Source organism: Cryptomeria japonica, chromosome 10 (assembly GCF_030272615.1).
Source record: "Cryptomeria japonica chromosome 10, Sugi_1.0, whole genome shotgun sequence".
NCBI lineage: Eukaryota > Viridiplantae > Streptophyta > Pinopsida > Cupressales > Cupressaceae > Cryptomeria > Cryptomeria japonica.
The window spans coordinates 700,201,687-700,273,775 of NC_081414.1; positions in this window are offsets into that span (position 1 = coordinate 700,201,687).

The following is a 72,089-nucleotide window of genomic DNA, read 5'->3' on the forward strand; positions in this document are numbered from 1 at the left end:
CTTTACAAAGACCTTGAAAATGATACACAAGATCACATCAATATACCATGTGAGAAGTATGGCAAAGGGTTCAAGATTCTACAAAAATTTGGGTATGATGGCAGAAGCCCTCTTGGGTTAAGAAAGGAAGGCATCATTGAACCTTTACAACCTGAATTGACATTCAAAAAGGAATGCTCGAAGGGACTTAGTTTCGTGACTTCCAAGGTCCACACTCAAATGACAGAAGAAGCATTACAAATCAAAGCTGCCAAAATTCAACAAGAGAATCGCTATTCCACAGACTCCAATGAATGGGAATGGGGTTCAGACAAATCCTCTAGTGACTATGAGCTCACCGAGACATTCAGAGAACAAAGTGAACCAACAGAAGAAGAGGAATTTAATAGGGAATTCAAAGTTGGTCAAGAAAAAACCCCAGAGGATCCCATACATTCTTTGCCTCTAGGTCCTGGGTTGAAATCACATAGAATGAGAACACTTGTCCCGGAATGCACTACTAGTGATGATAATTTGGATTCGTTCATGATTGAGACTGATGAGGAGAGTGCCAATGATGACCTCGATAACTACCTCGACATACCTGAATATAACTGCATCTTCACTCTTAACCCCACTAACTTTGAAGACATCAAAGGCCTTCCCCTTTTTCACCACCAACTTATTGACTGGGACCATGAAGGACCTGCACAGTTTAACACATTCCAAAATGATGAAGCCCTTATTGACTATCTTGGCATACGAGAGGATATTCCCCCTGGGGACCATAAAGTGGGATACACTATAGAACTCAACAGCGTGGCATATTTTGGTGAGGGTGTCAGACCTTCCAGTCGCAAAAATATAAAAATAAAAGCAAACCAAGGGTCTTATGGCGAAAACCACACTGTGACACTGTTTGACCCCAAAAAAGTAAAAAGAAAGGACGTATCTAAGGGCGACAACCTCTCTGAGGCACTCAAAGATGGAAAGCTTGACATTCTCCCAACATCATATGAGGAAAAGTCATCCATGTTGGTAGAGGAGACTATCAAAACAAATATTGGCACTGAAGAAGTTCCACACAACATATTCCTGGCTCAATCTTTGACAGAGTCAGAAAGGTCAAAATTCATAAGTTTCTTCATGGAACGACAAATCAACTTTGCATGGTCATACACTGATATGCTTGGATTGGATCCAGATTTGGTAATGCACCATTTGACAGTTAAACCGGGGGCAAAACTAGTGAAACATAAATTAAGAAAGATGCATCCACAAGTGGCATTGCTAGTCAAAGCAGAACTTGAGAAATTATTGGATGTCGGATTCATACACCCAATTGATTATCCTAAGTGGATCTCCAACTTAGTGCCTATCAGTAAACCAGATCGTAGCATCAGAATATGTACAGATTTCAGAGACATCAACAAAGCTTGTCCTAAGGATGATTTTCCATTACCAAATATTGACTTGATCATTGATCTCACAGCAGGTCCTGCGATGTTATCTTTGATGGATGGATTCTTTGGTTACAATCAAATAAAAATTGCATCTGAGGATCAGCACAAAACAACATTTACTTGTCCTTGGGGAACCTTCTGCTAGAATGTCATACCCTTTGGGCTAAAAAATTTAGGCGCTACATATCAAAGAGCCATGACTACTATCTTTCATGATCTCATGCACGTAACTATGGAAGATTATGTTGACGACCTCTTGGGTAAATCAATAGAGAAAAATACACATTTGGACATACTTTCAGTCATCTTTGATCGGTTGGAAAAATACAAAGTAAGATTAAACCCCAAGAAATGTGTCTTTGGAGTAATCTCCAGGAAGCTCCTGGGATTCATTGTATCAAAAAGAGGAATTGAAGCTAATCTTGAAAAAGTCAAGGCCATCCTAGAGATGCAACCACCATGAAACATCAGTCAACTTTGATCTTTGAAAGGGAGACTTCAATCCATACGAAGATTCATAGCACAACTTGCAGATAAATGTAATCCCTTTCAGCACTTGCTACATAAAAACATCAAATTTAAATGGGATAATAACTATCAAGAGGCTTTCTAGATACTCAAAGATTAACTTTTGAATCCACCAGTTTTGATGCCACCAGTTCCAAATCAGCCTTTATTACTATACATATTAGCTACTTCAACAACACTGGGGGCACTCTTAGCACAACAAGTTGCTGAGGGCAAAGAAAAGGCAGTATACTATATCAGTCACACATTGGTGGGATATGAGCTAAAATACACACCAATTGAGCGTGCATGTCTCGTTGTGGTCTTTGTTTCGCAGAAATTATGACATTACATGCTAACTCATAAGACTAAGTTGGTTGCAAGGATCGATTCATTGAAATACCTTCTCAATAAAGAAATGCTTACTGGGCGACTAGCCAAATGGGTAATGATCCTGAGTGAATTCAACATCGAGTATGTGGACATAAAAGTGATAAAAGGACAAGCTATCACAGATCAGTTAGTAGATGCCCCCATGATAGATGATGTTCCTCTAATTTCAGAATTTCTAGATGAATCCATTTTAATAGTGTCACATGCAAAACCATGGCAATTATACTTCGACGGCTCATACACATAGCATGGGGCAGGAGCTGGCATCCTCTTCATAACTCCTCAAGGGGATTCTATACCAAAATCATATCGATTATCATTTCCCTGCACTAATAAGATAGCAGAATATGAGGCATTAACAATTGGATTATGGATTGTAGTTCAGTGGAAGATCCAGGAACTTCATGTTTTTGGGGACTCTCAACTTGTAATTCATCAAGCAACTGATGATTACCAAACAAAGGATGAGAAATTAATGCATTACAAAAGAATGGTGGATGACTTGAAACAACATTTCACAAAGATAGACTTTGAGCAGATACCAAGAGAGCAGAATCGAGCCACAGATGCCATGGCTACAATTGCTTCATTGATCAATCTACCTCCGAATGAGACCCTCTATGAGTTCTTGGTGGATAACCTTTTGGTTCCTTCATATGAAATCACTCCTACTGAGATAATATGTGTCGTCGGTCCTGAGTCCCAGTTATATGGTTCCATTTTCACATACCTTTGTGATAATACCTATCCTCCTAACCTATCCAATAACCAACGCCGCACTTTCATTCGCCAATCTTCTCGATACGTCATTTTAGCCGATGTCCTATACCATCGAGGTCTAGATGGCACTCTTCTTAGATGTTTGGAAAGTGACAAAGCTCAGATTGCATTACGTGAAGTACATGAAGGGATATGTGGTCCACATTCTAGTGGTCCTACCTTAGCCAAGAAACTTATTAGGACTGGATATTACTGGCCCAGTATGGAAAAAGATTCATATCAATTTGTCAAGAAATGTAAGCAGTGTCAACTTCATGGAGACCTCATTCATGCACCAGTGCAAGAACTTCAACCAATTGCGACTCCTTGGCCCTTTTGTCAGTGGGGACTCGATCTCATAGGCAAGATTCACCCTCCATCCTCCAACGGTCATAAATTCATTATCACTGCCACAGAGTATTTCACAAAATGGATCAAATTCGTGCCTCTCATGCAAGTCACTGGAAAACAAATTTCTACATTCATTCTCAACTATATCATTTGTCGATACGGTATTCCTGTCTCCATTATCACTGATAATGGACGTCCCTTCAAAAATCAGGATGTTCATGAACTCTATGATCACTTCCATATTTCCCATCGTTTCTCCACACCATATTACCCCCAAGGTAACAGTCAAGCTGAGGCGTCTAATAAAACAATCCTTAAAATCTTAAAAAAGATAGTCGATGACATTGGCCGTAATTGGCATATCCAACTTAATCCCGCTCTTTGGGACTACCGCACAAGTGTCCACACACCTACAGGAGCTACACCCTATTCACTTGTTTACGGTGCTGAAGCTATCTTGCCTATTGAGGTCGAGCTACCCTCTTTACGCGTCTCTTTGCAAAACATTATCAGTGATGAAGACTATAGGGTCTCTCGCTTACAAGAACTTGAACTATTGGATGAACAAAGACAAACTGCTTTTAATCATCTCGAGGCTTATCAACAATGAATGAGTCACAACTACAATCACAAAGTCAAGCCTCACACATTTGAGGTAGGTGATTTGGTTCTCAGAGAAAACCCCAAAAATTAGCAAGACAGAGAGAAGAAGGGCAAGTTTGAACCAAATTGGCTTGGTCCTTACATCATTACAGCAACATATGGATCTGGTGCATATCAGCTCTCAACCATAGAGGGTGAAAATTTAGAGGATCCTATCAATAGAATGCACCTTCACAGGTTTTACACATAGCTCTTCAGAATATCCTAATTCAAAAATACAAAAAAATCATAAAACAAAAAAATCGTTACTTGGTGAAAACCTAGCAAACAGGCACCTTGTCACACAAAACAATCAAAAAAATAAAAAAAGTAAAGAAAAACATTTCGTCCAATGGTGAAAACCACTTCGGTGGCGCCCTGGGTAAGTTCCATGGTGAAAACTAGGTCACCAGCGCCATGCGTAGAGACACTGCTCCTCCCTCCTTCAGGATTCCATTTCATCCTTTCACTTTGCACACACTCACGACCTATTCATCCATAATAAACATACACATTCCCATCATGGCTTGTTATTGATCTACCCAAGATTGGTTAGCCATCCGTAATAACCTCCCTTTTCACCTTTCTCCATCCATAATAAATTAGCTCCTATTTGTGGCTAAGGAAGATCCTATGTCTAGTGATGGGTGTGGAACTAAGAACATCACATGTTTCGAGGAGTAAAATTTCTTTCAGTTTTCTTTAGTCTATCTGCACACAATCCACAATAAATCAACACTTGCATCGCCAATCCGCAATAAAGTTTTGTCTTCTCCACAATAAAGTATCAGTTACATGGATTCAGTTAGTTTCAGATGAGACACGGCAGCAACAATGGGCTTCAACAAATCAAATCTTTCAATAGACTCAAACAACATATGGTTCAGTGCTATCTATCCTTTTTGTGAAAGTAAACATTATGACCACAATCAAATAAGACTTATACAAGTGACAAGAGACACTAAACTTGAGGACTACAGTGGATGTTGGTGTCGAGTCTTGGTTTTCTTTTGATTTTATCTTTTGGTGACATGCCTTTTAGCTTTTCCAGGATGTCTCTGACTAGAGATTTTATCTCCAGGATGTCTTTGACTAGAAAGGTGAGGATGGGGTATCGTCACCTATTTTCTTTTGCTGTCTACAGATTGTATGACTTGTCCAAGGATATGAGGACGCTGTAAGTCTAGTATGAACTGGGGTATTCCTTGTTTGTGGCTGTCTTATCTCCATGCAAATAGGTACAATGACTTTCTGGGTCGAACATATGCCTTGATTGTCATAACCTACTTTCCATAATAAAGCTCAATGATGATAACGCACAAGAAGCTCTTTCACTTTCATATCTTCTATCTTCCACCCCCCTTTCTTGATTAACTTCCATCGTCCTTTTTGAGTTTGTGTAGCCTATTATCACATGACTGAGTATAATGACACACCAAAAAATATCCGCATTTCATGTACTTTCACCTGCATTACCACATATTAGCATTTCATACATACATATAGATATCCCAAATGCATCACATTCTACACACAACACATGTTAGCACATTTTATATTTTCATCATGTAAATAATCATTTGCATTATCATATTCATTAGCATTTCATACATTCACATTTGCATATGCATAACATATTAAAAACATAAAAGAACAAAAATATTGCATTTCATCATGTATATATTTGCATCCATGTCATAACCATCACAAAAAAACATACATCATGAAACATCTCATCACATAGGTACACATGCATATAGCTGCCGCAAAGATGAATCATCTCATATATATATATAAAGTGTCGTGATACAATGATGTCAAAATCATATGGCTACAAAATCACCCGAAGGTGTCTACATCATAATACAAAATGGTACAACACACTGATACATAGGGAGCCCTCTACGGTTATGATGAACTCCCTCCCTTGGAGCCGCCTGGCCTTGACGGAGTCTGAGCCCTAGAAGGACCCACCCTAGGATCATCCCTCCTGTCCCCTCTATCTGGTGGTGGTGGAGGACCCATAACCCCACCACTAGATGCCTATCTCCTCTGGCTCCCTCCCGTAGCTATCGCTATCCGCGATGGTCTGCGAAAGCTCCTCGCCCGCTGCTCTAGTGGCACTGCCCCGTAATATAGGTTTCGCTAGTAACCTATCTCCTCCCATGCCTATAGAACATAGGCATATCCAGCCCCTGTATCCTTTGTCACTTGCCTCCCAACCCTCAACGCTGTCTCAGCCTCTGTATAGCACTGGATAGCCTGATCCCGCTCATGCTTTGTCTCCCTCAGTTGCCTCCTGAGCCTAGCTGTCTCCCTCTCCAGGTCCTGAATCTCATCTACCTATCCCTGGCAGATCTCCCTCAACTCAAGCAACTCATCCTCCTCCTCCTCGGCCCCCTGTGCCTCTGCCTGTGGCTCCCCCTGTACTGGTTCCTGTGCCTATACCTGTACCTGCCTCTACCCCTATCCCTGCACCTGTCTAGGACCCTGTGCTACTGGCACCTATAATGGCAATCCACCGTGACCCCTCACCACCTGAGCCTGTCTCTCCTCCCCACCCTCTCTTCGTGGAGCCACCCTCCTCTCTCCAATAGCACCCCACCTCCTCCATCGGCCTCTCCCCCCACCATCTCCTCCATCGACCTCTCCCCCCACCTATCTCCTCCCATGCCTGTAGAACATAGGCATATCCAGCCCCTGTATCCTTTTTCACTTGCCTCCCAACCCTCAGCGCTGTCTCAGCCTTAGTATAGCACTGGATAGCCTGATCCCGCTCATGCTTTGTCTCCCTCAGTTGCCTCCTGAGCCTAGTTGTCTCCCTCTCTAGGTCCTGAATCTCATCTACCTGTCCCTGACAGATCTCCCTCAACTCAAGCAACTCATCATCCTCCTCCTCGGCCCCCTGTGCCTCTGCCTGTGGCTCCCCCTGTACTGGTTCCTGTGCCTATACCTGTACCTGCCTCTACCCCTATCCCTGCACCTGTCTAGGACCCTGTGCTACTGGCACCTATAATGACAATCCACCGTGACCCCTCATCACCCGAGCCTGTCTCTCCTCCCCACCCTCTCTCCGTGGAGCCACCCTCCTCTCTCCAATAGCACCCCGCCTCCTCCATCGGTCTCTCCCCCCACCATCTCCATCATCATCCCCATCCCCACCACCATCTCCATCTAGAGGCTCCCTTGGGTCTATCAGTCGTGGAAATGGATGTTTAGCCCAATACGCCATATACTCTGCATCCATGCCTACATTCTCAATCTCTGGCCACATATCCCATGGCATTGGCACCATCTCTACTAGCTGTGTCATGGCCTGATCATACGACAATAATGGCCCAAAGTGTGCCTGATCCTTGACTGTCTGAGCATACATCCGAGAACCCCATGGCATCCGCTGTATACGGCCAAACTGCCTGCATACCCTGTCAATCAGCTATCTCTCCAATACATAGGGCATCCACCCAATCAGATATCTGCTCCAGAAAGTATAAGGTAGATCCATTGTGTCCTCCTCCCACTGCTTGCACCCAAGGTACAGCCTCCATATCACAGTGTCGATCTCATCTAGGACTCGACGCCAATGCTCCAACCTGCCAATCTGTGGCTGGGATTTAATCATATCATATAAATGTACAAAACTGCATCCATGACCCCTACCCCTGAAGTGTATCAGTCAGGTAACTAGCAGATGCTCATAGGCCCATACCTGCAGCAATGTCACTCCGCAACCCAATCCTATGGATCCATGATACACAAATTGATGCAACTCATAGTACAAGTGTGCCAGCACACACGGTCCCCAGGCATATCTGGTGTGCTATGTAACCAGTGTCTCCAAGGTGCTCCCCCAGCCCACAACCAACCCTCGTGTTGCCCTGTCTAGACACAGGAACCCACTGATCACTCCTCCTAGCACTGCTGGTAGTGCTAGTCCTGTCCCTGTCATCGTGTCCCATGCCACGTGTCCAGCTCTCATCTCTAGACCTGGATCCTAAAACACTCATCTTAGGGCCTCCCTGTCTCCATCTCGATCATAAGGAATTATCTCTCCATCGATCGGTACCCGCAGAATCCTGTAAACATCCTCTAAAGTGACTATCATCTCACCCATCGGTAAATGAAACATACAAGTATTTGAGTGCCATCTCTCAGCCAGTGCAGTCAGCAACCCCATGTTCGCCCGAAACTCAAGCACATACATAATATGTCGCAAACCCATACCCTCAATGGAAACTCTATCCTCGAACGTCAACTCTAGTCGCAACCTCTGAGTCAACGGGAATCTCTCTCATGACTCCAGCATAGGCAAATACTCCTGCAGTCAAGCAAATCAATCATGTCAGTCATAGTGGCATTCACTGTTCATCACAAAATGCTACTTTTTATCTAAGTGCATATGGTACTCTATCATAGTAACACTCACTGTTCATCACAAAGTGTTGCTTCTATTCTAGTGACACTCACTGTTCATCACAAAGTGTTGCTGATTATCCTAGTGGTACTCCCTGTTCATCACAAAGTACTACGTGTTTTGCACTCCCTGTTCATCATAAAGTGCTGCTCACATTTGCACTCATTGTTCATCACAAAGTGCTGCTCATATTTTAGTACTCCCTATTCATCACAAAGTACTATGTCTTAGTACTCACTATTCATCACAAAGTGCCTTGATCTATCCTATCCTAGGGCCTCTACTTGAGTGAATCCTCTTGAGTAGTTTCCTAATTGGCAACGTATGTTCTATCACAAAATTGTCAATCCTAGCCCTATTTGCTATCCTAGTCTTCCCTAGAGGATCTACTTGAGTGTATCCTCTTAGCAACTTATCTAATCGACAGCATATGTCCATCACAGAACTGCCAATTTGACCTTGAAGACATAAACATGCCTTCATGACATAAACGCGCTTATAGACTGCATAAACGCGCCTGCTCTGTACAGACGTGCCTGAAATACACAGACGTGCCTATGCTCTGCACAGACGCACCTGTCCTACACAAATGTGCCCACATTTCACAAATGCGCTTGAACAACGTAGACGCGCTCGCATTTGGCATAGATGCTTTTCCTAGCGTAGGCACACTTGGCACAAACATAGACGCGCCTAGCCAGGATAGACGCGCCTCAACATTTTGACATTTTTTGGACATTATTCTAGAATGCATTTAATGCGCTACCTAACATGCATTTATGACAACATTTATTACAACAAAGTACAAGGAGGTTTTGTGGTACTTACCGGCTCTCCTGCCTCTGCTAGCCTCTGATATCGGTGAACACGATCGAATCTGTGAACCAATGCCATCGCTGCTACTCTATCTCACTCTGCACTCTGATCTCTTGGATGTGTCGATGACAATGAGGATGTATTTCCCTCGTAGTCTATCTTATAGACTGCCCTAGCCCTAGTCCTAGCCCTCGTCTCCCGAGTCAGTCTTCTTTATCCCATGACTTTGTCACTCTATCCTATTAGGTCAGTCCATTCTAGCCTTCTTTCTTATCGAGAGATTGTCTGCGATCTTTCCAGACATTTTCATCCAATCTCTCGAGGGGGCATATCATTCCCATATTGAGGCAACTTTGTATCAGTTCATCTTATCTTCTTTGAAACAACGCGACAAGCTGCATTGTCTCAAAGAGGGGCAAAATGTAGACACCTAAAATTGTCCAGTCTAATTAAATAAATATTTTTATTTATTTAATTATTTTAGCCTAATTCATATATTAATTAAATAAATCTTTATTTATTTAATTCATTCATTTATCCTCTTCTAGCCTTATTTCTCATTTAAATAAATACATTTATTTATTTAAATTATCCTTTTCCTAAATTAAATAAATATCTTATTTATTTAATTGATCCCACTTCTTCTATTAATTAAATAAATCTTTATTTATTTAATTAATTCATTAGCCTTTTCTACCTATGACACGTGTCATTCATATCTTAATTCATACACTACCTACCCCTTTCATTATTTTATTATTTTCTTTACCTACCCTCTAATCATAGCCGACCTCTTTTACACCTCTCAATCTTATCCCTTCATTTCTTATGGTGTCTTCTATATAATGAGATGCTTCCTTCATTATCAAACCCTAGCTAATCAATTTATGCACTTGACTACACTACGCTTTTCATATGAGATCCTACTTGCAACCACATTTCCGTTCTTTGTTGAGCTCTTGTGCACATATAAAATCTGACAGCAAATATATCAAGCAAGATCAATGGAGATAGGAAGAATGGAGATCCAAACCCTATTGGACATGTGATGGTATAATCTTTGTGATTTTATTTGATTTGCATTGTCTTAGGTAATCTTCATATGTTATGGTGGATCTTTGTTGTTGTTAGGCTAGGGTTTTGTGGTTGAATCCATTTAGTCTTTCAATAATATTGTTGTATCCATTTTCACCATATACACAAGGCACTATAAATCTTGGATTATGGTATCCTAGAGATGAAAACTTTGAATTATCTGCATACATAGATGGAAATTGGGCAGGAGATGTGGATGATAGAAAAAGCACCACCGGCGGAGCATTCTTTCTTGGAAACTGACTAGTTTCTTGGTTGAGTAAGAAACAGAGTTGTACATCTTTATCAACAGCAAAATTAGAATATTTTGTAGTAGCAACTAAATGTACACAAGTACTACGGCTTAAGCAAATGTTGAAAGACATAAAGGTAAAATGCAAGGAACCTATTACCATATATTGTGATAACACTGCAACAATTGATATATCTAAGAATGCAGTACTACATTCTAAAACAAAACATGTTTCTATCAAATTGAATTTTCTAAGGGAAAAAGTTGAAGAAAAGGAGATAAAACTGGTTTATGTGAATACTAAAGAACAACTTGTAGATATTTTCACAAAACCTTTGCCTAAGGAGACTTTTGAATATCTCAGAGATCAGCTTGGAGTCATATCACCACCAGTAGAGACTTAGACAGTTGATGATTGTCATCAACCGGCAGAATTAAAAGACAAATCTTTTGCTCCGGTCTTTGATGAGGAAGCTACTTCTCAGGGGGAGTAGTTGGTATACTAAATTGATTGGTATTTTGTATATGAACTTGGTTTTATTATAACTTTGGCATTTGATGTCAAAGGGGGAGAGATATATGGAAAAACACATTATCTTTTGGAGAGATTGGTATGTAAACTTTCATTATCTTTTGGAGAGACTGGTATGGAAACTTTGGATAACACATGTTGCTCCCAGGGGGAGAGATTGTTGTTTGGGAGAGACTATTACTCTCTGTATTCTGGTTATGATCTTTTTGGAGATTGTTGGTTTTTGGCATTTTTGTTTTGGCACTTTGATGGTTTTTCCATCTTGTGTTGCCATCAATGCCAAAGGGGGAGATTGTTGGTATTTTGGTATAGTTTTGTCATTGATGTCAACACCTACTAAAACACTAGCACTTTGGAGATCCAACAACATTCACCAGCAAGCAAGTAACTATTGCACAGTTACTGGTATATGGTTCACCGGCAAGATATAATGATCATCGACACTTGAAATAATATGAAAGACACTTGGTAATATTGAAGACATCGTGTGGACATATTATCTTAATGAATTAATAATTGGTATATTCATATTTGCATATTTTCTTTTACCGACAAGTAGGTCCAGGGTTACCTAGGGTTACACCGGCAGGTTTATCTTTTCTAGATCAGCATGGCATGCTATGGAAATGATTAATTATTGTTGTAAATGCATTAAGCTGACATGTTCAATCGGTTATTCCATTGGATATTATATTATTTGTAAAATGTTTTTATTGTAATATCTTGTAGAGCTTACCTACTAAAATTGGTCTTAGGTTATGGTATAAAGGTAAGATCTTATTTGTAAGATCAAGTGTGGAATGCGAAAAAGAATTGTGTGAAGGTATATGCAAGATTAAGCAGTGCAATACATGCAGACATCATTTGAAGGTGAAGTTAGGTTTTTGTGAAAGCATATCAGCATTACACTGGTACTGAATCTAGCATATGAAGATGCTATTTTGTGCAGTACATTCTTATTGGATTTAACCATCCAGCTGTAGTCATTGTGACTCCCATTTTGTGATTGAGCAGTGAGCTCTAGGCTGTTGGCCTTTCTGCATGTGCAGACCCCATTTATGTACACCTACTATCTGCAGTAGTATCATCTGATTGCGGGTAAGGTTTCCCATTGTGGTTTTTCCCTTTACAGGGTTTCCACGTACAAATATTGGTGTCAAGTGTTGTGGATGACTTTGTGTTTATGTTTCATGCATTAATCTTTACCGGCATAGCAATTAACTGTTAAAACTGTCTACCGACATACTTAACTGGTTTACCGGTATTAAGCATTAAGTTGGTTAAGTTGTTTTTGGTTTGAATTTATTTAACAACTGATTCACCCCCCCTCTCAGTTGTTTCCAGAACCTAACAGGACCTTGTTTTCTCAATGAATATTTACTCAAGGTTTCTTCTTGAGCCCATATTTAGCAATAAATATGATCAATCCATCTCAACCTCCATCTACTTGGACTTACCTCATAAATGATCTTTGCATCCTCACCATCCAATTTACCAGATTGAATCTCAATCTTTGATTCCATGCCACCTCAATATTGGACTTGTAAAGTCTATAAATAGAGTCATTTCCAAGCATGTAGATATCTCTTATCTCTTGTTTTGCATCATACTAATTCTCATTTTCATCTATCTTATGCATCCATTTAGCTTATCTTAGTTTATTTAGCATGCTTCTTAGTTTAATATCTTGTTTATATCATGTTTATATCTTCAGTTTAGCTCCATATTATCTTGTATATCTTGCGTTTAGCTCTTATTTAGCTTAAATTGCACATCATTTAGTAATATCATTCTCTAAGTTTTCATCGAATTGGATCTTCTGCATAATTTGAGAGCACTAATCTTGCAGATTCAATAGGTGCTTGGAGATAGAGGACAATGGGATGCTCTTGAGGGATTGGTTGCATTTTTATTTGTTTATATGCTTTGTTTAAATCTCTCATACTAATGTCTCATTGGTACACTTAGGCTAACCCCCTATTTTCTTGTGTATATTTTTGGCACCCATCGTGGGGCTAAATTGCCCAAATTTGATCTTTTATTGCAGAATTTAAGTTTTTACTTGTAGGTATCTCAATGAACAGTGGATGAAAACCACATTTTTGCACATATGATACCCGATTTCGTGCATATGATTCAGACAATGCATTCAGATTACAAATCAATGCATATGACCCTCATAGCAATGCATTTGAAGCTTAAAAGTGCATCTACCTTTTATTTTAGCGCATATAACAATTACAATAGCGCATTTGATTTTAGTGCATTCAATTTCCATTTATGTGCATTTGACTTCCAGTTTAGCACATATAATATGCCTATTCCACTCCTCCAAATGGACTGTCTACTCTTGATGAGATCAAGGAAGATGAACATAATATTAGAGTGAAGGAAGCATTGCTTAGTGCCTTGATTGATTCTGAGATGACAAATGTAATGGGACTTCAGACCACACATGAGATCTGGGAAAAGCTTAAAATCCTGTATGAAGGTGATAAACAAGTGAAAATTGCTAAGTTGCAGAGTTTGAAAATAAAATATGAGACATTGAAGATGGGGGATGATGAGAACATACCCTCTTTCATGGCTAAGGTGAATGATCTTGTCCTAGGTATCAGATGTGCTAGTGAAACCATTGAGGAATATGAAATTGTTGCTAAGGTGTTGAGATCTTTGCCTTCTACTTATAAACATAAGGTTGCTGCTATTCATGAGATTTAGAGTGTGACTATAGTGACAAGAGACATGCTGGTTGGAAAGATTTTTGTATTTGAGCTGAGTGAATTTGGAGAATCACATAGAAAGTATGAGACAACATTTAGGGCATCAACATCTCTATCCGGTAAGCAGAATTATGATCCCGATGAATGCAGAATATCTAGATATGAAAGAGAGAGAAGAGAGATGGAAGAGAAAGAAAAGGAGCTGGATGATCTTGAAGCATTGATTGCTCGAAGATTGCCTAAAGGATCCAATAAGTATGATGGAAAGTTTCCTTTGAAATGTTTCTCTTGTAATAAGATAGGACATTTTGCTTCTAGATGCTTGAAGAGAATGGCTAAGTATGACATGCATGATAAGTTTGATAAACATGATAGGAATGATAGATATGAGAAGCATGACAAGTATGATAAGCCTTACAAGCCTAATTGGAAGTATAGGAATCAGAAGAACTATTATTATGTTGCTAATGAAGGTATTATAAATGAAGAATCAAAAAGAGATGAAGTTGTATTCCTTGCCATTAAGGAAGATGGAACTGTACCTATTGATTCCAAAAGCTGCACTATTGAGGAGAAAGCCTTAACTGCTAAAGTTGAAGAGAAAGATGAATGAGTGATTGAAAGTGGTTGTTCACATCATATGAATGATGATAAAAGGAAATTTGTGAGCATGAAAAGATATTATGGTGGAATAGTAAGGTTTGGAGATGAAAAATCATGTGTGATCCATGGAAGAGGTTCTATTTCTTTTGATGGTAAACATAATACTGATGATGCCTTCTATGTTGAAGGAATGAAGCATAATCTTTTGAGCATTGGGTAGATGGTTGATAAAGGTTATGATCTACAATTCAAGGATGGAAAATACAAGATCCTAAATGCCTCTGGTATAGAGATTTCATCTGGAAAAGACTGAAGGTAATATTTTTCATTTGAATGTTGCTGAGAAAAGTTGTTTGATTGCTCAGATTGATGAGAGTTGGTTGTGGCATAGGAGAATGTGTCATCTTAACTTTGATTCAATGATTAAGATCTTCTCTACACAAGCTATTAGAGATCTGCCTAAGATTATAAAGCCTGCTAATCTAGTATGTAAGGAATGCCAAATGGGTAAGCAAACAAGGATTTATTTCAAAAGAAAATAGTATACATTATATGGATTTCTAGACCTTGTGCATACTGACCTATGTGGACCTACAAATGTTAGAAGTGTGTAGGGTGATAGATGTTTTATGCTACTAATTGATGATTATTCCAAGATGATGTGGATTATCTTTTTGAATAAGAAATCAGAAGCGTTGGACAAATTCAAGATATTCAAAGCTAAGGTGGAGACTAAGTTTGGTTTGAAGGTAAAGTGTCTGAGATCTGATAGAGGTGGAGAATTATGTTCTAGTGAGTTCAACTCACTCTATGAGAAGCATGGATTTAGAAGACAATTATCTTCTCCTAGAACCCCTCAGCAGAATGGAGTTGTTGAAAGAAAGAACATAACTGTCTTGGATGCTGCAAGGACTATGCTGATTGCAAGGAATGTTCCAAAGATCTACTAGAGAGAAGCTATTAGCACTGTTGTTTACACATTCAATAGAGTTCATATTAAAGGTGATACAGAGAAGACCCCCTATGAGTTATGGTTTGGTGATATTCCTACTATGAGATATTTCAAAGTATTTGGTAGCAAATGTTATATCAAAAGAGATGAGGATATAGGAAAGTTTGATCCTAGAAGTGATGAAGGAATTTTCTTGGGATATTCTATAAAGAGAAAAGACTATCGGTGCTATAATAAGACACTGATAAAGATAGTGGAAAGTGAAAATGTGAAGATGGATGAGAACCTTGGGAAAGACATCAGAGCATGTAAATATGATGATGGACAACATATTGTTTTAGCCCCTATTCAGACTGAAGAGCCTAAGTAGAATATTTCGATAGAGACAGTTAACCTGGATGTTGCTGCTGCCGGTGAAGAAGTGTAGGAACCTAAAAATCAAAACAAGAAAAAGACTCTGAGGTATGTAAGACTAAATCATTCTAAAAATTAAATAATTGGTGATAAGAATAAAGGTGTGATGACTAGAAGAAGATTAGTTGTTGAAGAAGTATGTTTGATTTCTAAAATTGAACCTAAAGATGTTATTGAATCTTATAAAGATAAAAATTGGATGAGAGCTATGGAAGAAGAATTGAATTAGATTGAAAAGAATAACGCATGGGAAATTGTGCCTAGACCTAAGGATAAGACTGTTATTGGTACTAAATGGGTATTCAGGAATAAATTGAATGAATCTGGTGAAGTTGTCAGAAACAAAGATAGATTGGTTTGTAAAGGATATTCACAACAAGAAGGAATTGATTATGAGGAGACTTTTTCTTTGGTGGCCAGACTTGAAGCTATTAGACTATTGCTTGCTTATGCTGCTTATAAAGATTTCAAAGTATATCAGATGGATGTCAAATTTGCCTTTTTGAATGGTGATCTTGAGGAAGAAGTTTACATTGAGCAACCTAATGGATTTTCATTGTCAAATGATGGAGACATGGTATGTAGACTGAAGAAAGCTCTTTATGGACTGAAAAAAGCCCCATAGAGCCTAGTATGCTAGATTAGATAAGTATTTGTTGAAATTGGGATTTAGTAAATGTGTTGCTGAAAATAATATATATTTTAAGATAGAAAATGATAACATCTTGATTGTTGAAGTCTTTATTGATGATATTATCTTTGGAGGTGATGATGACTTGATCATGAAGTTTGTCGATGATATGCAAAAAAAATTTGAGATGTCTATGATTGGTGACATGAAATTTTTCTTGGGTTTACAGATTTCATAGATTGGAAAAGGTATATTTATATCTCAAACTAAGTATGTGAAGTAATTGCTAAAAAAGTTTGGGTTAGATGACTCCAAACCAGTTGGGACTCCTATGGTGACTGGCTATAAGTTGTCTAAGAATGATGAATCTCTGAAAGCTAATCAAAGTTTGTGCAGATCTATGGTTGGTGGATTGCTATATCTTACTCAGACTAGGATAGACATTATGCATGCTATGTGCATGGCTTCTGGATATCAAACTGATCTGAAAGAGATTCACGCCATTGTTGTGAAGAGGATATTCAGATATTTGAAGGGGACTGTGGATTATGGTTTATGGTATCCAAGGAATGATGATTTCATGCTATGTGCCTACATTGATGTTGATTGGGTTGGTGATGTTGATGACCAGAAGAGAACAAACGGTGGAACATTCTTTTTGGGAAAGAAGTTGGTTTCATGAGCTAGTAAGAAACAAGATTCAATGTCCTTATCTACTGTTGAAGCTGAGTACATTGTTGCTGCTAGTAATTGCACTTAGGTAGTTTGGATGAAGAAAATGTTGAAGGATATCAGAGTTATCTATGATGAGCCTACTATCATATACTGTGATAATTCCAGTTCTATTAACATGTCAAAGAATCCAGTACAACATTCAAAGACTAATCATGTATCAATCAAACATCATTACTTAAGAGAGAAAGTTAGTGAAGAGAAGGTGAAGTTGGAGTATGTATCTACAAAGGAATTTTTTTTTGATATTTTCACTAAGCCTTTGCCTGCAAATACATTTTTCTATTTGACAGATAAGTTAGGGGTATCCACCCCTCCTAATGAGAACTAGATCCATTGAGTTGCATCAATCTGATGGACTTCACAATCTTATTCTTTTATCCGGATTGGTGAGTTGGTGTTGCTCTTTTGGTGGACTAGTCTGTGTTTTATGGGGAGAGATTCCTATGATTCATGTTTCTATTTTGAGGAGAGAGGTTTTCGTTATCTATTTTGAGATATTTGGCATTGTTGTCAAAGGGGTAGAGAGATCATGTGTAAAATTGCTTTATCTATCTTAATCTTAGGGGGAGTTTTCTGTAGATATTTTCTTTCTTTGCATTGAGTATTTTTCACATTCATATGTTGCCATCAATGCCAAAGGGGGCGATTGTTTGATATTGTTGGTCATTGTTGCTGCTAGGATATGTTGTGGTCATTGATGTCAACATAATCCTGTGATTTTCTTTGGTGATTGCAAATTGGGATGATCTTATGATTTGGTTTGTTGTATTGTTTTGTATTTCCTCTAGTATATTCCGATGTGATCAGATCTTGTGCTGAGATTTTGGGATATTTCTTGGGATGGTCTTGTGTATCTTCATTTTAGATGAATCATGATTTGGTGATTTTCAAGTTATGTTTCTTCGTAATAGTTGTTGATTGGTTGTGTTCTTGAGCTTTCAGATGTTGATCGATGAAGATTTGATAAGTGGTGTTGGCATAGTTGTTACTGATGATTCTAATGTGCTTGTTGGCATTTCCCAGTCGTTTCCTATTTATTCTGGTGATCTATATTGATTGTTGTGCAAGTTTTTGGTGGTTTCTATCAATCGGGGATGATTTTTCATTTTATGCGATTTTTTTGGTGGTGTAGTGTGTTGCGGTTGATCTTGGCATGATTTCTGGTGGAGTTGTGCATTTGATAATTTGAATTAGGTCCATGTTATGTCATCTAAATCATTATATTGGTTCGATGGTCGATCTTGGTATCATGTGATGTAGTTTTGTAATTGAGGGTTGAGGGTTTAGCCGACCTTGTTGTCAAGTTTGATGAATTATATAGATAGGTGATATATTCATGTAATTTAGGTGTTTTTATGTCTACATTATCAAAGAGTGGTGTATGTGCAAACAAGAGATTTATCCTTTGGTATTGTGTTGGAGAGAGATTGATGTTGCGAGGAAGACATCTATGCTTAACCAGAACTATAATCAGGCATTGGAGATGTTATTCTTTTAGTTCACCCCTTCCAGATTGTAGTCCAAATCTTATTGTAAGTCTGTAAGATTTCCCTGAGGGTTGTAGCCTTCCAAGCTATTATATTTGAGCAATGAGCTTTAGGCAATGTTCTTGAATGCCTATACATTCCCCATTGTAATATTTTCACATACTACTACAGAGTATCATCTTACTGTGGGTAGGTTCCCACCATGGTTTTTCCCTTAATCAGGTTTTCCACTTAAAAATCTTGGTGTTGTGTTGTTAATTTTATTATCTTCATTATTGCTATAGTTTATTAGATCTATATTGGAGATTGAGTTTGATAATCCGGTGAAGACTGATTCACCCCCCTCTCAATCTTCCTTCTTTGCTTCTACTAGCAAGGTCCAAAGTTGTGCATTTATTGTGCATAGATGTGCACAATTACGCATCTGACTCACAATTTAGCGCATTTACAACTTTCAGTAGTGCATATGAAATAACGCATATGAGATAGAGGCTACTTCCAGTCATTTTCAAGAAATTTCAAAAACACTTTTGGGTACCCTTTTTCATTTAGTGTTGATTCCAATCTTCACAATAAACAAAACAAAGCTAGGAATATTAGTTTTAGCAAGTGGAACAAATTTACCATCATACAATCATAGATTAGTCTTTTATCACACTTGGTTATTTATTCCAACAAGGTTCACCATCAAGATATATTGTTCCTCATCTGAACCTGGGCTTGGAGTTTATAATCACATCTACATAGCCTTATCAATAGGGTCACATCTTACACCCTATTTGGCTTTGTTCAAATCAAAACAAGACAAAATATTTGACTATCTTCCATGAAAATTTGCATCACTTACATGACCATCCCTCATCACCTGAAGAGGAAGAAGCACAACTAAAAGAAAAACTTGAAGAGGAAAAAACCTAGGCAAAAATAAATCTTGAATAAAAGGAAGTTTCATTACATTAACCACAAACTCTTGCTAAAACATCACACATTCCTACACTGCTATCATGATTATCTATGCGGTCGTGGAAATGAGTTTGATGCAGAACCTTTAAGAACATGTGCTTTGGAACAAAAATCAGGGTTATCCCAATCTCTCAATCAAGGTGGTTGAATCAACTTGGCATATTTTACTCAAGAACTAATCACCTATTGAATCTTTCAACAAATCATTCATATGCCGATCACAACTCGAGCTTAAATACGTAGAGAACATGAAGCATAATCCCAACCAGTGATGGTAACAAACCCTTTTTATACATATCTAGATGTTAGAATCCCAACAAAATGTTGGTTTCCAAAAACTCATGGAAAAACTCATAGAATATGATAAGGAAGAATACTTCCTCATGTTAGCAAGTAAAGGTGTTAAGATTCTTGTGAATTTTGATATGCACCAGCTAACACAACAAACGAGAGAACATGTCAAAACACACCACTAGAATACCAACTATCATGATAAAAAAAACATGGATAACCCACTTACTACAATCACACAACAAATGTAAGAATTGCAACAACAAATGTAAGAATTGCAACAACAAATTAAAGACATGCAACATGGAACTACCACACAAAGGTACTTATTGGAGGACATATGTCCTTACACCTTTGATAGGAGGGTCAACATCATTCAATTCCCTCCAAATAGTGAAGTACCCAAGTATGAAAAGTATGTGGGTGACTTGGATCCACAAGATCATATAAGGGAATTATGTACCATGAGCATGGAATTTTCACACGAGACATGCATGATGCAATTATTCCCAAGAAGTCTAGAAGGACAAGTCATGGACTGGTTCTCTAAACTACCATCCAACATTAGATCCTTTGAAGAATTAGTAAATAGGTTCATCACACAATACTCCTACAACATTGAACATGATGTGACAATGCTAGATCTATGAAACACAAAACAAAATATTGGAGAACCATTCCTCACTTTTCTGCAAAGATGGAGGAGTTTAGTCTCAAAATACCCGTATAGTATACCGGAAAAAGAAAAGATGGCTATCTTCATAAATGATTTGGTTAGTGAGATGAGATATAAATTAAAGATGCAATTTACTCCTTCATTTGATAAATTGATCAAAAATGCAATTCAAATTGAGGAAGCAATGGTTGAGAAAGGGGAACTCAAATTAAACAAAGATAATAGAGGTTCATGCAGCAATAACAACCCCAACAATGGGAAACCAAAGTTTTGGATGAGGAAAAAGAATGTGGTAAATGATAGAGTTGTTGATTCCGATAATTTTACACCTAAACAACTCATGTTCAATTTGACAACCCATTCCTTCACTAACAACAATCAAAACAAGAATCAAGGAAACAATCAAAGCAACAACCTTAATATTATTAGAACAATAAACCAGACAACAACCAAGCAAAACCATTTGCACCTAACCAAGGAGAAAGTACACGCCATTGGGGGAAACCCTAGAATCAACATTCAAAACTCTCTTTGCTAACAAAATGATCATGCTATCAAAATCAAGAGGTTTTGAACCACAAGTTCAACCCTTTTGGTGGAATGATGACCATTATTGTGATTTTCACAAAAATAGGGGACATAAAACCAATGATTGCATGATATTAAGATACATTGTACAAGACATGATAAACAATGATGTTATAACTATGGATGACCACACATCTAATGAACAACGTGCAACATTTTGAACCCTGCTTTTGAATTATGAAAAGGGTGAGACATCCAAAGATGACAAAGGAAAATGTGTTAACTATACTCATAATTATGATAACATGATAAATAACCTTGAAGCATATGAGTCACAAGTTAATGTCATCATCATAAAGGGGAAAGGAGAAAATAAAGTAGCCAATGCAATCGAAGGAGTCTCACCATCAACATCATCCACTCCTCAATACAATATTGTAGACCAACTTCAAAGGATACCAGTGCAAATATATATATTAGAGTTGCTAAACCTCTCTCCTACTCACAAGGATATTTTGAAAAAGGCCCTAGTAGAAACAACACTACCAAATAATCTTGATGCGACACAATTCCAAGCAATGGTGGGGAACCTAATTGCCCCTCACTATTTATCCTTTTCCAGAAGAGGATGACATGTCTTTAAATCACCCACAAAAAACTCCCGCTTCACATTGAAGTCATGATCCATAAAAACCGTGTCAAATGTGTCTTGATAGATGGAGGGGTTAGCCTAAATATCTACACATTGAACTTAGTAAAAGAATTAGGGTATTAAAAAGATGTTGTGGACCCATGGAGAATTATCATCATAAAAACCTATGATGATGCAGAAATATCCTCGAAAGGATTAGTGATACTACCTATCAAAGTGGGACCTATACAAAAGAGCACAGTATGCCAAGTCTTGGACTTGAATTTGTCATATAATATACTTTTGGGTAGGCCATGAATACATGAGATGCAAGCAATGCCATCTACTTACCATTAGTGCCTGAATTTTTCTTGTGATGGGCAAGAGGTTGTAATTCCAGGGGATCCAAATCCATTTCCACATTGCAACTCACTCAAACCCATGACATATGTTATTGTTCCACACATTAGGGAGGCTCCTGAAACTACTCCCCCAAATCACATCAAGAAAATGCACAAGAGGCTTCTCCATCTGGTGCTTCTAACATGGATGATCATATGATAACTATTTTGGCCGATTTTGAGAAGAAACTCAAATTGAAAGAAAAAGGGGCAGGGGAGTATTCTATTGAACACTCATTGTCTCTAGCACAATTATCACTCTCACCTCAATCAAATGAGAGACCATCCACATCATGAAAACAAGTATCAAAACCTCACATGATTTATAATGGTGCATTTATTAGAGTAGCAACAACATTAGCAGAAGAGAATGAATACAAGGACATTCTAAACTAGTTGTACAAGGATGAAGAGGAAACCAGAACAACAACACAAGATGTCCAAATACCCACAAAACACTATGGGAAAGGCTTTCTCATTATGAAAAAATGGGATATAAAGGAACCAGGCCTATAGAAAAAGAGAAGAAGGTATGGTGGAACCAATCCTACCAGCTTTCAGGAGTTCTAGGGACAAGATCAGATTAGGGTTTATAGAGCAAGTAAACACAAGTTCACCATCAATAAGAGTAGTAATCACATCACGAGAGGCAATACTCCCATCATCAGAAGTTATACCATCAGAAGCACCAATAGAGGTTGTTTCATCAATCACAATAGAAGAGGTGATCACATTAGAAACAACAGAGGAAATTACTCCACCAGTTGCACCAAGACTAGTCATTCCTAACATATATGAACAAATTCAAAGGTTGCAAGAATATAATGGATATGATTCAAATAAGTGGGAGTGGGATTCACCTTCACCTTTTGAATGGTCTTGGGATGATATTGAGATTGATGTAATTCATACCTATGCACCTACATTCTATGAGGGCCAAATTTTGAGGCTAAGACCTTTTGAATCTGAATCACAAAATTTTGAGGATGACTCTAGCTAAAACTATCAAATTCATCACACTATAGACAATTTTGAGGAGAGTAAAGTCATTAACCTTTCTATCCCCACCTTTGACGATGATACCACTATCAAGATTTTCATTGCTATTGAACCTAATGATCCATTACCTTTAAGACATCCCAAACTCATTGATTGGGAACCAATTGAGCCTACAAAACTTGAAACCTTTCCCAATGACATGACTATTATCGTATCTTAACACAATCAAACCCATGGTCACTTCCACTAGATAACTCAGTAATACAACTCTAGCTTAGGGGAGTTCCAAGTCTTTTAGTCGTAAAAGTGAAACAAATGAATAAAAAACAAGATCTAATGGTGAAACCATCTAATGGCAACATTAGAACATAAATAAGTAAAAAGAAAGTACATATCCAACGATGAAAACCTCCTAGAGGCACCTGAGGATGAGAGACTCGATACTCTCCATGAACACTATTAGGAGTGATCAATAGTATTAATTGAACCAACAATACCATTCAATGTGGGAACACAACAAGCTCCCAAGCTTGTTCATTTTGCTGCATCTCTCTTTGAGCAAGATAATCAGGATCATACCAAGTTTTTCAAAGAGAAGAAGATCAAATTTGCTTGGTCTTACACAGACATGCCTGGTTTAGACCTAGACCTTATCATGCATCACTTGTCCACAACAACAGGTGTGAAACCAATCAAACAAAAGTTGAGGAAAATGCTTCCCCACATTGCATTACTAGTAAAAGTTGAGTTAAAGAAGCTACTTGATTGTGGCTTTATTAGAGCAATTGATTATGCTGAATGGATTTCCAATATTGTACTAGTATCAAAACATGAGAAGACTATTCACATATGCATAGATTTCAGGGACCTGAATGACATTTTCTCCCTAATGGATGGATTCTCAAGAAACAATCAAATAAAAATAGCTCCTGAAGATCAAGTTAAGACACCTTTCACATGCCCCTAGGGCACTTTCTGTTGGAATGTCAAGCCACTTGGACTCAAGAATGCATGGTCTAATTATCAAAGAGCAATGACAACCATATTTCATGATATGATTCATATTACAATGAAATATTATGTAGATGATATCCGAGGAAAATCCCTAAAAAGGAAAGATCACTTGCACATACTAGACCGATTTTTCACAAGATTGAGAAGTTTAGCCTTCGGCTTAATCCTAAGAAATGTGCGTTTGGTGTAACATCTAGAAAAATGCTCTGGATATATAGTTTCAACAAAGGAAATTGAAGTGGATCCAAAAATAGTTCAAGCTATCATGTTGATGCCACTACCAAAGAACCTCAGTCAGTTAAGGGCATTACAAGGAAGGTTGCAATCTATAAGGAGTTTTGTCTCACAACTCGCCGATAGGAGTCACCCATTCACCAAGTTATTATACAAAAATGTACAATATCAGTGGGATGATGCATGTACAAGAGATTTTGATCAGATCAAGCAATACCTGGCAAATCCACTAATCTTGATGTTACCCATCAAAGGAAAACCACTATTACTCTATATCTCGATAACTGATGTATCTTTAGGAGCTCTATTAGCACAACATGACCACCAAGGAAAGGAATGAGCAATATATTAGATCAGTAGGACATTGGTCAACTAAGATTTGAAGTATACAACAATAGAAAAGGCATGCTTAGCAATTGTATTTGCATCACAAAAACTAAGGCACTACATGCTCAATCATTCAACCAAGCTCATAGAAAAAAATGATCCACTTAAATATCTCCTCAACAAAGCAACATTGATGAGACAAATTTCCAAATGGGTAATGATATTGAGTGAGTTTAACATAGAATATGTAGATAGGAAAGCTATAAAATGACAAGTTATAGCTGATTGACTCGCAGAAGCACCTTTCCAAGATGAAGAACCAACATACATTGAGTTTCCATATGCAGTTGTCCTACACACTGAGGAGTCAACATGTAAGCTCTATTTTGATGGCTCATATACTCAATATGGATCTGGCATTGGGAGTGTATTTATCATGCCTAATGGCTATACTATTCCAAAGTCCTATAGACTCATGTTCCCATGTATAAACAATATTGCAAAATATGAAGTATTGATAAATGGTTTGAAGATGGAATCAAAATGGAAGATCAAGGATCTTTATGTCTATAGAGATTCACAACTTGTAATTTGTCAAACAAACAATGATTATCAAACAAAGGATGAAAATTTTCTGCCATATAAAGAAATGGTGGAGGAGATAAAAAGGAACTTCTAGTTTCTATTGTTCACATAGAACCCAAGAGAACATAACAAGGCTATAGATGCTCTGGCCACCCTGGCCTCATTGCTAAAACTACCTGAACAATAAGCTCAATATGAGTTCCTGGTGGAAGGCATACCATATCCCACTCATGACAGTCTTGATTCCCACATCATATTCCAAATCGAGAGTTGTGACTCACCCCACTATGAACTTATCTATACCTACCTTAAGGACAACACGCTTCCCCAAAACTATCTAAAATCCAAAAGTGCAATTTTATCTGCCAATCTACTTTCTATACTCTTATCGTTGATACCCTTTATTGAAGAGGTCTTTATGGTACTTAAATGTCTAGAGTATGATAAATATGAGAAATCTTTACATGAGGTCCATGAAGGAATTTGTGGGGCTCATTCAAATTGTTTAGCACTAGCAAAGAAACTTGTATGAATTGGGTATTAAAGGCCCATAATGGAGAAAGACTCTTTCCAATTTGTCAAGTAGTGTGAACAATGCCAAATTTATGGGAACTTGATACACACACCTGCTAAAGAAATTTAGCCTCTCACTACTCCTTGGCCCTTTTTCCAATGGGGATTGGATCTAGTCGGATAGATACACCCATCCTCCTCAAATGGTCATAAGTTTATCATCACAACAATGAAGTATTTCACCAAATGTCCTAAGGCGATCCCTCTCATCATTACAAATAGTGAGCAGATATCCATGTTCATCTTGAACTACATCATTTGTAGATACAAGATCCCCATGGCCATTGTAACAGACAATGGGAAACAGTTTAAAAATAGGGATGTTTTAGAATTGTGTTAGAAGTTTTACATCACATAACATTTTTCCACTATCTACTACCCTTAAGGGAATGGACAGGCAGAAGCAACAAACAAGACACTACTGAAAATCTTAAAGAAAACAATAAATAATGTTGGTAAAGACCGACACATCTGATTGAACCCCGCTCTGTGGGCCTATCATACCAACATTCACACACCAACAAGAGCAACTCCACACTCACTTGTCTATGGATCAGAATTGGTACTATTAGGTCTCAGAGACAACTGAGAGGGGGGGTGAATCAGTTGTCCAATAAATTTAAACCAAATTAACTTTAACCAAACTTAATGCATAATACCAGTAAACCAAACTTTATGCCAATAAACAGTTTATTAGTTAATTGCAGTACCGGTAAAGATTAATGCATGAAACGGTAAGACAATAACATCCATAACACATAACACCAATATTTGTACGTGGAAACCCTATAAGAGGAAAAACCATGGTGGGAAGCCTTACCCACAATCAGATGATACTACTATAGATAGTATGTGTGTACAATAAGGGGTCTGCACATGCAGAAAGGCCAAGTGCCTAGAGCTCACTGGTCAATCACAAATGGGAGTCACACTAACTACAATTGGATGATTAAATCCAATGATAATGTACTGCTCAAAATAGCATCTTCATATGCTGAATTCAGTATCGGTTTTAGCTCTGATATGCCTTCTTCAAACCTTCCTTCAATCTTGAATGATGTCTGCATGTATAGATCTGCTAATATTTGCATATACCTTATTACAATCTCTATCCTTGCATATGTTAATCTCACAAATGAGATCTTACATTTATACCATAACCTAAGACCAATTGAGTAGGTCGGCTCACTAAAAGATATTACAATAAAATCAATTACAAATAAAATAATATCTGATGCATGATGTCGACTTAATGTATTTACAATAATAACAAATCATCTCCATGACGTGTCGTGCTGATCTAGAATAGATAAGCCTGTTGATGTGTATCCTGGACCTATTTGCTGGTAACAACAAATATGCAAACCCGAATATACCAATGAACAAATCACCAAGACAAAGTGTCCAAATGATGTCTTCGACATAACCAAGTATTCTCCAAGTGATTCCAAGTGTCAATGAACAATACATCCTATCGGTGAACCAAATACTGGTGACTGTACATAAGTCGCTTACTTGCCGGTGAACATAACCAAATCTCCAAGTGCTGATAGGTTGACCAGTGTTGATAAGTATTGGCATCAATGACAAAACCATATCAACATATCCAAAATACCAACAATCTCCCCCTTTGGCATTGATGGAAACACAAGATGGAAAAACCATAAAAGTGCCAAAACAGAAATGCCAAAAACCAAAAACCAACAATCTCCCAAAGAGATCATAACCAGAAATCAAGATATAGATACAAAGAGTAATCAATTTCTCCAACAATCTATCCTCAAAGTAGCAATCTCTCCCCCTTTGACATTAAATGCCAAAGCAATACAAATACCAGTTTCAAATACAAAATACCAACTCATTACAAACTACCAACTACTCCCCCTGAGAAGTAGCTCTCCTCATCAAAGCTGGAATAAAATATTTCTTTGTTAACTCTACCAGTTGATGACAAACATCAACTATCTAAGTCTCTACCGGTGGGGGTATAACCCCAAGCTGCTCTCTGAGACATTCAAAAGTCTCTTTAGGCAAAGGCTTAGTAAAAATATCTGCAATCTGCTCTTTAGTATTCACATAAACCAATTTGATTTCTTTTGCTTCAACATTCTCTTTCAGAAAATTTAATTTGATAGAAACATGTTTAGTTTTTGAGTGAAGTACCGGGTTCTTAGATATATCAATTGTTGTCGTATTATCACAATAAATAGTTATAGGTTCCTTGCATTTTACCTTTATGTCCTTCAACATTTGTTTAATCCATAATACCTGTGTGCAATTAGTTGCTGTTGCAACATATTTTGATTTTGTTGTAGACAAAGATGTGCAACTTTGTTTCTTTCTCAACCAAGAAATTAATCTGCTACCAAGAAAAAAGGCTCCACCTGTGGTTCTTTTTCTGTCATCTACATCTCCTACCCAATTTACATCTATGTATGCACATAATTCAAAGTTTTTATCTCTAGGATACCATAAGCCAAGATTTGTAGTGCCTTGTAAGTACCAGAAAATCCTTTTTACTGTTGATTCGTGATTTTCTTTAGGATTACTCGGAAATCTTGAAACAATACATAATGCATTCATAATATCAGGTCTTGTTTGTGTTAAATACAGTAAACCTCCTAACATAGACTTGTATCTAGTCAGATTAACAGATGTTGATTCATCCTTTAGTGATAATTTATTAGTTGTAGTCATAGGTGTGCTTACCGGTTTAGAGGTCTCCATACCAAATTTCTTTAGCAACTCCTTCAAGTACTTATATTGACTCAAGAATATACCTTTATCAATCTGTGAAATCTGCAATCCTAAAAAGAATTTTATCTCTCCAATCATAGACATTTCAAATTCTTGCTGCATTTCATTAGAAAAGTCTTTACATAATCCATCTTCTCCTCCAAAGATTATATCATCAACAAAAACTTCTATAACCAAGATGTCATCATTAGTCACTTTGTAGTATAAGTTGTTGTCAGCATTACCTTTAGAAAAACCAATCTTCAAAAGATATTTATCCAATCTAGCATACCAAGCTCTTGGAGCTTGCTTCAACCCATACAAAGATTTCCTTAACCTGTAAACCATATCTTTGTCATCTGTCAAAGAAAATCCATCAAGTTGTTCAATATAAAATTCTTCTTCAAGATCTCCATTCAAAAATGCACATTTAATATCCATTTGATATACTTTATAGTTCTTGTGTGCTACAAAAGCCAAGAATAATCTTACTGCCTCAATTCTAGCTACCAGTGCAAAGTTTTCATTGTAATCAATCCCTTCTTTCTGTGAATATCCCTTACACACTAGTCTTGCTTTATTTCTAATTACCTTACCATCTTCATTAAGTTTTTTTCTCAATATCCATTTTGTTCCAATTACATTTTTGTCTTTAGGCTGGGGAACTAATGTCCATGTGTTATTCTTTTCAATTTGTTCCAATTCATCTTCCATAGCTTTAATCCAGTGTTTATCTTCACATGCCTCATTAACTGGTGCTGGTTCAATTTGAGAAATAAGACATACCTCTTCATTTTCCAATCTTCCTCTAGTCATAACTCCTTGATACTTGTTCCCAATTATCTGATCTTCAAAGTGATTCAATCTTACATACCAAGGTGTCTTTGTTTGCTGTTGCTCTTTAGTTACTGTGGAATTTTCAGATGATGCCGGTGTAACTAGGTCTTCATTCTATATCGGTGTATTCATTTCAGGTTCATTTGATATTATCTTTGTTGCCTGTTCAGAGTCCATGTACCTTGAATTTCCTCTAAACTGTTCATCAATCTTCACATTTGTGCTCTCAATAATTTTATGCAATCTCTTGTTAAAACATCTATATGCCTTTCTCTTAGATGAATAACCAAGAAATATTCCTTCATAACTTCTGGGATCAGATTTTCCAATATAATCATCTCTTCTAATATAGCATTTACTTCCAAATATTCTGAAATATTTAAGAGTAGGAGTAATACCAAACCATAGTTCATGAGGGGTCTTACCGGTTTCACCTTTGATGTGAACTTTGTTGAATGCATAGACCACTTTACTTACTGCCACTCTCCAATATACATGAGGTAGATTTTATTTTGATAACATACTTCTAGCTGCATCCAAGATAGTTATGTTTTTCCTTTCTACAACTCCATTCTGCTGGGGTGTCTGGGGTGCTGATAACTGTCTTCTGATTCCATTCACTTCACAGAATGTATTAAATTCCTTAGATGTGAATTCACCTCCTTGATTTGATCTCATACATTTGATTTTCTTACTGTTTTTATTCTCTACCATCACCTTGAATAGCTTGAATTTCCCAAGTGCTTCTGATTTCTCCTTGAGAAAAGTAACCCAACACATTCTAGAATAGTCATCAATGATTAGCATAAAATACATATCTCCTTGTAGGCTTCTAGTTCTTGTTGGACCACATAAATCAGTATGAATTAAGTCAACATTATTGGACTTTTCTGGAATACTCTTAAGAGATACTCTAACTTTCTTTCCAAATTGACATTCCTTACATACCAGATTGTGAGGCTTGACAATTCTAAGCAAATCCCTTACTGCTTTAGTTGTACTAATTTTCACGATGCAATCAAAATTTACATGATAGAGTCTCTTATGCCATAACTAACTTTCATCAATATGTACAATCAAGCATGTCTTTTCACTATTGTTCAAATGAAAGATATTACCTCTAGTCTGATTGTCGGTTGCAATTTCCAAACCAGTTTTGTTCATGATTTTGCATTTACCATTCTTGAATTGTAATTGAAATCCTATTTCAATTAATTGACCAACACTCAAAAGAGTATGCTTTAAACCTTCAACATAGTAAACATTATCAGTATTGTGCTTACCATCAAGAGATATAGTCCCTTTTCCTTTGATCAAACAAGCTTTGTCATCTCCAAATCTCACTAGACCTCAATTGTATTCCTGAAAGGTTAAGAATTTACTTTTATCACCAGTCATATGATGTGAACATCCTGAATCAATGATCCATTCATCCTTATCTTCAATTCTAGATGCCAGGGCCTTTTCTACCGGTTGAACAGTAGGCACTGGTTGATCTTCTATTATAGCAACAAAAACCCATCCATTGTTTGTCGGATCCTCATTAGAATCATCAGTGACTCCATCAACAAGATAACAAGATTTGTCTCTATTCTTCTTAAATTTGTATCGTTGATATTCAGGGTTAGGATTATATGTTCTTTTAGCTTCTTTCAATCTTGCATGTCTATCAAGACACCTAGATGCCATATGACCAATCTTATTGCAGTTAAAACATTTAAAGGGGGCTTTACCTTCATACATACTTCCAACTGGACCTTTAGGCATTTTCTTTGCAAATAGTGCTTCAAGTTCTTCTAGTTCTTCATTTTCTCTCCTGCTTTCTTCAAGTTCTCTTGCATAAAAGGATTTCCAATTAGATTTGTCAAATGATGATGATGATGCAAATGACGTTGATGCCTTAAAAGCTAAATTTGTCTTTATAATAGCAACAAGACCAAATTCCTCAAGTTCAAAAGCTAAAAGTTTTCCAATCAGAGTGTCTCTAGTTATTGATGTATTAGGCATTGTTCTCAACTCATTTATAGTAGTCACTTTCATTTTGTATGTCGGTGGCAATCCTCTTAAATTTTTTGAAACAATTTCATCTTCACTTAAGGTTCCTCCACAACATTTTATACCCAAAACAATTTCATTTACTCTTTCCATAAAAGCAGAAATCCTTTCATCTTCTTCCATTTTAAGATTGTCATACTTGACCCGGAAGCATTCAATTTTTGTAATTTTGATTGTGGAATCTCCTTCATTCAATGTTTCCAAATGGTCCCAAATAGATTTAGCAGTAGACCTATCTGATAATCCCATGATTTGTTGATCTGATAATGCACTCAAAAGTGCTTCTCTTGCTTTGCAGTCATTTTCTTCATCTTTAGCTAAGGTTGGTGGATTAGGCAGACCTTGAGTAGCAGCAATGTAACCATTCTTTTCAACTTCCGAGATGTCCTTTCCAATGTAATTTAGATGTGTCTCCATCTTGATCTTTCATATGCCATAGTTAGTTCCATCGAGTTTAGGACTGTCCTTCCTGAAATAGTTTGAAGACATTGGATCTCCTCAAACTGTTAAACTTCTGCAAAAAAGAGGACTAGGCTCTAATACCAATTGTTAGGTCCCAGAGACAACTGAGAGGGGGGGTTGAATCAGTTGTCCAATAAATTTAAACTAAATTAACTTTAACCAAACTTAATGCATAATACTAGTAAACCAAACTTTATGTCGGTAGATAGTTTATTAGTTAATTGCAGTACTGGTAAAGATTAATGCATGAAACGGAAAGGCAATAACATCCACAACACATTACATGAATATTTGTAAGTGGAAACCCTATAAAGGGAAAAACCATGGTGGGAAGCCTTACCCACAATCAAATGATACTACTACAGATAGTATGTGTGTACAATAAGGGGTCTGCACATGCAAAAAGGCCAAGTGCCTAAAGCTCACTACTCAATCACAAATGGGAGTCACACTGACTACAATTGGATGATTAAATCCAATGATAATGTACTGCTCAAAATAGCATCTTCATATGCTGAATTCAATACTGGTTTTAGCTCTGATATGCCTTCTTCAAACCTTCCTTCAATCTTGAATGATGGTTGTGTGTATAGCTCTGCTAATATTCACATATACCTTATTACAATCTTTATCCTTGCATATGTTAATCTCACAAATGAGATCTTATGTTTATACCATAATCTAAGACCAATTGAGTAGGTCGGCTCACTAAAAGATATTACAATAAAATCAATTACAAATAAAATAATATCCAATGCATGATGTTGGCTTAATTCATTTACAATAATAAAAAATCATCTCCATGTTGTGTTGTGCTGATCTAGAATAGATAAGCCTGTCAATGTGTATCTTGGACCTATTTGTCGGTAACAACAAATATGCAAACCCGAATATACCAATGAAAAAATCACCAAGACAAAGTGTCCAAATGATGTCTTCGACATAACTAGGTATTCTACAAGTGATTCCAAGTGCCGGTGAATAATATATCCTGTCGGTGAACCAAATACCGGTGATTGTACATAAGTCACTTGCTTACCAGTGAACATAACCAAATCTCCAAGTGCTGATAGGTTGACCAGTGTTGATAAGTGTTGACATCAATGACAAAACCATATCAACATATCCAAAATACCAACAGGTACTACTTATTGAGGTTGAATCTCCTTCTCTTAGAATATCATTGAAGGGATTGGTATCAAATGAAAAATACATAGTCTCTAGATTGCAAGAATCGGAGCTAATAGATGAGCGCTGACAACAAGCACTGGATCATCTAAGGGTTTACCAACAAAGAATTTCCAAGAGATACAAACAAAAAGTCAAGCATAGAGAATTCCAAGTAGGCGATCTTTTCCTAAGAGAGAACCCTCACAACCAGCAAGATCGGGTCAAGAAAGGGAAATTTAAAGCAAATTGGTTGGGCCCCTTCATAATTGTAGGTACCTGCGGATCAGGGGCATATCAACTCTCCACCCTAAAAGGAGATGTTCTTGAAGAACCTATCAACACCCAACATCTCAAAATGTTTTATGCATATGCATTTCCAACAAATCAGCAAAATCCAAAAAAAGCGAAAAAAAAAGAGAAAAAGCAAAAAAAAAATCATCACTATGATAAAAATCTGGCAAACAGGCGCCTCGTGATACAAAAAAAAATAAAAATCAGAAAAATTGTAATAAACACAAGTGGTGAAAACCTAGAAACAAGCGCTACTTGCATTAGATTAGTTTCTCCATCTATCAAGCATGCTTGCGCCCATCCGCACACATGCCCATATCTACATCCATCTCATCTGATCATGTTAGCCATCAACAACTTATCCATGCCAACAAGAAGCTTTAACGAAATATATCTTTTTTGGAAACTTAGCGTAGTCACCATCCTCAATTTTCCAAACAACTTTACACCCAATGTTCCACCATGGCTTGGGGATCAATGTATATATCCATAATCATCAGTATGTTTCATAACTAGGGGCAAAATCCTGATCTCCCATCATCCTATTTTGAGATCATCAAAACAAGCAAGCAACATAAGCAAACAACAAAACCAATGTGCAAATCAAAATAAAAAATAATGAACATTAGATCACATCCAACTTCAACAAAATGAGAAATTAAAACAAACTGAACAAATCAAAGAAGCAATGATTGGATAAACTTTTCTGAAGAGGTGATCCTTTTGGAACACTTGGTTAATCAGTTGTATTTTGATTTATGCTATCACATCTCCTAGAAACTTGATGTAGATCATCTCACAAACTTAACCAATTAGAGATACGTCTTTCTCCCAACTCACCTAATCAAAAAGGTGATTTCTCTCCACAAAGCAATAGGAGACTCACAAGGTTACTAACCCTCTCAAGTTGCCTCAACACACCAAGGAGTCACTCCTACTACTCAAACTTCCATCCAACCATGGTAGCATGCACAAATAGGTCATAACAATATATTGAGACCCAAGACCAAACACTTCTACACCAAACACCATAGATCCCCTATAAGACCAACAACACTGGCTCTTTTCCAAGTATGAGCACCAATGGCTTGCTCACACAACTCACAATGCCAAGTAGGTATGCACCAACCCAAAGGTTCCAAAGGACACATCAATGGAATTATTCCCCATGACTAGAACACAAGTCTAAACCCTCTCAACCACCCTAGAAAGCATCTTGACTCTTTGTTGTCTTGACACTATTCACAAAGACAAAAAAACCAATGGGGTAGTCATATTTCATTGATCCATTCACTGTTTCTAACCCTCCAAATGTAAATGGTGAAGATGGAGAACTAATAAACCATTCCCCTAACATTCAACTTCAACATTAACCCCAACAATCAGTTTGATCTTGCAAGGTGAAAAGGATTCAGTCTGTTGCCTTATGGTGACAGGCATACACAAGTTTGAGGACAGTCAACAAGTACTTGTCATTTGTCTTGTTTGTGAGGAATCCAACCCTGGCTATGCACTTAGAACATCCCCACACACCCTTCCAAAGGTTATCCACTCCACAATCTCACCAACTCATCTATTCCTTGGTTTGCAAATGCACAAATGCAATCCACTGTCTTATGATGTCAGTCATACATGAGGTTTTAGGACAATCAAATCTTTTGATTGTTTAATGGATGTATGGACACATGATGAATTATAAAATGTGTATAATTATAACTCACACCATATTACTCCTTCACTACCCTTCCAACACTTAATTTGTGAGCATACCCTTCCAAACACCGCCAAAGTTCTGTTTTCTCATATTGAGATAGGGATTTCAGTCCTTGTACTCTTCTTTAGCATGTGCGAACTCCATCATGAAACTCTGCAATCATTGGAAGAAAAAGAGATACATATTTAAAATATTTTCCATCCATTGGATGGTGTTTCAACATGAATATAAAGAGTTTTAGATTTTCCTTTGTCTCAGATTGCCCTAGTTTGGGGTTTTGACAATTTTTTAAGGAAAAACAAAATATCTTCTTCTATAGTGTACCAAATAAAATGAAACCCCTTAGAAATGGAAGAAGACTCATTCAATAATCATTACAAATAATTTTTCAAAGCAAATGAATAATATTTGGCAATGAACAACTCATTGGAGTAGACTGTCATGTGGAAAAACAAAGGGAAGTGCAGAAAGTTTCAAGATTTTTATTGATTCTTCCTTCATACATTTAAAAACAACTTGGTTTGACCTTTCCAAGTTCTATTCATGCATCCACATGGTGGTTACAACTTCTCCAACTAAATTTCAAACCATATGTACGTTGGGTACAATAATGCAACCTTTTGTGTAAATGACAACTTGACAACTTTGTGTCAACATTTTGCAACATTGACAACTTTTAGTTCTAAACCTTCTTATGACCCAAAACTCATCAAAATAGGTCCAAACAGGTATAAAATACCCTTACATGACATTAAACATAAATTTTGACTCATTGAGACACATTGTCCACATAATGACAACTTTTACAATTCTGACAATTTGACCCAATAATGACTTGATCTAACATCTAATTATCATAATGACCTTATTACATCATAAATGGTCCCAAAATACCTTATTTACATATTTTAAACTTCAAAACACAAAAAAATCATACTTAGCCTCACAGAGGCTTGAGGGCCAACTAGGTACTCCTACACCACAACTTAAGGATGTCATTTGACTAGATGAGCAAGGATGGAGATCTGACTTCTTTGTTTGTTGTCTGTGAGTTGATTTCTAGTAATTTGTGGATTTTTTTGAGGATATGATCAACCACAAGATCAAGGAAGACATTTCAGATTGACATGAACATAATTGTCTCTTGCCTATTTTTATGCAAGTGATACTCAGGTCATCTCGATCTTCATATCTAGATGCTTGTAATGCTTGCAATATCAAAATCCATGCAAGAAGTACTCAAGTCATCATGGTTTCATATACCATTGGTTCTTGTATTAACTTTCAACATTTTAAAATCTCAATGATGACAAAAAGCACAATCAAAAGATTCTAAAGATGACATTGTTAGGTTGCATTTCATTTAGGATTGCATCTATGGACTCTCCAAGACTGGGAATATTCTAACTTTGATTGAGTACATCAGACATTGGTCAAAAAGAACCATATCATATCATTTAGATTGATTGTTATTTAATTTTGATATCATTTAGATTCATTATCATTTAGTTTTCATATCATTTAGATTCGTTATCATTTAGTTTCCATATCATTTAGATTCATATCATTTAGTTTTATTATCATTGTCATTTAAGTTTTAACATCATTTTCATATCATATCATTAATTTTAATATCATTTAGGTCCATTCATTAGGCATTTGTATATCACTTAATTAACTAATTTCATATCATTATCTCATCATGGAATTATCTATGCATTATCAATTAAACTCATATCATTTCATACAATAGCATTTGCATTCATAAGAATTTTAAGTACAAAGAAGACACATAGATCATTGCATCCACACATATAAGCATGCATCACGTCCATTGCATCACATCATAAAGGCATAAGAATATATCATCCATTCATATCATTGTAAAAAATAGCATCATAGAATATGACATATGCATCCATAGTGCAACATCCAACATCATACATACACATAAGCATGAATAATCACAACTCATCATATAAACATATCCATCACATATCACCTTCAAAATATATAGAAAAGCATCACATGAAAGTCACACAGACATCATGTATATTGATGAATCATATAGAATATACATAGCATATAGAACCAAAGTAAAAGCATCTCATATAAGTACTCCATTCATCACAATCATATAAATAAGCATGTAAACATATAGAATGCATCATAGGATCACCACCGCATATCATATCATAAAAAATAATCAATGTCTATGAACAATGATATCAGTCCAACAAGAGTGGAAATAATCAAGCTACATCATACATGTGTATACCAAAACAATTGAATCTAGTGATATCAATACAAAAATGGGGAGTCATAATCATACATAAAATAATCAAAATACATCACAGAGGGGCAAAATCTATGAGTGACTCCCTCTGGAATCTATAGGCCTAGCACCTGATCTTCCAGCTATACCTGAAGGGCCTGCACCTGCACCATCCCCACCTGGGTCCCTCCTCGAACCTGTAACCCCTCGGCTCTCTATCTCTCATTGGGAACCACCACGCCTAGAGCTCTGAACATATAAATGTGCTCATCTATTTGGGGGTAATGCCCTAAAATATAGGGCATTTTAGTAATTATCCCTCCTCATTTGATGGGCTAGCTCTCCTAAGGTGTCTCCACCCAACCCCTGGCATGTTGCCTATTGCAAAGTTTAGACAAGAGTCTTTTCTCGATCATATCTCTCAATTGTTATTTCTCGCTCTATAGTGAGTTGAGTGACCTATCCCTTTAGTTGATATACCTAGCCATGTGCCTATGCTAATTGTGTCCTCAGTTGATCAAGAATACCCTGAAGCCATTGTGGTTGTCCCTCATATGGTACCTGTGGTTGAACCTGTGGGCAGATCTATGACCGAACCTGTGACTGTGGCCCTATCCAACCTAACACTTGTCTATGTTCCTGCCTCTAGGAAACCTATCCTTGACCTTGTGGCTGTAACTATCTTGGTTGTGGCTATATTGGTTATGGTGGTGGAAATTGAGGACCCTTAGGTGCTACCGATGCCATAGGTGGTGCTAATGCCTATGGCGGAGGTCTCCTCTATGCTTGTATCCCCCATCCTCCTCCTCCATCTCCCCCATCCCCTCCCTCTCCATCTCCCCCATCCCCTCCCTCTCCATCTCTACCACCTCTACCTCCCCCCTGTCCACCATCCCCTCTACCTCTACCTCTCCCCCTCCCTCCATCTCCCTCATCCCCTCCATCTCTCCTCCTCCTCCTACCTCGAGTTGGCTATAGCTTGTCATCCTCAAATAATGGCATCGACTCCTCTAGATCTGTGAGCCTCGGGAATGGACACTCTACAAAATACAGCATATTGTTAACATCTCTTTGTATGTTGTATCAAGGAAGGCCCCCACTTTGGCCTCTCCTTATGTTCCCATGCATACAATACCATACCCTGTGGCATCCCCTATGCTCGACCATACTACCTGTAGACCCGTGTGATGATAAAACATTCAATGATGTATGGGGTCCTCCCAATTAGATGTCTCTAGGTAAGGTCACAACCTATGTAAGGTCACCACAAAACTGCAGTCAAGTCATCCTCTACCCTCCTCCAATACTCAAGCTTGCCCAACCTTTGTTGGACAACAACTCCTGCATATGCATAAACATAGGGTCTTCCTAGTAGATGTATCCCATCTGCGAGTGGTCGTGCTACTAGGATATGCTCCCAAGCCCAAATCTACAGTAAGATCACCCCATCATATACAACTTGGTGTAAATCATGATACAAGTGCATCGACATGCACGTACCCCAAGCATATCTCATCTACTCCTCTCACATCCGACCCAATATCCATCCCTATCCAACTAAAAAACCATGCCCTCATTTGTTTGGGCACAAGATCACTCCAATCAAACCTACAAGAACTAAGGAAAGTGGCTCATACTCGTCTAGCATATCTTGCCATGCAATTCAGTAACCACCAAACTGCAGATCATAAAAAATATGCCTCAAGGCCTTGGTGCCACCCTTCTCCTCAACATAATACATGACAATCTTGCCCATAACTAGAATACAAAGGATTCAATATACGTCCTCTGGGGTGACTGTCATCTCTCCAATCAACAAGTGAAAGGTGTTATGATCATTGTGCCACTGCTCTTCCAATACTGTCAATAGATCACGGTTCACTTGATACTGTGGCATATCTAGTAAGAAATTCAATCCACATGCATCAATCAACCCCCAATCATCATTAGTCAACTATGGAATCATGCTAAATGTCCCAGGATACTGTCCTCACATCTGGAGGACTCACAAATCATCCTATAGTACACCAATAGACCAAAGTCAACAACTAATATAATATATTCAGTCAACAAACATCAACTCACACGTCAACCAAGTAACAATATTTCTCTTTACGAGCGCATCAACCTGCTCTCGCTAGTGCATCCTAATTGCTCATTATGAGCGCATCCAAATATCAATTTCTCTTTACGAGTGCATCCAACTATCAATTGCTCTTTACGAGTGCATATAACTATCAATTTCTCTTTACGATTGCATCCAACTATCAGTTGCTCCTAGCGAGCATATCAATTGCTCATTGCAAGTGCATCAATTTGTTCTCACAAGCGCATCAAATCATCAATTTCTCCTAGTGAGCTCATCAAATCATCTACTTGATCTTTACGAGAACATCAAATTTCTCTTCCGAGCGTATCTATCAACCTATCAGCTCTTACGAGCACATCTATCATCGTTATTCACCTATCATTCACTCTATCTGGTTGACTAATCATCAAAAGTTGTTGACTACATCAAATTAGGCTTTCAAAAATCATATAAATCCTAAAATGGGGCATATGTGCTAAATTGCACATTGCATGCACTGAAATAGGTAAATGCACAAAAACAATTATTGTATGAGCAAAATTGCGGATCAAATGCGCAAAATCAATGAAATGCATGAAAGTTTTTATCGCATGCGCAATATGTCATATACATGATTCATCTCATATGCACTAATCTAAGGGTCATATGCACTAAAACTATTATATGAGCAAATTTAAATTTCATACGCGCGACTTAACCTAAGCTAGCCCTAGTTGGATGCACAAAATCTTGCATTGTATGCACTAAATTGTGCATCGTATGTGCTAAACTATGCATTGTATACGTTGAAACAACCCTAAATGTGCTAAAACATGTTGAAAATTTTTAAACCGACAAAAAAGTTATCAAAATGCATGAAAATTTAAATTTTTTGAATCAAAAGGGGTTATAGATCTACATACTAGTGGTCCATACGCCTTCGGTCAATCATGGCGGTGAACTCGCTCGAATCGGTGCATGTGATATGGAATGTGCATGATGACAGCTAGCTAGCACTCCATCTCAGCAAGGAATCTCCAAATAGCAAATGTGAAAATGACAAGTAAAAAGGCCCTTTTTGACCTTATATGCCTTTTTTTAAAAGGTATTTTTGGTGGGGTTTATTCATTTTATTTTTCATCCAGACCTAGTTCCTTCACACAAATTGTTTCAACATCACCACTAGCAAATATTTTTAAATATTGGGTGGTAAATCGATAATTTTTTTACAAATTAATCATTTTCGCAAAATCTCAACAAAAAATTTATCATTGCAAAAAATACCAAAGTGCTCAAACTTCACAATTTTTCCCGATTTACCTCCCGAGGGGGCATACATCATTAATAAATATTCAGGGCATCAAAATCATCAAATTTTTCAAACATTCGGGGCATCACTATCAAAGTAGTCGCACATCACGTATCGCTTAGATAATGTTTTTTGAACCAATGTGTCGTAAACACATTGATTCAAAGAGGGGTAAAATGTATACACATAAATATGGCTTGAATAATTATTTGGATGCAAATGTTATTTAAATGTTCCTCTATTATATGGTTTAATTCCTCAATTTAATTATATAATTCATTTTCCCAAATTCTTCTAAAAATTCTATTTATTCCATCCCACTTGCATTTTCCTACAAATCCACATACTCACTCCCTTTTCCACCTCATCAGACACATCAACATGTGACAATTGAAAATAGCTATTTTGCAAATTAAATTGGTTAAATATCCTCACATCACATGGGTACTTGCAACATACCTCTAGGTACTTGGACCTACATCATGGGTACTTGAACCTTGCTTGCTCCATTGATCTTAGGTACTTGAATCTTACATTTGGGTACTTGGACCTTGATTTCTCCATGCTTATTTACTCAAGGTTTCTTCTTGATCCCATATTTAGTAATAAATATGATCAATCCATCCCAACCTCCATCTAATTGGCCTTACCTCATAAATGATCTTTGTATCCTCACCATCCAATTTATGAGATTGAATCTCAACCTTTGATTCCATGCCACCTCACTCTTTCCCTTGAAAATTCTATAAATAAAGCCATTTCCAAGCATGTAGATATCTCTTATCTCTTGTTTTGCATCATACTAATGCTCATTTTCATCTATCTTATGCATCCATTTAGCTTATCTTATCTTATTTTAGTATTCTTCTTAGTTTAATATCTTGTTTATACAATGTTTATATCTTCAGTTTAATTCTTTGATAGTTTACAATTAGTAGTCATAGGAGTACTTACTGGTTTAGAATCCTCGATTCCAAATTTCTTCAAGATTTCCTTTATATACTTGGATTGAGTAATGAAAATCCCATTTTTCACTTGCAGTATTTGTAAACCTATAAAATACTTTCTCACCGATTAATGACATCTCAAATTCTTTGCACATTTCATTTCCAAAGTTATTACATAAAGAATCATTTCCACAAAAAAATAATATCATCAACAAATATGGCTGACATCAGTATTCCATTCTCATCATTCTTCATATACATGTTGATGTTGTCACTAGTCCTTATAAATCCAATCTTTAATAAGTAAGAGTGCAACCTTTCATACCATGGTCTAGGTGCTTGCTTTAGACCATATAAAGCTTTGTTCAACTTACATACCTGATCTTTATTCTTCTCTTCAATAAATCCTTCAGGTTGTTCAATATAGACTTCTTCTTCTAGTATACCACTCAAAAATGCAGATTTAACATTCATTTGATATACCTTGAAATTTTTGTAAGCAGCATATGCCAATAATGTTCTTACTCCTTCAAGTCTCGCTACAGGTGCAAAAGTTTCTCCATAGTCTATTCCTTCTTCTTGAGCATAACCTTTGTAAACTAGCCTTGCTTTATTCTGAATGACCTCTCCTTTTTCATTTAGCTTATTCCTGAAAATCCACTTTGTACTGATTACATTTTTCTCTTTTGGTCTTGGGACCAGTGTCTATGTTTCATTTTTCTTGATTTGATCAATCTCTTCTGTCATAGCATTTACCCAATCTTCATTGCTTAATGCCTCTTTTACTATCGTCGGTTCAAATTCGGATATCAGACATGTTTTGTGTCTCAGTTTGTTCCTTGTCATCACTAGAGCATCCTTATCTCCTATAATCTGACTTGATGCATGATTTCTTCTGACATATTTTGCTAACATAGGCTCGGTAGGCTCTATATGATCTTCTTCATCACTTGGTAACTAATTAATTTCTTCATTGGCTTTCTCGATAAAACTTGTTGGTTGTACATATACAAACTCTTCATAATCTTCTGGTTCTTTGGAGTTTCCTTCATCATTCGTTTCTGCAAATTCATCAATTTTCACATTTGCACTTTCCACAATTTTGTTAGATGATTTGATCAGACATTTAAATGCTTTACTCCTAGAGTAATAACCAAGAAATGTTCCTTCCTCACTTTTCTGATCAAATTTTCCATTTCTATCATCTTTGTGAACATAACATCTACTTCCAAATATTTTAAAATAACTTACATTTGGTTTCTTGTCATACCAGATTTCATAAGGTGTCTTCATAGTTCCTTTCTTTAGTTGTACTCGGTTCAAGGTGTAAACTGCAGTGCTTATTGCTTCTCTCCAAAATATTTGAGGTACTCTCTTTTCTATCATCAAAGTTCTGGCACAATCTACAATTGATTTGTTCCTTCTTTCAATTATTCCATTTTTTTGTGGTGTCCTTGGTGCTGACACTTGTCTCTTTATACCATGATCATTGCAAAATAGATTAAATTCATCAAAAATGAATTCTCCTCCTCTATCAGATCTAAGACATTTCAATTGTCTTCCTGTTTCTTTTTCAACTCTTTCCTTATACCATTTGAACATTTGAAAAGCTTCTGATTTCTCTCTTAGAAACATAACTGACATCATCCTTGAGTAATCATCCACAAATAATATGAAGTATTTATCACCATAGTAACTTTGAACTTTCATAGGACCACAAAGATCAATGTGTACAAGATCTAAAATTCCTTTAGAAGTGTAAGACTTACTTGTAAAGCTTGATTTTTTCATCTTACCCATCTAGCATCCTTGACATATTGCATTCTTAGGTTTTTCCAAGCTCAGTAGACCTCTTACACGATGCTTCTTACTTATTTTGATCAAATTATCAAAATTTACATGACAAAACCTTTTATGCCATAACCAGGTATCTTCTATTTTTGCATACAGACAATTGTTCTGAGTTGAGTCAAGGTGAAATGTATTACCTCTTGTTTGAGTCCTGGTAGCAGCCAACTTTCCATGTTTGTCATGAACTTTGACAATTCCTTTATGAAATTCTATTCGGTATCTTGTATTATTTAGTTGTGCTACACTCAACAAATTGTATTTCAAACCTTCAACCCAATATACATCATCACATTTAGCATTGTCAAGAAGTGTAATTGAACCTTTACCTTTCACAGGACATGGAGCATCATTACCAAATCTTATATGACCTCCATCATAATCTTATAATTTAACAAACTCGTGTTTATCACCTGTCATGTGATGTGAGCATCCACTATCTATGATCCAAGAATCATTTTTATTTATGTGTGATATTAAGGCTTTTTCTTCATACCTTTCTTCATCTGATCCATCTTTGATAGCCACATATACAACTTCCTCTATCTCAGTCTCATCAGATTTATCATCATTGGATTCCTTATCAGCTACTAGGCATGTCTTTCTTTCTCTCCTTCTGAAGTCTCGATGCCTTCTGTATTGGTTGTCTTTTTGTCTGTCATCTCAGTAATCTTTCTTTTAATCATCTTTGTTAGGACAGTTAGAAGCCATATGTCCAATTTTATCACAGTTAAAACATTTTAAAGGTAACTTCCCTTTATACTTACCTTTGCCTCTCGGAAACCTTTTGGCCAATAATGCTTCAAACTCTTCTTGCTTTCTGATTTCCTCATATAGTTTGTGTACTTCTTCCATGTTTTTGCAAAATCTCTCACTTGCTCCACTGTGATTTCCTTCAGCATACTTAGACATTCTATCATTGTAATCTTTAGATTCACTAAGATGAAAAGAACTGAATGCAGATTAAACTTTGTTTACCGAAGACCCACTATTATCAAAATTACTTAACTCAAAAGCATGTAGCTTACTGATAGTAGCATCGAAAGAGACTGGCATGTTTGGTACATACCTCAATTCATTAATTGCAGAGACTCTAATGGCATAGGCAGGTAGAAGTGTTCTCAGCAACTTACTTGTTACATTCTTTTCTTCAATAGTTCTTCCTGCTCCTTTGATTTGATTGACAATTTCTTTTAACCTTGTACTGTATTGGATTATGTTCTCACCTTCATTCATTCTCATGGATTCAAGTTGTCCTCTTAGACTGTCTGCTTTTGCTCTTTGAACATGTTCATCTCCACCATATACAAATGTGAGCTTATTCCACATTGCTTTGGCATCATTACAACCTTCTAGCTAATTAAACTCGGAGTCGGTCAAAGCTAATGTTATCTCTATCATTGCTTGAATGTGTTCTTGCTTTGCCTTTATTTCTTCCATTGTCATAGGGTAGGTTCTAGGTGCAATGTAATCATTCTCCAGATAATATGTTGCATATTCTCCAATTCCTGATAAGTGCAGCTTCATCCTTTTCTGCCATGTGGTGAAACTTGACTTGTTCAGCTTTGGTGCATCCTTTTTATACATCTTCGGATCTTGCCTCAAGTACCTTTAAACTTTTCTTCCAGAGTCCAAGCTCTGATACCAATTGTTAATTAGATGAGAGAGGGGGAATCAGATAACCTCAATAATAATTACTCTAATCAAATTCAATCTCGGTAGCATTTACTTGATATGCAACTTATGACTGAAAATCATTCAAACTCATAAACAAATAAACATGAAACATTAAATCACATTTGACACCAGATTTAACATGGAAACCCTAATAGGGAAAAACCACTATGGGATTTCAGACCCACAAGAAAATACACTCTTCTAGAGTATGCTCGGTTAAAAGCAAATCCTGTTAAAGATTACATACACATTGCTAGATGTGACCCAGTCAAGGGATTTCCCTCAGATCTATTAGAATCTTCACTTTGTTAGAAGTGACCTTGTCAAAGGATTTCAAACACTCATTCAGAATGTTACCTTCCAAGAGGATTTACAAATAAGACTGTTAAGTCCACTCGGTTAAGAGATTTCCTGTCACTTACAAACATAAATAACAATAATAAAATATATCTGCAACTTCACATCTAAAATGTTAAATCGGATTCTATGTGCTCAATGTGCTCAAGATAATCTTGTCATAAGACTTATCTTTCTCCTTGTTGGGCTTCTCAATCCGTTCTTCAATCAAATCTTCAATCTTTTGTACTCGGTAATCACCTCTGTAGCATCACTGTGCTTCAGTTTGCCCACATCCTTTGTTCATCAATATTACTTTATTTATAAGCAATTCCCAACCGCTTAATCTCCTTAATCACATTTCCCATGATTAATCTTAGCCATCAGATCTTCAAACTTGACTAGGTTCATTGTATCCTTCGATCTGAAAAACGTTTTATCTTGCCTTGAAACTTGTATACCTTTCTTGGTACTTGTGCTCGGTTAGGACCATTCAATCTGTGTTGTAGATCTTACTCTTGATTTTTAATTGTTGTTGATCCTTAACTAACTTTTTGCATGACATTCCTATCTTCAATAAACCTCCAGCTCATTGGCATCCTTCATTTAATACTGTATACACTTGCTTAATGCATTTTGTTACTGCTCGGTTGATACTCGGTTAATACTGAACTTTACTCGATAGACATTTTCTTCTCGGTGACTTTTTCTTTCATTAACCGACATTGGTAACCTTGGAGTTTATCGACTAGCTCCTTGCTCGGTAAAATAGAATAGTATTAAACCTTTACTCATGAAATCTTTTCCCTTTCTTGTTCAGTCTTCGAATACACATATATAGGATATCAAAACAATCAAAACATCATAATCTCGTCACTGTCTAACTCGGTAATAGTTGCCCATTGAATAACTTATTACTCCCCTTCATTTTCACATTCTTTCTATGTCACTTACCGACATCTTTATACTCATCAAAACATACTTATTAAGATACGGCAACATCATACTGAATCAGAAAATCAATTGCTTGACATCAATGACAAAACAATAATATTAAGACAGTGATCATCCTTTATCAATTATATCATTCATCTCCAACAACCTTCTCAATATCATCAACCATCAAACTTATTGTAATGCCAACAATCTCCCAACTTATTATAATGCCAATAGCATCATCATATAATCAATTCTCAGGTTAAATAAAAGAGTTTAGAATGTTGTTGAAGTAATTTTGCATGTTGTTTCCTCAATTTCTATTGATTGTTTATGCATTAGAATTTACCAGGTAAAGGTCTGAAGCTACCAAAATCAATCATTTACCAAACCTATAATTTATTTTTTCACAATCTCTTGATCTTGATCTCAACACTCCTTGGATCTTCTCTAGAGCTTTGAATCTTACCAAACCTGCTCAATTACCACTTGGTGAATATAAAACTTGGACATGATATGATTCATGATGTTTACATGTTGAATGAAATTTTTAAAAATTATGTATTAAAACAATTTGTGTCTAGTTTCCTAGGTTTCATATGCACAATAATACCAATAATGAAATAATCTTATTCCATGTTCTATATATTAAAAATAGATAATATTTTTTATGCACCAATCCATCTTAATTTTAAAATCATTGTACATTAGACAAAACTTAATCACCTTCAATATAGATGTGCTTAAAAATATTTATTTTTTCTCAAATTTAAATAAATTACATGGGAATTAAGAAAAGATGTGAAAACATAATTATTTTTTCTAAAGTTCATTTTTTATGTGAAATATCAAAACGATATAATTTTTTAAAACATAAATTAGAAACTCATGTTCAAATGGTAAATAAAAAATATGCCTAAAATATTATTATAGTTTCATTATAAATTTTAGAGGAAATTGGAAAACAATGTTTATAATATGTACACTTATATACAATTCCTTTTCTTTACTAGGTCTTATCTACAAACTTCAACAATAAATTCATAAAGTTTGATCATAAGTGATGTCCCTAATGTGGAAGACCAAATATACCTAATTCTATAGTTGATTAAGTGAGAAGGAACAACCTAAAAAATATAAAAAATTGTTGACAATATAGTAAAGAAAAATACAATTATTTACCTTGTCTACTTTAATCCTAAAGGTCAACACATCAAGTTATGGTTATTGGTGGAGTGATTCCTCTATATACTAGATATTCTATTCTCTAATATTATAATTTATTTTTATCCAAAGACATAAATGTCTGAAGCAATGATAAGGCTCCTCTATTTAGTGTTTTTATATGATTTTCTAGGAGTTCTTATAATCTAAATTGTTTCTACTTACATCTTCACTTTTCATATCAAATCCATATTCAAAAGTATAGTATTAGTTCATTCATAATTATTTTTAGAATTATTGTTTAATTTCTTTGAAGGTATAACTATATAAGTGTCATAATATATAGTAGTTCCACTTTTACCTAACATACAAGATATTGGAATGGTAAGGTATATTTTTGGTTTTCAAATGTAGTGAGCTAATTGATAATAATTGGTGTTGGTGTATAATTCCACGCAATTTAGCTCACCAAATTTTCATAGTTTCTATGAATAGATGCACACGTTTTAGATTTGCAAGATAAATACATGAAAAGGAAAATAAAATTATACAATAGTATTTACTATTATTTTTGGATGTTGAGAATTGTTTGTTTAGAAGTTGTGAGCTTTATAAAAGGTTTTCATTGCTAATTGAAACACGATCTTCAATGAGAATTGAATAATAGAGTTTAGAATATTTTAAACCCTTGATTCCTTCCTTTAGTGGTGGATCCAAACCTTTCAATTTTAATGCTTTTTTTAATATATTAGTGACTTCTTTTGGTGGATTTACCCAATTATGTAACCTTATAGTCTTTAGGAATATAGCTTTGAAAATTGTTGAACTTTATTTTGGTATGTCTTCCTCTATCAATAACCTTTTAAGATCCACGCCTTTACTTTTAGTTTTTTTTCCCTTTTCATTATGACTCAATAAATTTATACTTTAGTGATTCCTTGTGGTAGAATTTATCATGTCTCCTTTTAAAAAATAGTACTTAATTTATAGTAAGTCTAATTATCTAGAAATAGTAAATTAAGATCTATAGATAAACCAATAAATATTGTCCTTTATGGTTAAATGATCAAATCAAATTTAATATTAAATTAATAAATGGAATTTGAAATGTTTTGGAAGAAAAATATTGCATGGGAAATTGGAAAGCACATTTTGGAATGTTAGGTGGCATGTGGAAACTTTTGACAACATGGGCGAGTAGCAAGTTACAATTGAGAGACTTAGGAGGTGGAAGGCAAGTGGAAGAGGAATTGAATTCTTAGAAATGCAAAGAATCTTCCCTCTTGGTCACAAGTTTTGAATATGCTTGTTATTTAGAGGTTTTGGTACCATTTCTCATTCATTTAGTTGTTATTTTACTAATTGTTTTACTATTCTTTAGAGGCTATAACACTTGTGAAGAAGGAGGCCCAAGAAAAGGATGTGAGGGTTTCTAGGTGGACTAAGGATGAGAGTTAGAGGTTCACTATGGTGTATTCTCATACATACAATACCATTGTGTTGAAGGTTAATATTTCATAATTTTATTTATGCATTTTGTGAGTGTTTTTTTAGTAGTTTGTTGGGTTTGTGGAGAGATTGTATTTACAAATATCTCTAGTGTTGATAACATCATAGTGTTTTTTTATTACTATTATTTTATGATCAAAATAGTTATTTTATCATCTCCAAATATTGTAATAAGTTGGGTGAAGTTTCTCTAGAAAATGTGTAGTTTAGTTGTGCATGTTGGCATTGTATGCACTCAATTTTAAATAGATTATTGTAGGATTTTTTTTTAAAAGCTATTTTCTAGGGTTTGTCAGTTTATCATAGAAAAATGCATGTTTCTTTATGTTGCAAGACTGAATATACCATTCTATATCATTTTGTGTTGATTTCATTGGTATTATGTGAGTGAATATGCAAGCAATACCTTGAAAATATTTGATGTATGTTCAACAGTTACTAGGTTTTTATTAATAGAGATAAAATACCCAAATCCAATTTAAAAATAATATTTGGAGTTTTTACAATGGTATTAGAGTTGTGATCTTGTCATTCGAAGGGTTTCATAGAATTTATGCAACCAAGTGAAAGGGAAAGAAAGTATTTGCAATGTGAGAAGAACATAGGGCTTTTGGATAGTTCTTCCTAAAACTTAAGACTTACATGGAAATTAGAACAAGAAAGATATGTCTAATATAGAGGAAATTCATTAAAAAAATTCTTCAAGAATTCCAAAATAGTCTAAGACAAACTACAAAAAGCCTTGTGCAATCAAAAAAGTAATAAAGTTACTAGTAGAGAAATTATAGGGTACAATGTATATACATGAAAAGGGGATCACTTTAGAAGTGGCTATAGTCTCAAACACATACCCTTCTAACACTTCACAAAGTATCTTTTTACCTATTGGTAATCAACAAATTAGAGCCCACCTTCTTATTAAACACACCTTGAGACTGAGAAGGGGGGTGAATCAATCTTCATCAATCACTTAAACTCTTCAATCATAAATTTTCATTGAATTATTCCTTAATCTGATTTTAAAAAATGAAAGATAGAACAATGAATGCAATACATAAGTGAACACTGGATTTATGTGGAAAACCCAAGAAGGGAAAAACCATAGTTAGAGTTAACTCACAATATATGAACAAGATTATAATATTTATTTTAGGAACACTACCAAGGAAGCTCACTACTCCCAGAAGGAGTTGTAGGCTAAGGTGCACTACTCCAAGGCAAGATACAAGGGACTTGCAGGCTAAGACACACTACCTCAGGGAAAGATACATAGAACTTGAAAGGGAAACTCACTATCTCTAAACAATATATATGAACATATGAATAAAGAAGTTTACCAACTACTTGTTCTTCTTCCTCCAAAATTATTTCATCCATTATATATCATTCATAATGAAAATAACATCAATTAGGCTAGCCTAATTTGATGTGACATGTAGATATAAATAGTCGGCCCAAAAATAATCTTAAAGGCAATGTGGAAGGTAGAATGAAGCATGTGAAGAATCACACGATGTCGACACACCTTCCTATCCATCCATAATCAATGCCTATAGTTCCACACACTATCACATAGACCAAAACAACATAGGTTGGCTCTAAGAGATAAAATTATTAATGTCGACTGAATAAACTAACTCAAAACATGATGTAGACCATCAAAAACACTTGTTGATGCACCATATAGAATCATTAGACACGAAAATAGCTAAACCATCAAACCACACCACTAAAATTATTGAAGGTTGAGGAAAGCAATGCATTCCTACAAACTTTCATTGTGTTACTACACAAGCCGATACACAGACTAACATAACTTCAACTGTAGATCAAATGAGAACCTAGAAAGTGACATATATGTGAAATTTGTATCCACCAACATCATACTACTACCACAAGAACTGATGAAGCAATGTGCCATAATGCAAACCAAAATTCTGGGGAGAATTTGATAGACTATTAACAAAATAATCACACTTAGTCAATACCAACTACGAACCACTGAGATCTTCTTCAAAGCTTCAGAAAAGCCATAAGACAAGTGGATATACCATTTGAATCATCCACAATCAATTTCCACACATTTTCATGAACACTGAACTAATCTTTTGTTACTGCACTGGCTGAATATATATCCAGACCAAAGATATCAACAAGTTTGACAACTAAACACACATCTAGACCAAAGATATCAACAAGTTTGACATCAATAACAACAGAAGCTCATATTCACAATAGAAACTTTATGAATTCATTGCTCAAATTTATATACAAGGCCTAGTAAAGAAAATGAATTATACACAAGTGCAAATTATAAACATGGTTTTCCACCTTCTTCTAATTTTTTTAGAATGAGAATTATAGTAATATTTTTGGAATAATTTTTTATTTACATTTGAGCATGAATTTTTCATTTTATTTTTAAAAATAAAATCATTTTGATGTTTTACCTAAAGAATGGACTTTAGAGAAAATTATTATGTTTTTCACATATTTTTTAATTCCCATACAATTTACTTAAATTCAAGGAAAAAGATATATTTTCAACACTTCTATATTGAAGGTGAACTAACATACAATAATTATAAAAATAGGATGGATTGGTGAATCAATAAATATTATCTAGAACATGGGATCAAATTATTTCATTATTGGTATTACTGTGCATATAAAACCTAGGGAAACAAGAAATTATTTTAACACAAATTTTTTAAATTTCATTCAACTTATAAACATAAATTACATCATGTCTAGGTTTAATATTCAAAAAGTGGTATTTGAGCATTTTTTTTGAAGATTTAAAGATCTAGAGAAGATCCAAGGAGTGTCAAGGATAAAGAAGATCAAGAGATTGTGAAAGAAATAAATTATAAGTCTTCTTAATAGAGGAAGGTTGTTGTGTAGGATAACTATCAAAGAAAAAAAGATTGCACTTTTGAAAGAAATTGAATCCAAATAAAAGATTACAAAATCTGGTTTAGTGCTACCACAAAGAATCACTAAAGTATAAATTCATTGGTTTGTAGTGCAAAGGAAAAAAAAATATTGAAAGTAAAGTTGCGGATCTTAAAAGGTTATTGATAGAGGAAGATGTGCCAAAATAAAGTCGCAACTATTTTGCAAGCTACTCCTAAAGTCAATAAAGTTACATATTTGGGTAAATACACTAGAGAAGTTAGCAATCTTTAAAAGGCACTATAATGAAAACGTTTGGAGACACTACCGAAGGAAGAAATCAAGGGTTTGATTTATAAAAATCCCTAGCAAAGTGAATAAGTTGCTCAAACTAGGTAGTATCCCACTTCTAAATTGTCAAAACTATAGATGATTGTATGTTCTTGGATAATTAAAGGAAGCTTTCCATAGAAGATATCATGACTTGAATGGAGAACTCATTTGCACAAGGAAAATCATAACATCTTGCAACCCACTAAAGTAATGCTTACAAGTCACTTTAAATTTTGTTTTAATTTTTTATTTTCTTTCTTATTTTCATCAAATCTCCTTTCAAACAATCCATTTCACATGGTAAATTTGTATTTTCTTTCTTCACTTTTTTTTTGCAGTCTTTTCTATTAATTTTTTTTATTTCTTATGCACTCAAATTTACCTAGCATTATCTCTTTGTACTTGATTGTAATTCTCTTCAATGTATTGATACAATTCCATATTCTTCCTACAAAATGTTGATTGACTTTGGTAACTTCACACTTATACCTAGTAAATTTAATACATAGATGATAAATAATGGATGCAACAACACACTAAGTTGCCACAACAATATTCTAAACTCTTTAATTCAACTTGAGAATCAATCACATGATGATGCACATCAATATAGAGGATTTCAATACATTTATCCACTCATTAATTTATGTGTTTCAAATATAAATGAAGCCAACAAATAATTTTTAACATCCAAAAATAATAGTAAAGACTATAATAATTCTATTTTTTGTTTCCTGTATTTAGCATGAAAAACTAAAACACACAAAACTATTCATGCAAACTATGATCTTTGGGTGAATTGAGTTGCATGGCATTATACACAAGCATCACTTATCAATAATGAGTTCACTACATTTTAAATCCAAAAAAAGATATCTTACTACTCCAATATCTTTTATGTTAGGTAAAAAGTGGAATTAGTAGAGATATTATGACACTTATACTTAGGCTTGCCACGAACTTAAATAATAATTCTAGAACTAATTATGAACTAACTAATCATATGTACTTTTGAATATGGATTTGATATGCAAGGTGAAGATGTAACTAGAATCAATTTAGATTATAAACACTTCTAAAAACATCATATTAGTAAAAAATACTAAATAGAGTTGCCATATATCAATGCTATAAACATTTATGTATTTGGATAAATTCTTTAATAAGATTGATCTAAAGGAATCACTCCACCAATAACCATATATTGATATGTTGACTTCAATGATTAAATTAAAAAAGATAAATTGATATATTCTTCTTTACTATATTGTCAACAATTTTTTAAGATGCTTGAGGTTGTTGTTTCTCATTTTATTAGTTATAGGAATTAGGTATATTTGGTCTTCCACATTAGTAACATCACTTATGATGAAACTTTATGAATTTATTGTATAAATTTACATATAAGACCTAGTAAAGCGAAGAATTGTATACAAGTGTAAATTATAAAACATGGTTTTCCATTTTTCCATTTTTCTTTAAAATTTGTAAAGAAAACTATGATGTTTTAGGAATATTGTTTTGTTTACCATTTGAACTTGAATTTCTATTTTTATGTTTAAAAATTAAATCATTTTTATGTTTCACTTAAATAATGGACTTTAGAGAAAATAATTATGTTTTCACATATTTTCTTAATTCCCATGTAATTTATTTAAATTCACGAAAAAAAAAATTTCAACACTTCTATATTGAAGGAAATAAGTTTTGTCCAATGTACAATAATTATAAAACTAGGATGGATTGGTGCATGAACAAATATTGTCTATATCATGGGATCAAATTCTTTCATTGTTGGTATTAGTGTGAATATTAAATCTAGAGAAATAGACACGTAATATTTTTTCATACACAATTTTTTAAAATTTCATTCCACTTGTTAACAAGAATTACATCTTGTCTATGTTTTGCATTCATAAAGTTGTATTTGAGTAGGTTTGTGAAGAGTCAAAGCTCTAGAGAAGATCAAATGAGTGTTGAGGTTAAAGAAGATCAAGAGATTGTGAAATAAACATATTATAGGTCATTTGAATAGAAGAAGATCATTGTGCAAGATGTGGGCAAGAAGAATCATAGCCACTATCAAAGAAAAAAAATATTTCTCCTTTGACGGAAATTGATCCCAAATAAAAGATTACAAAATTTGGTTGAGTGCTGCCATAAGGAATCACTAAAGTGTAAATTCGTTAAGTTATAGTATAAATTAAAAAAATAGCTAAAAGTAAAGTCACAAATATCAAAAGGCTATTGATAGAGGAATCCATGCCAAAATAAAGTTGCAACTATTTTGAAATCTACTTCTAATACTACTCTTTGTGTGAATCCACCAAAGGAAGTCACAATTTGTTTTTAAAAGCACTACAATTAAAAGGTTTGGAGCCACCACTGAAGGAAGTATTGAAGGGTTTGTTAAAATTCCCTATTAAAAGTGAATAAATACTTTTAATAAATTTCTTAGACAAAGGTAGTAGCCCAATTCTAAATTTTCAAAGCTATATATGATAGGAGGTTCTTAGGTAATTAAATAAGTTTCTTGAAAGAGATAATCATGACTTGCAAGGATAACTCATTTGCAAAAGGAAAATCGTGGCATCTTCCAATCCACCAAAGTAATGCTTGAAAACTATTTTCTTTCACAAACCATTTTAATTCTTCTTCCAATTCCTCATTTTCATTCTAATTTACATAAAATATTCTTTCAAACAATTCTTATTAAAAAATAAATTTGCAATTTCTTGAACTTCACTTTTTTACTATAGTTTCCCATTAATTTTTTAAATTCATTCTTATGCAATGAAATTTAATACTTAGTGTTGTTTATTTGCACTTAATTGCGATTGTCTAATCTCGCATTCTTTCTTCTAAATAATGATTGCTTTTGATAGATTCACATCATTACCTTGTAAATTCTAATACACAAACAATAAATAGAAATAAAGACTATCAATATTATAAATACTTTTATTTAAAATGAGAATCAATTACATGATGATGTACCTCAATACAAAGGTTTTCAATACATTTATCCACTCTTATTACATTTTATGTTTCAAATTGCAATGAAAACTCTTTAGAGAGCTTGCAACTTCTAAAGAAACAATTTTAAATGCCCAAAATTAATAGAAAAGACTATAATAATTAGCGGATAGGCTATTCTCTGTGGGAGAGCTCCCCACCGGAAATTTATCTCATGCCAGTAAATAATTGCCATTTTTCCTTTTCCGTAGTTTTTTTCTGTCAGGTCTCACGTCGTTTTTTTTATTCTCAATTAATCTCCCAGGATCCACTGAAGACTTGAATGCAATGTATTAATTAATAAACATGCTACAAGTTTTGGCGGAAGACGCAGACCCAATTGAGTGGAATTTGCAACTAAGTATACGGTCAACACAGTCAACAAAAAACGTACTGCACTTTATCAATTATAAGATTTGGTATATTTGATCTTCCTCATTAGTGATATCACTTATGATGAAATTTTATGAATTTATTGTTGAAAATTACATATTAGGTCTAGTAAAGAAAAGGAATTGTATATAGGTGTAAATTATAAACATGGTTTTCCATTTCTAGAATTAATGAAGAAAATTATATAAAATTTTACAAATATTTTTTTTGTTTATTGTTTGAGCATAAATTTATATTGTTATGTTTAAAGATGGCATCATTTTAATGTTTCACTTAAATAATAGATTTTAGAGAAAAAGAATACTTTTTCACATGTTTTCTTAGTTCCCATGTAATTCATTTAAATTTAAGGAAAAATATTATATTTTTCAACATTGAAGATGAATAACTTATATGAATGTACAATGATCAAATGTTTTAAATAGTACCTTCATATATATTGATAAGTTATTTTTAATGTGTGTCACTTTAGATTGATATTAGCAACAAATTCTTGATTTTTTTTTGTGGATTTGAAATCCCAATTTCAAGAGAGTATTGGACCTAGTTCAATTTCAATATTAAGGGAAAATTATGCTTTCATTGTTTATTTTGTTTATGTCTTGCCTTTGGAATGTATATTGGCACCTAATAGAGAGTATTTTTATTGGTTGTATAATAGATTATATATGTTAAATATTAGTTTGGAATTCCATCTTTCTTGCATAGTTTGACACCACATTGTTTATTACTAGAATTAGTTTTAAAATAGATTATGATTATGATATTCATATTTAACAAAATATAATTTATAAGATTCTTTTCTATATTCTCCTTGAATTATTGTTGCCCTCCTCTTAATAATAGGTTTTGGATGCTTAAAATTGTTTACATAAAAAATAAATTAAAAAAATCTTTCATTTTTATTCAAAAGACATTTAAATGTTTCTCTTAACAATCAATGTTCACATCTTTACTTTAATTTGTTGTTGTCATTCACATTACTCTTTCCATTCCTATTACACCAATGTGATAGCCTTACATCTATCTTTCTCTATAAAGATGATAGTCATAATTCCATAATTTAAACCAAATCAAACTAAACCATAATAATAGGTTGGAATAAACCCTCTTTATAAACTAAACTATAGTAAGATGTTCAATAAAACTACTCTTTTTGCAATAAAAAGTCAAATAAATACTCTAAGTAAATGGAATAAAACTGAAATTATAGATGAAAAGAATGTTAAAGATGATTATATATTTCTAACTCAACTTTAAATGTATAATTTATTTTTATTTATTTATTTAGTTGAATGACATTACACAACAAAATAAAAATTACAAAATATCTATGCAACACCTAAAATGCACTTTTGACTATATATATTAATTAATTGAAAATTAGAAACTGTTATATTTTATTTTTTAATTAATTACGCGGAAGGCATCTCTTATATGAGATGCATCGACTGATTTTAAAAATCAATGGGTCAAATCTCACCATAACCTATGCAAGACGATTGGGAAAAAATTATCCATTGATTTTTTCACTTCCTCACTAGCGGCTGAAGCTATTCTGGCTCCAAAATAGGCCTTTCGTATAGTGTGATAGCGACGTGTTAGTCAATCACAATTGTTTATTGCAAAATCGACGATGTAAAATGCGTGACTGACATGCGTGTTAGTCAATCTGTACTGTCGTTTTGAAGCTAGAATAGATGCGTCCCTCACTAGTTGCACGTGATCATTTGCTTGCAAAAAAATTTGCCTGCTCTGACAACACGTCATATGTCATCCAATGGTCATGCTTTCATAGTCTCTATCAGTACATATGAGATATTAATGCTAACCACTCGGTTACATCCTACAAGCACGGACCTGGTGTATTAATGTCAAGCATGCTTAAATTAAATTCAAAAATATCCTTTCTTGCTAATAGATTGAATGAACATCATGACAAAGTACACTCAAGAAGGGAAGGCTTTAAAACCACTTCAAATACTTTATACGGAAAAATGAATTGGGTAAAATACTTTTAAAATATTCTTTACATTTGGTATTGGGTTCTAAAAGGAGTAAGTATATATACCAAAATTTTACAAATTATATTATTTTATAATTTTGACTTATATATTAGTGGTGATTTTATTGATTGATTAATTAAATGTTATACTAGACATAAAACTAATATAAATATTGATAAAATTGAGTAAATAAATATATAATGAATATTGAAAAATTAAATAAAAACAGATTCAAATGTGTGTTTATGCAATTTAAATTAATTTTTAATGATTATCTTTATTATTATATTTTATTATAAATTATAAAATATTATTAAATTTTTAATATTATATTTTCATCTTGTAGCTTTTTCATTTCGATGTTGAATTATTGAGTATGATATGAAATGTTGATGTAAACAAAAGTTTAGACAATTGAAATCTAAAAACCAAAACAATAATAATATAATATATACTTTATATATCACAAATTAAATTATGTTTGCTTATTTATACTTATTATTATATACAATAGTTATATTATTATATATTATAATTTATAATAAAAATTATTAATTACAATAGAAATTGTAGACACCTAAAATTGTCTAGTCTAATTAAATAAATATTTAATTTATTTAATTACTTTAGCCTAATTCTTCTATTAATTAAATAAATCTTTATTTATTTAATTAATTCATTTATCCTCTTCTAGCCTTATTTCTCATTTAAATAAATACATTTATTTATTTAAATAGCCCTTTTCCTAAATTAAATAAATACTTTTATTTATTTAATTAATTCATTAACATTTTCCACCCATGACACATGTCATTCATCTCTTAATTCATACACTGCCTACCCTCTTATTATTTTATTATTTTCTCTACCTACCCTTTAATCATAGCCGACCATTTATCTTTTACACCTCTCAATCTTATCCATTCATTTCTTATAGTGTCTTCTGTATAAGGAGATGCTTCCTTCATTATCAAACCCTCACTATGCATACTGACTATTGGATCAATTGACTACACTACGCCTTTGCACTTTCATATGCGATCCTACTTGCAACCACATTTCCATTCTTTGTTGAGCTCTTGTGCACGTAAAATCTGAGAGCAAATATATCAAGCAAGATCAATGGAGATAGGAAGAATGGAGATTCAAACCCTATTGGACATGTGATGGTATAATCTTTGTGATTTCATTTGATTTGCATTGTCTTAGGTAATCTTCATATGTTATGGTGGATCTTTGTTGTTGTTAGGCTAGGGTTTTTGTGGTTGAATTCATTTAGTCTTTCAACATTGTTGTTATCCATTTTCACCGTATACATTTTGGCACACCCGGTGGGACTGTTGTCCCTTTTGCATCTAACATCTTTTGTTGCAGATTTTTGTTTTGAAGTTGCAGATTTGACATTTCCGACAACATTTTGATATTTCGCGTCTGCACACTTTCGGATTGCATTTTTGATTTTCTGTCGTGTCTGTGAAATCCAGAACCGTGTCTGTGTCTTCGACAATATTTTATTTTTTTGCAGATTTCGGGAAACGCGTTTGTATTCCATAGTCGCGTCTGTGAAGTCTTCAGGCACATCTGCGTTAGGAAAATGCATCTGCGTTTGGGAGTCGTGTCTGTGTCAAATCTAGGCGCGTCTGTGTTTGTGACAACTATGTTTGTGTTCGGTTGTTACGTTTTTGGTTTCATTGATTTAGTTTTTCGTCATTCAAATTTCAGATCTGGTTTATATTGATCTAACATCTTCAGATCTAGCTAACAAAAGTGGTGCAGTTTGTCTTGAAAGCAAAATCATTTTGTTGAAGGCCCCTATTTCACAAAGTCTTTTGGATCTAAAATTTACATAACTTGTGTGCTTGTAGGAAGGGGTGATTATTTCAAACAATCCAAACCACTAATAGATCTTTGTTGCAGGACCTTGGCAAGGGTTTTTGATCTTTCATTGTGTGCCTTGTTTTCATAGATTAGCAAACACTTCAATTGGTGCACTAAAATTGAACCATTGTCTTTTGTGTCTTGAGCAATAAGCTCTTTTTGTTTAATCTTTAGAGGGCCTGTCTCCCCATGTGGTCATTAGGACTACTAGTGAGGAGAGAATGACCCAAGTGGTGGCAAAAGAAAAGCCATCTTCTTCCAAACCACTATAAATAACTATATCCATGGTGAAAACTATGGATAATGTATGCTGATTAGTTCATACCGACACTATGTCTCCCCATAAACCCGTTTGATCAAATTTATTTGATCAGTTGTAGGGCGTAACCCTTACTGGCTGGGAGCTTTCTGTATTTACAGAGCTGAAAGTGCCACATGTATGGCCACATGAGTGGATGCCCTTACTAGCACCTTTTTGTTTTAGAAGCCAAAATCCTTCTAGTTGTTGGGGCAGGAGGTCGGACCTCTGGTAGCGGCCCACACGCATATGATTCTTAGTAGAGATACAATGTTCGCCACGAGGAGTTTTCATGGGGACTGATGCTTGGCTGCCCCGAGAAGTGAGTGCCGAGGGTGGAGCCAGTGGGGTCAAGCATCTAAGTATCCACTCTGAATAGCGTAGCCTCAGGGGAAACTCCATGTGGGATCAACAACTATTGTCTTGGCCAACCATAAAAATTGTGCTTGACTTATTTTGAACATTCAAACATTCAAGACCAAACATCAAAACATTGTGTCTTTTGTGTCTTCAAGTGTACGCAAAACAATTTTACATCAAACAACACACTTCTCTTTGAGTCATTTTGGAGTCTAAACACTTGCAAACATTGAGTCCTCATCAACACTGTGTCCTCTTGTCATGAAAAATAGTCAAACATTCAGATTTGGTCACAACAAGCAACCTTACAGATTGGAAAAAATGCACAAAGTTTGCAGAAACACGTCTGTGTCTGACAAAATAACGTTTGTGTCATCTAAACACGTCTGTGAAGGGCAGAAATGCATCTGTGTCTTTTGAGCAACATTGCAGCATCTCAAAAATGTGTCTGTGCCATTTAAGCATGTCTGTGTCTGACAGAATAGCGTTTGTGTCCTTTAAGCACATCTGTGAAGTATACAGGCACGTCTGTGTTCAGGATTAAACACTTTCATAATTCAACAAAACAAGAACAGTCAGTTTCAGACTTATTGAGCTTCCTAGGTTATCTCTCTGGGGTTTTCATCTAGCATTCAACCTGTCTTTGGGTCTCACAAAGTCCATCATTGCTTTACATCTTACATTACATTCATATTTGTCTAAACTTGAGTCAAAAGGTCACTTGCTTGTCCTCATCATACTTTGTCAACACACTACATACAACAACATTTTGCTAAGTGGTCCCTCATCAAGGTCAATCACCTTTGGGTCTCATTTGTTCTTACTTAGAGTCAAGGTCAACTTACCTCATCAAGAGAAACTATCATCTCTTTGGAAGCCACACCTACTCTACTACATACATACTTGGTCTTACACTTTGGACATTGCAAGTAAACTTCAGATTCATTTACATTCCATCCAACTCTTAGTCTTCCATACTCTTTCCATTTTCATCTAGTCTCACACATCTTGGTCAAGACCTAGTTCATGGTTGAAACCCGTTCCCAAAAATCTAGAAGAGAAACCAAAGAGGCTCAAGAGTCCGCAAACATGAGTTCTTATGAGTATGACAATGATATCTTTTTCAATTCTGATCATACTACATTACCTGACATAGATGCCTATAGAAACATTCCAAATGTTGAGCAAATGGACACTACAAACAACAATGATACACACAATGACAATATGGACAATTTTTCCGTACATTCAGCAGAAGTGGAAAACACCATTATGAATCCTCATTTCAATCGATTGGTTGAGGAAATAATGAGGAGAGATAGACAATACTTTTTACAAGTGATGGCACAAAGTGGAACCAAGATCCCTCATGATTTTGACATGTCTCAAATAATGGAATATAGACCTTTGCAACAAACTCACCTCAACATGGATCAAAGGAGGCCTAATAGTGGAAGCAATAGAGGACCACATATGGTGCCTGAATCACCATCATCTTTGTTTCAAAAACCAGAGGTCCCATACACACATGGTCAAGCATATGATACTCACCTTCGCAGACCATTATGGCAGTCTTATGCAAAAAAATATGCTCAATAACATACCAATGCTAAGGAACCACCAAAGCAATTGGATATTCAAAGGCATGTTCAAAATTTGGACACAAGGAAACCCCATGTCAAATTTGGGGGCAACACATCAGAACAAACTCATGACATGCCTGTAGAGTATGGTATACATGGACAAAGTAGATATTCCATTCCTCATCATGACTCTATACCAAGTGGTCCATATATGCAACATCATTATAGACCTCCTCCATATGAACATGTGTACGATCAATATCATCCATATATACAACATAGACCTCCTCCAATTGGTGCCTCAAGCATGGGGTATGGTCCAAGAAGTTGATCTCCACCTAAGAGCAATTTGGAACAGCAAATCAAGGATTTACAAAAGAAAATGGAGGACATAAATACACCGAAGCCAACTTACATAATGAGAGACATATGTCCCTATCCATTTGACAAGAGCATTCCAATGCCTCCATTTCCTACACACTTTGTGACACCTAAGTTTGATAATTATAGAGGAAAAGGGGATCCTAAGGCACACATAAGACAGTTTTTCACATCTTGCATTGAGGTAGCAACAAAAGAGACATATTTGATGAGATTATTCCCACAGGAGCTTAGGTGATCAAGCTATGGAATGGTTCTCTCAACTCCCACCTAGAATTAAGTGATGGAGTGATCTAGCAGAGGCATTTATCCAACATTTCTCATACAACATAGAGACAAACATATCAGTCACCACTTTGTGCAACACCAAGCAAAGAGATGGAGAATCTTTTTCATCATTTTTACAAAGATGGAGGAATCTTACCAGTAGATGCTCTTGTGAAATTCCACAAAAACAAATGGTAGAAATGTTCACCCAGAATGTTAACAAAGACATTGGTTATGACTTGAGAAAAGCTTGCTTGTCCACCTTCAAGGACGTCATTGAAAAAGGCTTAGCAATAGAGAAGGTCCTAATTGAGCAAGGAGTCATTAAGATATTCAAGGAAAACAAAGATGACTTTAAAGGAAACGATAAGCCAAGATTTTTTAACAAAAACAAGAACACAGTCAATGATGGTGTTGTTGATGCCAATACAATATGACCAAAAATGGTTTTTTCTGGATCAAGCTCTACAAACAATCAAGTGAAAACTCAAACAACTTCAAAGTCACGAAGGAAGTACACTCCATTGAGAGAACCACTTGAGTTAGTTTTCAAGAAACTAGTGGCAAACAAAGTAATCACTATTCCAGATTTTCCTCCATATGAACCAAAGGTTAAACCAAATTGGTGGAATGATGATGAATATTGTGAATTTCATAAAAGCAAGGGACATAAGACAGGAAATTGTCACTGACTGAAGAACATCATACAAGATCTTATTGATAGAGGTGACATTGAGATTGAGGGACACTCATCCAATCAAGAACATGAGATGTTTAAGGAACCATTCCCAAAGCATGACAAGGGAAAAGCTGTAGCCACAGATGACCAAACCAATTATACAAGAGCATCTGATAACTATGATTCAACTATCAATCACATTTCAATGGACAATTATGTCTCCACCATTATCATCAAAGATAAAACGCCTGAGAATTCTACCCAAAGACCCAAGATTGTCTTGAAAGGCATTGGATCTTCTTCCGAACCTACCTCTGAATGTAATGTTACAACTCATCGAGGTAAATTCACTTTGCAAGGTGCTCCAGCTAAAAACACCGCTTCCTCATCAACCAAGCATGAGTATGACCTTGTAGAACAGTTAGGGAAGACGCCCGCGCTCATCTCCATCCTTGAGCTCTTACACATATCCCCCACACATAAAGCCATTCTTGACAAAATCTTGAGAGACACCTTTGTCCCTACTGATCTAAACATGGACCAGTTTCAAGCCATGGTGGGATACCTTTCCATTCCATACTCCCTTACATTCATAGAAGTCGATGACGCCTCTGTAAGTTAGCCACATAATGCACCTTTACACATTGAAGCCTTCATACACAAACATCGAATAAAATGAGTCCTGATAGATGGAGGAGTAGGTCTAAACATTTGTACATTGAGCACTATTAAACAATTTGGGATATTTTGATAAAGTTGTGAATTCTACAAACAAAATTACCATCAAGGCATATGATGATGAAGAGCATTCATCTAAAGGCATAGTCACCTTACCTCTCAGAGTTGGGCCAGTTACAAAGGATGTGATTTGTCAAGTCCTAGACCTAGATCTCACATACAATATATTACTAGGACGTCCTTGGATTCATGAAATGAGGGCAGTCCCATCTACATATTATCAATGCATCAAGTTTCCTCACAATGGAGTTGAAATAACAGTTAATGGAGATCCTAATCCATTCATGTACTGCAATAACTTGAGACCGAAAACTAAAATGATCATTCCAAGTAATAGGGAAGTTGTTCCTTCTTCTGCATACATTGATCCTGAATCATTAAAACCTTCAACCTCAAAACAAGGTGAGCTTAAAGGCAAATTCCAGGACAAGGGCATGGGTGAATACACTTTGAATCAAACCATGTACTTACGACAAGTCATGAGCTCACCAAAAGAATATGGAAGACCACATCCTAATAAGCAGGTATCTATCATTATACTCAAATGGGACCCTACTATCTTTCAAAGATGGGGTGAACTGGAAGAGGAAGACTTATACAAAATGCTTTACAAAGACCCTGAAAATGATACACAAGATCACATCAGCATACCATGTGAAAAGTATGGCAAAGGGTTCAAGATCCTACAAAAATTTGGGTACGATGGCAAAAGCCCTCTTGGCTTAAGAAAGGAGGGCATCATTGAACCTTTACAACCTGAATTGACATTCAAAAAGGAACGCTTGAAGGGACTTGGTTTTGTGACTTCCAAGGTCCACACTCAAAGGACAGAAGAAGCATTACAAATCAATGCTACCAAAATTCAACAAGAGAATCGCTATTCCACAGACTCCAATGAATGGGAATGGGGTTCAGATAAATACGCCAGTGACTATAAGCTCACCGAGACATTCAGAGAGCCAGATGAACCCACAGAAGAAGAGGAATTTTATGAAAAATTCAAAGTTGGTCAAGAAACAACCCTGGAGGATCCCATACAGTCCTTGCCTCTAGGTCCTAGGTTGAAATCACATAGAATGAGAACACCTGTCTCAGAATGCGCTACTAGTGATGATAATTTGGATTTGTTCATGATCGAGACTGATAAGGAGAGTGCCAACAATGACCTTGATAACTACCTCGACATACCTGAATATAACTGCATCTTCACTCTTAGCCCTGTTAACTTCGAAGACATCAAAAGCCTTCCCCTTGTTCACCACCAACTTATTGACTGGGACCATGAAGGACCTGCACAGTTTGACACATTCCAAAATGATGAAGTTTTTATTGACTATCTTGGCATACAAGATGATCTTCCCCCTGGGGACCATAAAGAAGGATACACTATAGAACTCAATAGCGTGGCATATTTTGGTGAGGGTGTCGGGCCTTCCAGTCGCAAAAATATAAAAATAAAAACAAGCCAAGGGTCTTATGGTGAAAACCACATTGTGGAGCTGTCTGACCCCAAAAAAGTAAAAAGAAAGGACATATTTGAGGGCGAAAACCTCTTTGAGGCACCCAAAGATAGAAGGCTCGACATTCTCCCAGCATCATATGAGGAAAAGTAATCCATGTTGGTAGAGGAGACTATCAAAACAAACATTGGCATAGAAGAAGTTCCACACAACATATTCCTGGCTCAATCTTTGATAGTGTCAGAAAGATCGAAATTCATAAGTTTCTTCACAGAACGACAAATCAACTTTGCATGGTCATACGCTGATATGCCTAGATTGGACCTGGATTTGGTAATGCATCATTTGATAGTTAAACCGAGGGCAAAACCAGTGAAACAAAAATTAAGAAAGATGCATCCACAAGTGGCATTATTATTCAAAGCAGAGCTTGAGAAAATATTGGATGTTGGATTCATATGCCCAATTGATTATCCCAAATGGATCTCCAACTTAGTGCATGTTAGTAAACCAGATCGTAGTATCAGAATATGTACAGATTTCAGAGACATCAACAAAGCTTGTCCTAAGGGTGATTTTCCATTACCAAATATTGACTTGACTGTCAATCTCACAGCAGGTCATGCGATGTTATCTTTGATGGATGGATTCTCTGGTTACAATCAAATAAAAATCGCATTCGAGGACCAGCACAAAATAGCATTCACTTGTCCTTGGGGAGCTTTCTATTGGAATGTTATGCCCTTTGGGCTAAAAAATGCAGGCGCTACGTATCAAAGGGCCATGACTACTATCTTTCATGATCTCATGCACGTGATTGTGGAAGATTATGTTGACGACCTCGTGGGTAAATTAATAGATAGAGATACACATCTCGACATACTTTCAGTGATCTTTGATCGGTTGGAAAAGTATAAAGTAAGATTAAACCCCAAGAAATGTGTCTTTGGAGTAACCTCCGGGAAGCTCCTAGGATTCGTTGTATCAAAAAGAGGAATCGAAGCCGATCCAACAAAAGTCAAGGCCATCCTAGAGATGCAACCACCAAGAAATATCAGTCAACTTCAATCTTTGCAAGGGAGGCTCCAGTCCATACGAAGATTCATAGCACATCTTGTAGATAAGTGTAATCCTTTTCAGCACTTGCTACATAAAAACATCAAATTCAAATGGGATGATAATTGTCAACAAGCTTTCCAGACACTCAAAGATTATCTTATGAATCCACCAGTTTTGATGCCACCAGTTCCAGATCAACCTCTATTACTATATATATCAGCTACTTCAACAGCACTGGGGGCACTCTTAGCACAACAAGTTGCTGAGGGCAAAGAAAAGGCAGTATAATGACAGTCGCACATTGGTGGGATACGAGCTAAACTACACACCAATTGAGAATGCATGTCTCGCTATGATCTTTGCTTCGCAGAAATTATGACATTACATGCTAACTCATAAGACTAAGCTGGTTGCAAGGATCGATCCATTGAAATATCTTCTCAATAAAGCAACACTTATTGGGCGACTAGCCAAATGGGTGATGCTCCTGAGTGAATTCGACATCGAGTATGTGGACAAAAAAGCAATAAAAGGAAAAGCTATCGTAGATCAGTTAGCAGATGCTCCCATGTTAGATGATGTTCCTCTAATTTCAGAATTTCCAGATGAATCCATTTTAACAGTGTCACATGCAAAGCCTTGGCAACTATACTTTGACGGCTCATACACATAGCATGGGGCAGGAGCTGGCATCCTCTTCATAACTCCTCAAGGTGATTCTATACCAAAATCATATCGATTATCATTTCCCTACACTAATAACATAGTGGAATATGAGGCATTAACAACTAGATTACGGATTGCAGTTCAGTGGAAGATCCAGGAACTTCGTGTTTTTGGGGACTCTCAACTTGTAATTCGTGAAGCAACTAATGATTATGAAACAAAGGACGATAAATTAAAGCCTTACAAAAGAATGGTGGATGACCTAAAACAACATTTCACGAAGATAGACTTTGAGCAGATACCCAGAGAGAAGAATTGAGTCGTGGATGCCATGGCTACAATTGCTTCACTAATTGATCTACCACCGAATGAGACCCGCTATGAGTTCTTGGTGGATAACCTTTTGGTTCCCTCATATGAAATCACTCCTACTGAGATGATATGTGTTGTTGGTCCTGAGTCCCAGTTATACGGTTCCATTTTTGCATACCTTCGTGACAATACCCTACCTCTTGATCTATCCAATAACCAACGTCGCACTTTCATTCACTAATCTTCTCGATACGTCATTTTAGACGATATCCTCTACCATTGAGGTCTAGATGGTACTCTTCTTAGATGTTTAGAAAGCGACGAAGCTTAGATTGTATTACATGAAGTACATGAAGGGATATGTGGTCCACATTCTAGTGGTCCTACCTTAGCCAAGAAACTCATCAGGACTGGATATTACTGGCCCAATATGGAAAAAGATTCATATCAGTTTGTCAAGAAATGTAAGCAGTGTCAACTTCATGGAGACCTCATCGATGCGCCAGCACAAGAACTTCAACCAATTGTGACTCCTTGGCCCTTCTATCAGTGGGGACTTGATCTCATAGGCAAGATTCACCCTCCATCTTCCAACAGTCATAAATTCATAATCACTGCCACAGAGTATTTCACAAAATGGATCGAAGCCATGCCTCTAACACAAGTCACTGGAAAACAATTTGCTACATTCATTCTCAACTATATCATTTGTCGATACGGTATTCCTGTTTCCATCATCACTAATAACGGGCGTCCCTTCAAAAATCGGGATGTTCATGAACTCTGTGATTGCTTCCATATTACCCATCATTTTTCCACACCCTATTATCCCCAAGGTAACAGTCAAGCTGAGGCGTCTAATAAAACAATCCTTAAAATCTTGAAAAAGACAGTCGATGACGTTGGCCGTAATTGGCATATCCAGCTTAATCCCGCACTTTGGGCTTACTGCACAAGCATCCGCACACCTATAGGAGCTACAACCTATTAACTTGTCTACGGAAATGAAGCTATCTTTCCTATTGAGGTCGAGTTACCCTCTTTACGAGTCTCTTTGCAAAACATTATCACTGATGAAGACCATAGGATCTCTCGCTTGCAAGAACTTGAACTATTGGATGAACGAAGATAAACTGCTTTTAATCATCTCAAGGCTTATCAACAACAAATGAGTCGCAGCTACAATCATAAAGTCAAGCCTCGCACATTTGAGGTAGGTGACTTGGTCCTTAGAGAAAATCCTAAAAATCAACAAGACAGAGAGAAAGAGGGCAAGTTCGAACCAAACTGGCTTGGTCCTTACATCATCATAGCACCATATAGATTTGGTGCATATCAACTCTCAACCACAGAGGGTGAATCCTTGGAGGATCCTATCAACATCATACAGCTTTGCAAGTTTTACACATAGCTCTTTAGAGTATCCCAATTTAAAAATACAAAAAATTCAAAAAAAAAAAAAAAAATTCAAAAAAAAATTTTAAAAAAAAATAAAAAAATTCAAAAACAGAAAAACATTTCATCCAAAGGTGAAAACCACTTCGGTGGTGCCCTGGGCAAGTAACATGGTGAAAACTTGGTCACCAACGCCATGTGTAGAGACATTGCTCCTCCCTCCTTCAAGATTCACTTTCATCCCTTCACTTTGCACACACTCACAACCTATCCATTCATAATAAACTTACCCATTCCCATCATGGCTTGTCATTGATCTACCTAAGATTGGTTAGCTATTCATAATAATCCTTCCTTTTTACCTCTTTCCATTCATAATAAATCAACTCCTATATGTGGCTAAGCTAATCCTACGTCTAGTGATGGGTGTGGAACTGAGCGCATCGCATGTTTCGAGGAGTACAGTTTCTTCCAATTTTCTTCAATCTATCTACGCACAATCCACAATAAAGAAACACTTGCATCGCCAATCCGCAATAAAGTTTCATCTTCTCCGCAATAAAGTATCAGTTTCATGGATTCAGTCAGTTTCAGATGAGACACTGCAGCAACAATGGGCTTCAACAAATCAAATCTTTGAACAGACTCAGACAACATTATGGTTCAGTGCTATCTATCTTTTTGTGAAAGTAAACATTGTGACCACAATCAAATAGACTTATACAAGTGACAAGAGACACTAAACTTGAGGACTACAATGAATGTTGGTGTCGAGTCTTGGTTTTCTTTTGATTTTTATCTTTTGGTGACATGTCTTTTAGCTTTTCCAAGATGTCTCTGACTAGAGATTCTATCTCCAGGATATCTTTGACAAGAAACGCGAGGATGGGGTATCGTCACCTATTTTTCTTTTGTTGTCTGTGGATTGTCTCTTAGTAATTCTTTGACTTGTCCAAGGATATGAGGACACTGAGAGTCTAGTATGAACTGGGGCATTCCTTGTTTGTGACTATCTTATCTCCATGCAAATAGGTACAATGACTTTTTGGGTCGAACATATGCCTCGATTGTCATAACCTACTTGCCATAATAAAGCTCAATGATGATAACGCAAAAAAAGCTCTTTCACTTCCATATCTACTATCTTTCATCCCCCTTTCTTGATTGACTTCCATCGCCCTTCTTGAGTTCCCGTAGCCCACTATCACATGACTGAGTATAATGACAGGCCAAAAACATTTGCATTTCATGTAGTTGCACTTGCATTACCACATATAAGCATTTCATACATACATACATATAGATATCACAATCGCATCGCATCCTACACACAACACATGTTAGCACATTTTACATTTTCATCATGTAAATAGTCATTTGCATTATCATATTCATCTACATTTCATACATTCACATTTGCATTCGCATAACATATAAAACATCAAAGAACAAAAATATTGCATTGCATCATATACATATTTGCATCCATAACATCTCATCACATAGATACACATACATATAGCTGCCGCAAAAATGAATCATCTCATATATATATAATCAAAAGTGTCATGATACAATGATGTCAAAATACATATGGCTACAAAATCACCCGAAGGTGTCTACATCATAATACAAAATGGTACCAAACTGATACATAGGGAGCCCTCTATGGCTATGATGAACTCCCTCCCTCGGAGCCGCCTGGCCTCGATGGAGTCTGAGCCCTAGAAGGACCCACCCCAGGATCATCTCTCCTGCCCCCTCTATCTGGTGGTGGTGGAGGACCCATAACCCCACCACTAGACGTCTGTCTCCTCTGACTCCCTCCTGTGGTCATTGTTGTCCACAATGGTCTACGGAAGCTCCTCGCCTGCTGCTCTGGTGGCACTGCCCCGTAGTATAGGTCTCGCCAATAACCTATCTCCTCCCCTGCCCGCAGAACATAGGCGTATCTAGCCCCTGTGTCCTCTGTCGCCTATCTCCCAGCCCTCAGTGTTGTCTCAACCTTAGTATAACGCTGGATGGTCCGATCCCACTCCCGCTTTGTATCCCTCAGCTATCTCCCGAGTCTAGTTGTCTCCCTCTCCAGGTCCTAGATCTCATCTGCCTGTCCTTGGCAGATCTCCCTCAGCTCAAACAGCTCATCCTCCTCATCCTCGGCCCCCTGTGCCTCTGCCTGTGGCTCTTCTTGTGGCTCCCCCTAGATGGTTGTACCTGTACCTATACCTGCCTCTGTCCCTGTCCCTACACCTATCTAGGATCATGTGCTACTGGCACTTGTAGTGGTAATCCACTGCAACCCCTCATCACCCGAGCCTGCCTCTCCTCTCCACCCTCTCTCCATGGATCCACTCTCCTCTCTCTAACTACACCCCACCTCCTCCGTCGACCTCTCCCCCCACCATCTCCATCATCATCCCCATCCCCACCACCATCTCCATCTATCGGCTCCCCTGGGTCTGTCAGGCGTGGAAATGGATGCTCTACCCAATATGCAATATACTGTGCATCCATACTTGCATCCTCAATCTCTGGCCACATATCTCATGGCATAGGCACCATCTCTACCAGCTGCATCAAGGTCTGATCATACGACAACAACGGCCCAAAGTGTGCATGATCCCTGACTATCCAAACATACATCCCGGAACCCCGTGGCATCCGTTGAATCCTACCAAACTGCCTGCATACCCTATCAACCAACTGTCTCTCCAATACATAGGGTGTCCGCCCAATCAAATATCTGCTCTGGAAGGTATAAGGTAGATCCACTGCATCATCCTCCCACTGCTCGCACTCACGGTACGGCCTCCATATCACAGTGTCGATCTCATCCAGGACTCGAAGCCAATGCTCCAACCTGCCAATTTGTGGTTGTGATGTAATCATATCGTACAAATGAACAAAGTTGCATCCATGACCCCTGCGCCTGAAGTGTATCGATCGGGTAATCGGCAAATGCTCATATGCCCACACCTATAGCAATGTAACTCCGCAGCCCAATCCTACAGATCCATGATAAACAAACTGATGCAGATCATAGTATAAGTGTGCCAGCACGCACGGTCCCCAGGCATATTTGGTATG